At 47.2% G+C, this 52,237-nt stretch overlaps 1 protein-coding gene and 2 non-coding genes across 5 annotated transcripts; 2 read left to right on the top strand and 1 right to left on the bottom strand.

Moving 5' to 3' along the window:
• Positions 1 to 12,365: 12,365 nt before the first annotated feature.
• LOC112205210 (U6 spliceosomal RNA) lies at positions 12,366 to 12,472 on the bottom strand. The gene has a single exon (XR_002939047.1). It is a non-coding gene; the product is annotated as a U6 spliceosomal RNA (small nuclear RNA).
• Positions 12,473 to 19,600: 7,128 nt separating this feature from the next.
• Positions 19,601 to 46,357, top strand: COPZ1 (COPI coat complex subunit zeta 1). 3 transcript variants are annotated; one of them, XM_016923279.3, is made up of 9 exons: positions 19,601 to 19,706; positions 35,063 to 35,131; positions 36,722 to 36,803; positions 37,742 to 37,833; positions 39,973 to 40,028; positions 42,279 to 42,356; positions 42,510 to 42,561; positions 44,132 to 44,170; positions 44,987 to 46,357. In XM_016923279.3, the coding sequence occupies exons 1-9, from the start codon at positions 19,689 to 19,691 to the stop codon at positions 45,032 to 45,034; spliced, it is 534 nt and encodes a 177-aa protein (XP_016778768.1). In that variant the 5' UTR covers positions 19,601 to 19,688; the 3' UTR covers positions 45,035 to 46,357. The 3 variants fall into 3 exon arrangements, with proteins under 3 accessions (XP_016778768.1, XP_016778769.1, XP_054520185.1); XM_016923280.3 differs by lacking the exon at positions 42,279 to 42,356 and having other exon boundaries at positions 19,613 to 19,706; XM_054664210.2 differs by lacking the exon at positions 35,063 to 35,131 and having other exon boundaries at positions 19,622 to 19,706.
• Positions 31,754 to 31,851, top strand: MIR148B (microRNA mir-148b). The gene has a single exon (NR_035681.1). It is a non-coding gene; the product is annotated as a microRNA mir-148b (primary transcript).
• Positions 46,358 to 52,237: the final 5,880 nt, after the last annotated feature.

Below are 52,237 nucleotides of genomic sequence, written 5' to 3'. Positions count from 1 at the left end.
GAATCATTTCAGCCTAGGAGTTTGAGACCAGCCTGGGCAACATAGTGGGACCCTGGTTCTACAAAAAATTTTAAAAAAAATTAGCCGGGCATGATGGCATGCACCTGTACTCCTAGCTACTCAGAAGGCTGAGGTGAAAGGATGGCTTGAGCCCAGGAGGTTGAGGCTGCAGTGAGCTGTGATTGTGCCAGTGCACTCCAGCCTGGGTGACAGAGCAAAACCCTGTCTCACAAAAACAAAATAGGCCGGGCGCGATGGCTCACGCCTGTAACCCCAGCACTTTGGGAGGCTGATGCAAGCGGATCACCTGAGGTCATGAGTTTGAGACCAGCCTGGCCAACGTGGTGAAACCCCGTCTCTACTAAAAATACAAAAATAAGCCGGGTGTAGTGGCACATGCCTGTAATCCCAGCTACTCAGGAGGCTGAGGCAGGAGAATCACTTGAACCTGGGAGACAGAGGTTGCAGTGAGCCGAGATCATGCCACTGCAATCCAGCCTGGGTGACAGAGCGATATTCCATTTCAAAAATAAATAAATAAATAAAATATAAAATGAAATAAAAAGACTTGGGGGCTGGGCATGGTGGCTCATGCCTGTAATCTCAGCACTTTGGGAGGCCGAGGCAGGTGGATAACTTGAGGTCAGGAGTTCGAGCCCAGCCTGGCCAACATGGCGAAAGCCTGTCTCTACTAAAAATATAAAAATTAGCTGGGTGTGGTGGCGGGCGCCTGTGGTCCCGGCTACTTGGGAGGCTGAGGCAGGAGAATTGCTTGAACCCAAAAGGCGGAGGTTGCAGTGAGCCGAGATCGCACCATTGCACTCTAGCCTGGGCAACAGAGTGAGACTCTGTCTCAAAAAAAAGAAGACTTGGGCTTGGTGTCGAGTGTGGTGGCTTGAAGCTGTAGTGCCAGGTACTCAGGAGGCTGAGCTGGGAAGATCACCTGAGCCCAAGAGTTTGAGGTTACAATGAGCTATACTCCAACCACTGTACTCTAGCCTAGGTGACAGAGCAAGACCCTATCTCTAAAAAAACAAACGAAAAAACTTGGGCTTGGGTCCTGGCATTTATTGGCTATGTAGCCTTGGGTAACCCAACCTTTCTGTTCTTTTTTTTTTTTTTTTTTTTTTTTGAGAGGGAGTTTTGCTCTTGTTGCCAGGCTGGAGTGCAATGGCATGATCTCAGCTCACTGCAACCTCCACCTCCCAGGTTCAAGCAATTCTCCTGCCTCAGCCTCCTGAGTAGCTGGGATTACAGGCGCATGCCAACATGCCCAGCTAATTTTCTGTTTTTTTTTCAGTAGAGATGCGGTTTTATCATATTGACCAAGCTGGTCTCTAACGCCCGACCTCAGGTGATCCACCCACCTCAGCCTCCAAAGTGCAGGGATTACAGGTGTGAGCCACCAACCAAGCCCGGCCAACCTAACCTTTCTGAGCTTTATTTCCTTTCTGAGCTTTATTGAAAAATGGAGACAATAATGAGAATGCCCACTTAGCGAAGTTGTTAGGAAGATAAAATGGGATCAATACAAAAATTAGTCTGTTACTTATTAGATGAAAGCTTAGATACCTGGAGGCCAGAGTGACCCAAGGGCTTGAGGAACTTCGAATGCCCTATCTGGAGGTCAGACTCTGGTAGAGAGATGCTTGGGATAAACTGAAGCCAGTAAAGAGCCTGATTCTGGGGGAGAGCAAGAGCTAGGCTGCACTAGTGTTGGCGGGGAGGGGTGGTGGCTAGACTTCCAGGAACTAGCCTGCAGGCCGTGGCTCTCCCATCCCAGCACTACTGGGCGGGGCTAGTTCCAGCCACGCCATGGGCACAGTGCCAGGCTTATGGGCTTCAGTCACCTTCCAGGAACCCCAGAACCTCTGCCCCACCTCACACTGTTGCAACCCTCTAAAGTGGGTGGAGCTGCCTAGGAAGTCCCACCCTCTGCTCCTCCTTAGAGGATGGAAGGCCAGATCCCTGGCCATTTACCAACTTCTTTTCACAGGCATCCTTCTCATTCCAGACCTCCATCTTTGCCCCTGCTGCTCCCCTCTACCTGGAATGCCTTCCTTGGCCCTTTCTACCAATCTGAGGCAGTATGGAGTAGACGAGAGATCTGGGTTTGAGTCTCAGCTCAGCACCTAGCAGCGTGGACTTGGGCAAATTATCTAACCTCCTTGAACCTCAGTTTCCCCTTGGTAATGAGTGAGAACAGAGGTTCCATCACAGGTTGTGTAAGGGATCAGATGAAGCAATGCACATACAGTGCTTATACAGGAAACACATTAATGTTGGTTCCCTTCTTATAATCTACTCTCCAAGGAGAGTTCATTTCAAGCTCTAGGTCTGCAACACCCTTTCTGGCTACTTTCACACATACACATAGTCCTCTTTTCTTTCTTTCTCTCTCTCTCTTTTTCTTTTTTTCTTTTTGAGACAGAGTATCACTCTTGTCAGCCAGGCTGGAGTGCAGTGGCGCAATCTCGGCTCACTGCAACCTCCGCCTTCCGGGTTCAAGCAATTCTCTGCCTCAGCCACCTGAGTAGCTGGGATTACAGGCACCTACCACCACACCTGGCTAATTTTTTGTATTTTTAGTAGAGACAGGGTTTCACATCTTGGCCAGGATGGTCTTGAACCCCTGACCTTGTGATCCACCTGCCTCAGCCTCCCAAACTGCTGGGATTACAGGAGTGAGCCACCGTGCCCGGCCAATTTTTGTAGAGACGGGGTTTCACCATGTTGGCCAGGCTGGTCTCAAACTCCTGACCTCAGGTGATCTGCCTGCCTCAGCCTCCCAAAGTGCTGGGATTACAGGTGTGAGCCACCACACCTGGCCATATTCCTCTTTTCTAACTTATTTTGCAATAATATGTACCAGAGAATTAATAATGTTGTTTAAATATTTTTCTATTTGGACCACATGATTTTGTATTTTATTATATCATCCTATAATAGTGATGGTAAAAACGGTATTGAACAAAATTTGTCTAAGGCACCACAGTACAATGGCTAAGAGCATGAGTTTCAGAGTCAGAAATGCCTGCACTCAAATCTTGGGTCTGAAGATGGGAACAATAGACACTGGGGACTACTGATGGCAGGGAGGGCTGAAAAACTACCTATTGGGTACTATGCTCATTACCTGGGTGACAGGATCATTCATACCCCAAACTTCAGTGTCATGCAATATACCCATATAACAAACCTGCACGTGTACCCTCTGAATTTAAAATAAAAGTTGAGGCCAGGTAGGGTGGCTCATGCCTGTAATCACAGCACTTTGAGAGGTTGAGGCAGGAGGATCTCTTGAGCTCAGGAGTTGAGACCAGCCTGTGAAACATAGTGGGACCCTTCTACAAAAAAAAGAAAAAAATTCTTTTTAATTACCTAGGTGTGCCTGCATGCAACTGTATTCCCAGCTACTCAGAAGGCTGCAGTGGGAGGATTGTTTGAGCCTAGGAGGTCAAGGCTGTAGTAAGCTGTGATCATGCCACTGCACTCCACACCGGGTAACAGAGAGAGACCCTGTCTAAAAAATAAAATAAAATAAATTATTATTATTATTATTATTATTATTTTCTTTTCTTTTTTTCTTTTTTCTTTTTTTTTTTTTTTTGGGACGGAGTCTCTCTCTGTCCCCTAGGCTGGAGTGCAGCGGTGCGATCTCAGCTCACTGCAAGCTCCATCTCCCGGGTTCACGCCATTCTCCTGCCTCAGCCTCCTGAGTAGCTGGAACTACAGGCATCTGCCACCGTGCCCGGCTAAACTTTTGTATTTTTAGTTTATTTTTAGTTTAGACGGGGTTTCACCTTGTTAGCCAGGATGTTCTCAATCTCCTGACCTCATGATCTGCCCGCCTCGGCTTCACAAAGTGCTGGGATTACAGGTGTGAGCCCCCGCTCCCGGCTTATTATTATTATTTTTTGAGATGGAGTTTTGCTCTTGTTGCCCAGGCTGGAGTGCAATGGCATGATGACGGCTCACCGCAACTTCTGCCTCCTGGGTTCAAGCAATTCTCCTGCCTCAGCCTCCCAAGTAGCTGGGATTACAGGCATGCGCCACCATGCCCGGCTATTTTTATATTTTTAATAGAGACGGGGTTTCTACATGTTAGTCAGGCTGGTCTCGAACTCCTGACCTCAGGTGATCCTCCCGCCTCAGCCTCCCAAAGTGCTGGGATTACAGGTGTGAGCCACCGCGCCCAGCCCTAGTTTTTAAATTTTTTTTAGAGTCAAGTTTTGACTCCTAGGCTGGCATGTAGCAGTGCTATCATAGCTCACTGCAGCCTCAAACTCTTGGGCTCAAGTGATCTTCCCACCCCAGCCTCCCAAAGTAGCTGAGACTACAAGTGTGTGCCACCACACCAGGCTAATTTTCTGTAGAGACAAGTCTTCACTATGATGCCCAGGCTGGCCTCAGACTCCCAGACTCAAGCAATCCCCCAACCCTTGCCTTCCAAAATGTTAGGATTACAGGTGTGAATCACTGTGCCTGGTCTTTTATTTTTTAAATAATCCACTCACTCCCCTTCACATCCAGAACCATAAACTTGCAGACATTGTTAACTTCTTTGTCCCTCTTGCCCTCCATAGAACTTTCCTGGAAAAAAATCAAATTCCAGTTAAATCCAACAATTCAGCTTCTCCATATATATACCTAGGTAGCTGAATATTGAAGGAGAAAATCTCAGAATCTGGCTAACTAGCCTCACTTTAAATTTATGCCCCTAAGCTGGGTGCGGTGGCTCGTGCCTGTAATCCTAGCACTTTGGGAGGCCGAGGCGAGCAGATCACTTGAGATCAGGAGTTCGAGACCAGCCTGGCCAACATGGTGAAACCCCGTCTCTACTAAAAATACAAAAATTAGCTGGGCGTGGTGGCGCATGCCCGTAATCCCAGCTATTTGGGAGGCTGAGGCAGGAGAATAGCTTGAACCCGGGAAGCAGGGGATGCAGTGAGCTGAGACTCGCCACTGCACTCTAGCCTGGGTGACAGAGCAAGACTCTGTCTCAAAAAAAAAAAAAAAAAATGCCCCTAAAACGCAACACTCCCAAATAATTCTGTATTTCCCTGGTAAATTCTCTTTTCTACCCTGCATAATGATTGTTTCACACCTTCTCTCTTCTAACATCTCCAATACCACCTCCAGTTCACTCTCAGCAGATGATCTTGCTTCATGTTTCATTGATAAAATAGATGCATTTAGATGAGAGTGCCTCATTTTTTCCAATACCAAAATCCACCAGTTTACTTGTATCTATTCCCACATGCTTGGCCTTCTACCTTATCAAGGTGAAAGAAGGCAGCCGGGCACAGTGGCTTACGTCTGTAATCCCAGCACTTTGAGAGGCCTAGGCGGGTGGATCACCTGAGGTCAGGAGTTTGAGACCAGCCTGGCCAACATGGTGAAACCCCATCTCTACTAAAAATACAAAACTTAGCTGGGCGTGGTGGCGTGCGCCTGTAATCCCAGCTACTCAGGAGTCTGAGGCAGAAGAATCACTTGAACTCAGGAGGCAGAGATTGCAGTGAGCTGAGATCTTGCCATTGCACTCCAGCCTAGGCGACAGAATGAGATCTTCTCTCAAAAAAAAAAAAAAAAAAAGATGAGAAAAATATCCCTCTTCCTAAGGAAAGTCATCTCCTCACAGCTCTGTGAAGGGATGAAAAAAATTGGATTCCTCTGAGTGCATAGCTAACATTCAATTCTGCCCCCTAGCAACGTTGTTCTCTATACAGGTTACTATGTGTGATGTAGTCCTGAGGAAGGTTGATAAAGTAATTAAGAGGTAGGGGTGGATCTTTAGGTGGCAGTCTAAAGAGTTCATCCACGTAGCACCTCAACCTACTGGATGAAAGTTGCAACTACATAACCCCAGGAATCTTCTTTTTTGTGGTCTTAATTCTCATCATAGTCATATGTTAGGGAGACACCTCCTACACCTCAGAGACAAAGCCAGACTGTTGTTAGGTTAGATGGCATCTCTGGGTGCGGTGGCTTATGCCTGTAATCCTAGCACTTTGGGAGGCCAAGGCGAAAGGATTGCTTGAGGCCAAGAGTTTGAGACCAACCTGGGAAACATAGTGAGACCCTGTCTCAACAAAAAATTTAAAAACTAGCCAGCTGTGGTGGCGCACACCTGTAGTCCAGCTACTTGGAGGCTGAGGTGCAAGGGTCACTTGAGCCCAGGAGGTTGAGGCTGCACTCCAGCCTGGACAACAGAGGTTTTTTTGTCTTATCAAAAACAAACAAACAAAAAAAGATGCCGGGCGCTGTGGCTTACGCCTGTAATCGTAACACTTTGGGAGGCCAAGGCGGGCAATCACCTGAGATTGGGAGTTTGAGACCAGCCTGACTAACATGGAGAAACCCCGTCTCTACTAAAAATACAAAATTAGCCTGGCGTGGTGGCCCATGCCTGTAATCCCAGCTACTCGGGAGGCTGAGGCAGGAGAATCGCTTGAACCCAGGAGGCGGTGGTTGCAGTGAGCCGAGATTGCGCCATTGCACTCGAGCCTGGGCAACAAGAGCAAAACTCAGTCTCAAAAAAAAGATGTCACCCTTCTATTGTCTCCCCAAGGCCTGATTTTGTGGAGGGGATTCGCCCACATCTCCAGATCAACAGCTGTAGTTGCCCCAACTCTGCTGTGATGACCACTGTGCTGTTTCCTATTATGCAGTGGCTGGAGTAGAAGCAATCTATGATTGCCATAGCAAGAGCCAAAGCAAGCCCTGGGTTGGGAGTTAGTGTCTAGAGCCTTATCTAATTGAATTGTGTGGCCCTAGGCAATTTGAATTGCTTTTCTGAGTCTGCTTCCACTGTAGAATGGAAAAACCAAACAAAAAAATTCCTCTCACTGTCTCTCCTAAGCATATAAAATAAGGCCCCTTCCACACCTGGGTTGATTAGACTATCAAGGATAGAAACATTGCTAACTTTTTTTTTCTAAGAACATTGAGGCTGGGCACGCTGGCTTATGCCTGTAATCCCAGCACTTTGAGAGGCTGAGGCGGGCGGATCACCTGAGATCAGGACTTTGAGACCAGCCTGGCCAACAGGGTGAAACCCCATCTCTACCAAACAGTACAAAAATTGGCCAGATGGGGTGGTGTGTGCCTGTAGTCCTAGCTACTAGGGAGGCTGAGGTGGGAGAATCCCTGGAACCAAGGCGGTTGAGGTTGCAGTGAGCCGAGATCGCATCACTGCACTCCAGCCTGGGCGATAAAGACCCTGTCTCAAAAAAGAAAAGAAAAGAAAACATTCAAGCTTTGGCTTGAATGCCCATGTCAATTTTGGTCAATTAATTCATCTTGGAAGAACTCACTTATGCTGACCAAACTTAGAAGAATATAACATATAAACCACATGGTAATTTACATATTTCTACATAAAACTTCCAGTGGCCTGGCCGGGCACGGTGGCTCAGGCCTGTAATCCCAGCACTTTGGGAGGACGAGGCAGGCGGATCACTTGAGGCCAGGAGTTTGAGACTAGTCCAGGCAACATGGTGAAACTCCGTCTCTACTAAAAATACAAAAATTAGCTGTGCGTAGTGGTGCACACCTGTAGTCCTAGCTACTTAGGAAATATTTATCTATTTTCAAGCAGAAAAATCACTTGAACCTGGGAGGCTGAGGTTGCAGTGAGCCGTGATTGCACCACTGAACTTCAGTCTGGGTGACAGACAGCGAGAGACTCTGTCTCAAAAAGAGAGAGAGAGAGAGAGAGAAAGAGAGAGAGGAAGGAAGGAAAGAAAGAAAAAGGAAGGGGGGGAGGAAGGAAGGAAGGAAAGAAAGAAAGAAAGAAAGAAAGAAAAGAAAGAAAAAAAGAGAGAGAGAAAGAAAGAATGAACAAAACAACCTCTCTGTACCACTTTTTTTTTTTTTTTTTTTTTTTTGAGATAGAGTCTCGCTCTGTTGCCCAGGCTGGAGTGCAGTGGCGCGATCCAGCTCACTGTAACCTCCGTCTCTCAGGTTCAAGCGATTCTCCTGCCTCAGGCTCCCGAGTAGCTGGGACAACAAGCACATGCCACCACACCTGACTAATTTTTTGTATTTTTAGTAGAGATGATGTTTCACTGTGTTACCCATGATGGTCTCGATCTCCTGACCTCATGATCCGCACGCCTTGGCCTCCCAAAGTGCTGGGATTACAGGCATGAGCCACCATACCCGGCCGTCTGTACCACTTTTAAATTTTGTTATTAAAAAATAGAGAAAAAAAACTTCCAGCGGCCTAGACAATCTTATTGGCTAATCAAAATGGTTGACTATTTTGGAAGACAAGTTTGATCATTAGAAGGTTGCTTAGTGAACAAGTGGAATTAGTTGGATAATTTTATTTTATTTTTTTGAGACGGAGTTTCGCTGTCGCCCAGGCTGGAGTGCAGTGGTGTGATCTTGGTTCACTGCAACCTCTGCCTCTCAGGTTCAAGCGATTCTCCTGCCTCAGCCTTCAGAGTAGCTGGGATTATAGGCGCCCGCCACCAATCTCGGTTAATTTTTGTATTTTTAGTAGAGACAGGGTTTTGCCATGTTGGCCAGGCTGGTCTCGAACTCCTGACCTCAGGTAATACACCCGCCTCGGCCTCCCAAAGTGCTAGGATTACAGGCGTGAGCCACTGCGCCCACCCTAGTTGGATAATTTTAGTGACTAATAGAACAGCATACATCTTCTTTATACAGATATAAGATATTCATTTATGTTGGACAAATGGGTAATCCTCTTTCCTAAATGTCGCTGGAGAAATATTGACAATTTTGGGGGTGGGGATTCTTTGCAGACTACTTCCTTACTCCCCCTTCTCTGAAGACAAGGTACAATTCAATTGATTGGGTTTCAGCTCTAGCCAAGTTAATATAATTGATTCTGTTTATATTCCCTTCAGCCATCTTATTCTAATTGATTGGGTTAGAATTTGATTGTGTTAGGCCTCCAGCCATTTTACTTTGAGTGATTAGGTTGCTAGAACTTTAGATATGTTGATAAAATTATGCTTTCCTGAAACTACACCAGGTTATTTGCTACTTCTACAAATGGCTGATCTCATCTATTATACTTTGATTTTTTTGTTTGTTTGTTTTTGTTTTTGAGACAGGGCCTCATTCTCTTGCCCAGGCTGTAGTGCACTGTCGTTATCATGGCTCACTGAAGCCTCTAACTCCTGGGCTCAAGTGATCCTCCTGCTTCAGCCTCCCAAGAAGCTGGGACTGCAGGCACATACCACCATGCTCAGCTGACTTTTCCTAATTTCACCTGTGGTACACAATCGTTTGGGGGACATTTTCTTACTGTTACTGTTTTGTGTCCATTGTAACCTGAAGAACTGCAATGAATTCCTAGTTGGTCTTTCTGCTGTCTCTTCAAATCCTTTATGCACACACAACTGTCAAATTAATCATTTAAAAATTGCTTCCATAAACCTACAGAATAGAAGAAAATAATTGCAATTTTTGTACCTGATAAGGATCCAGTATCCAGAATATATAAAGAACTTTTACGACTACAACAACAACAACAAAAAACAATAATCCAACTCAAAAATGAATAAATGACTTGAATAGACATTTCTCAAATAAAGATATACAAGGCCGGGCGTGGTGGCTCACGCCTGTAATCCCTGCACTTTGGGAGGCCGAGGCTGGCAAATCACGAGGTCAAGAGATCGAGACCATACTGGCCAACAAGGTAAAACCCCGTCTCTACTAAAATACAAAAATTACCTGGGCGTGGTGGCACATGCCTGTAATCCCAGCTACAGGAGAGGCTGAGGCAGGAGAATTGCTTGAACCAGGGAGTCAGAGGTTGCAGTGAGCTGAGATCGTGCCACTACACTCCAGCCTGGTGACAGGGTGAGACTATGTCTCAAAGAAAAAAAAAAAAAAGGCCAGGCGCAGTGGCTTATGCCTGTAATCCCAGCACTTTGGGAGACTGAGGCGGGCGGATCACCTGAGGTCGGGAGTTCCAGACCAGCCTGACCAACATGGTGAAACCCCACCTCTACTAAAAATACAAAATTAGCCAGGCATGGTGGTGCATGCCTGTAATCCTAGCTACTCTGGAGGCTGAGGCAGGATAATTGCTTGAACCTGGGAGGCGGAGGTTGCGGTGAGCCGAGATTGCACCATTGCACTCCAGCCTGGGCAACAAGAGCAAAACTCGGTCTCAAAAAAAAAGATATGCAAATAGACAAACATATGAAAAGATGCGCAAATCATTAGTCATTAAGGGGCCGGGCGCAGTGGCTCACACCTGTAATCCCATCACTTTGGGAGGCCGAGGTGGGCGGATCACGAGGTCAGGAGATCGAGACCATCCTGGCTAACACGGTGAAACCCCGTCTCTACTAAAAATACAAAAAAATTAGCCGGGCATGGTGGCGGGCGCCTGTAGTCCCAGCTACTTGGGAGGCTGAGACAGGAGAATGGCGTGAATCCGGGAGGCAGAGCTTGCAGTGGGCTGAGATCACACCACTGCACTCCAGCCTGGGGGACACAGCGAGACTCCGTCTCAAAAAAAAAAAAAAAAATCATTAGTCATTAGGGAAATGCAAATCAAAACCATGAGACACCATGGTTTACAACCACCACTAGGATGGCTGTAAAGAAAATACAAAACCAAAAAACTCTGAAAATACCATGTGTTGGTGAGGATGTGGAGAGGAGAAATCAGAACCCTCAAACGTTGTTGGGAATGTAAAATGGTGCAGCCACTGCGGAAAATAATTTGGTAGTTCCTCAAGAAGTTAAACACAGGGCCTGGTGCAGTGGCTCATGCCTGTGATCCCAGTGCTTAGAAGCCCAAGGCAGGAAGATTGCTTGAGACCAGGATTTCAAGGTCATCCTGGGCAACAAAGCAAGAGTCCATCTCTATAAAGAATTTTTTTTTTTTTTTTTGAGACAGAGTCTCACTCTGTTGCCCAGGCTAGAGTGCAATGGCGCAATCTTGGCTCACTGCAATCTCTGCCTCCCAGGTTCAAGTGATTCTCCTACCTCAGCCTCCCAAGTAGCTGGGATTACAGGCACCTGACATCATGACCCACTAATTTTTGTATTTTTGTAGATACGGAGTTTCTCCACGTTGGCCACGCTGGTCTTGAACCTCAGGTGGTCCGCCTGCCTTGGCCTCCAAAAAGTGCTGGGATTACAGGCGTGAGCCACTGCGCCAGCCTACAGAAAATACATTTTTAAAAAATTAGCCAAGTGTGGGCCGGGCACGGTGGCTCACACCTGTAATCCCAGCACTTTGGGAGGCTGAGGTGGGTGGATCACAAGGTCAGGAGTTCGAGACCAGCCTGACCAACATGGTGAAACCCCGTCTCTACTAAATACAAAAATTAGCCGGGTGTGGTGGCACACACCTGTAATCCCAGCTACTCAGGAGGCTGAGGCAGGAGAATTGCTTGAACCCAGGAGGCAGAGGTTGCAGTGAGCCAAGATTGTGCCATTGCACTCCAGCCTGGGCAACAGAGTGAGACTCCATCCCAAAAAAAAAAAAAAAAAATTAGCCAAGTGTGCTAGTGCATGCCTGTGGTCCCAGGTACATGGGAGGCTGAGGCTGAAGGATTACTTGAGACCAGGAGGTTGAGGCTGCAGTAAGCCGTCTCCTCGCCACTGCACTCCAGCCTGGAAAACAAAAACAAAAAAGCAAAAAACAAAACAAAGCAAAAACAAAAAACAAAGTCCCAAAAAGAAGTAAAATAGGTTGGGAGTGGTGGTTCACACCTATAATCCCAGAACTTTGGGAGGCCGAGGTGGGCGGATCACCTGAGGTCAGGAGTTCCAGACCAGCCTGGCCAACATGGTGAAACCCTGTCTCTATTAAAAACACAAAAATTAGCCAGGAGTGGTGGCATGTGCCTATAATCCCAGCTACTCAGGAGGCTAAGGCAGGAGAATCACTTGAACCCTGGAGGAAGAGGTTGCAAAGAACCAAGATCCCACCACTGGACTCCAACGTGGGAGACAGAGTGAGACTCCGTCTCAAAAAACAAAAAGTAAAACATAGTTACCATATGACCCAGCAATTCCTCTCCTAAATACATACCCATAATAATTGAAAATACTTGTGGCTGGGAGGAGTGGCTCATGCCTGTAATCCCAGAATTTTGGGAGGTTGAGGTGGGTGGATCACTTGAGGTCAGGAGTTCCAGCCCAGTCTGACCAACATGGTGAAACCCTGTCTCTACTAAAAATTAAAAAAATTAAAAAAAAAAAGCCTGGTGTGTGACGCACACCTGTAATCCCAGCTACTGCAGAGGCTGAGGCAGGAGAATCACTTGAACCCAGGAGGCAGAGGTTGCAGCGAGCTGAGATCTCGCCACTGCACTCCAGCCTGGGTGATAGAGCGAGACTCCATCTCAAAAAAAAAAAAAAAAAAGGAAGGATTCGTGAATTTGCATGTCATCCTTGCGCAGGGACCATGCTAATCTTCTCTGCATCATTCCAATTTTAGTGTATGTGCTGCTGAAGCCAGCACTATATATATATATTTTTTGAGGCTCAGTCTTGCTCTGTCACCCAGGCTGGAGTGCAGTGGCATGATCTCGGCTCACTGCAACTTCTGCCTCCTGGGTTCAAGCCATTCTCCTGCCTCAACCTCTTTATAGGCGCGCACCACCACGCCCAGCTAATTTTTGTATTTTTAGTAGAGATGGGGTTTCACCATGTTGGCCAGGCTGATCTCGAACTCCTGACCTTGTGATCTGCTCATCTTGGCCTCCCAAAGTGCTGGGATTACAGGCGTGAGCCATCACGCCCAGCCTCTTTCTGTTACTTCTTTGGGGTCTCTTAATGAAATGTCCCCTTCTGAATAAGGTCTTCCATGACCACCCTATTTAACTCTTCTTCCTTGTTCCTCTTTTCTCCCTAACATAAATGTACCATTCCAAATTGTGCAACATATAGCCCAGCACCCATGGCATGAGCCTGTAGTCCCAACAACTCAGGAGGCTGAGGTGGGAGGATCCCTTGAGCCCAGTAATTGAAGTCCAGCCTAGACAACAGAGTGAAACTTCATCTCTAAAAAAGAATATATATATATATATATATATATATATATATATATATATAAAATAAATTGTTCAACAAAGTGGAATTGTCCACTACCCTCTTTTTCCATTTTGTTATTCTCCACAACACTTATCATCTAACTTACTATATAGTTTACTTTTTTTTTTTTGAAATGGGGTCTCACTCTGTCACCCAGGCTGGAGTGCAGTGGCAAGATCACGCAGCTCACTGCAGCCTTGATCTCCTGGGCTCAATCGATCCTTCAGCCTCAGCCCCTGGAGTAGCTGGGAATACAGGTGCATGCCACCACGCCCAGCTAATTTTTTATCTTTTTTTAGAGATGAAGTCTTGCTATGTTGCCCAGGCTGGTCTCGAACTCCTGGCTTCAAGCAATCCTCCTGCGTCTGCTTTCCAAAATGTTGGGATTACTGGTGTAAGCCACCCCCACTGGCCCTAGCTTACTTATTTTTTTGGTTTATTGTCTGCTCCTACACATTACCCCACCCCTCTAGCTAGAATGCAAGTTACATGAGGGTAAACATACTTGTCTGTTCTGTTCACTGCTTTATCCCCAGTGCCTGGCCCACAATTGGCATTCAATAAATATTAATAGAATAGAATATAAACATTTACAAACATAGTTATTCATAATTATAGTCTTTTTTGTTTGTTTTTGAGACGGAGTTTTTGTTCTTGTCGCCCAGGCTGGAGTGCAATGGCGCAATCTTGGCTCATTGCAACCTCCTTCTCCCAGGTTCAAGTGATTCTCCTGCCTCAGCCTCCCGAGTAGCTATGATTACAGGCGTGCACCACCACGCCTGGCTAATTTTTGTATTTTTAGTAAAGATGGGGTTTCACCATGTTGACCAGGCTGGTCTGGAACTCCTCACCTCAGGAGATCCACCTGCCTCAGCCTCCCAAAGTGCTGGAATTACAAGGGTGAGCCACCGCGCCTCACCTACAGTCTTATTTTTTTTAATAAAAAAAAAAATCATGACATATAAATTACTCTGCAACTTACTTTTATCATTTAACATACCATTGTTATTTCTCCAGGTTAATGTATATAGATCTAACATTCCTTTTTTTTTTTTTTTTTTTGAGACGGAGTTTTGGTCTTGTCACCCAGGCTGGAGTACAATGGTGCGATCTTGGCTCATGGCAACCTCCTTCTCCCAGGTTCAAGTGATTGTCCTGCCTCAGTCTCCAAAGTAGCTGGGATTACAGGCGCTCACCACCACACCCAGCTAATTTTTGTATTTTTAGTAGAGACGGCATTTCACCATGTTGGCCAGGCTGGTCTCGAACTCCTGACCTCAGGTGATCTGCCCACCTCGGCCTCCCAAAGTACTGGGATTACAAGTGTGAGCCACTGTGCCCGGCCTAGTTGCATATTATTCCACAGTCTAGATGTACGATAATTTATTAACTCATTCCCCTGTTGACAGATGTTATTTCTGGCCATTGTAAACAATTCTATAATAAGCATTCTTAAATATGTATCATTAGGTATTGGGCTGTGTTTTTATTTCTCTAGGAGAGGGTATATCCATGTTTAGTTTTACAGGATATTGCCAGAATACTTTCTAAAAGACTATAACAATTCCAACTTCCACAACATCTGGTCCCTCTGTGGCAGCTACCTAGGTTTGTTTTCAAGGTGTTTCACAACCTGGACACAAAGTACCTTTCCAGTTTTATCTCTGTTCTCTTTTCTTTCTTTGAATTCTGTTCCATGAAATCGATCCTTCAAAGATTTCTTATGCAACCTTTAAGACATTCTGCTAAGTGAAATAAGCTAGATGCAAATAGAAAAATATTGTATGATTCCATTTTATGAGGTACTAGAATAGTCAATTCATAGAGACAGAAAGTAGAGTAGTGGTTACCGGCTGCTGGGCAGAGGAAAGAATGGAGGTTATTGGTTTTTTAATTTATTTTAATTAATTAATTAATTAATTTTTGAGGCAGAGTCTCGCTCTGTCACCCAGGCTGGAGTGCAGTGGCGTGATCTCGGCTCACTGCAACCTCTGCCTCCTGGGATCAAGCAATTCTCTGCCTCAGCCTCCCATAGCTGGGATTACAGGCACCCGCCACCAAGCCCGGCTAATTTTTTGTATTTTTAGTAGAGACAGGGTTTCACCATCTTTGCCAAGCTGTTCTTGAACTCCTGACCTCGTGATCCACCCACCTTGGCCTCCCAAAGTGAGCCACCATGCTTGGTCTACTTTTATTTTTTTGTAGAGATGGGGGTCTCACTATTTTGTCCAGGCTGGTCTCGAACTTCTGGCCTCAAGCCATCCACCCGTCTTGGCCTCCCAAGTCCTGTGATTACAGTCATGAGCCATGGCGCCTGGCCAATCATAGAATTTTAAAGTTAGGGCCTGGCCGGGCGTGGTGGCTCACGCCTGTAATCCCAGCACTTTGGGAGGCCGAGGCAGCCAGATAACCTGAGGTCGGGAGTTCGAGACCAGCCTGACCAACATGGAGAAACCCCGTCTCTACTAAAAAAATACAAAATTAGCTGGGCCTGGTGGCACAAGCCTGTAATCCCAGCTACGCGGGAGGCTGAGGCAGGAGAATCACTTGAACCCTGGGAAGCAGAGGTTGCGGTGAGCCGACAGTGTGCCATTGCACTCCAGCCTGGGCAACAAGAGCGAGACTCCATCTCCAAAAAAAAAAAAAAGTTAGCTAGGGCCCTAGAAAGCTCTGGTCTGAACCTCTCCCCTTTCCAGAAGTGACAGCTATAGTCCATCCAGAGAGGGTACAGAGACTTGCAGAGTTCTTTCACTGATTAAAGCAAAGTCACAATAATAACTAATGTCTCTAATTCAGTCAATTGTCTTCCTCCCACAGCACAATTACCCCAACAGGCTGGAGAGCTAAGAATCAAGCGATCTTCTGCAACAATATCTGACTTAAAATTTGTCAGTTACTACACAGAAAAAGGAGCCAACCATCCCCATGAACCAACCATACCACACTTTTTCCTCCTTATGGTCCTTGTAGAATATCTGGCACTGAGGTAGAGTCCTTGAGGTAGGACTGGGATGCAAGAGAGGCAGTACAACAAACTAGAGGAGTGGCCTGTGGGTAAGAACATGGTTTAGAGTCTCCTGTGCTCAAACGTATGGCTGCTAAAACAGTTCTGTAGCCTTAATTAAATTATTTAACTGCTCTAAACTCCACGTTGCTCATCTGTAAAATGGGTTTAATAATCATCTACTTCGTAAGGATTTTTTATTTTATTTTATTTTTTTGAGACGGAGTCTCACTCTGTCACCCAGGCTGGAGTGTAGTATGCAATGTCGGCTACTGCAACCTCTGCCCTCTGAGTTCAAGCGATTCTCCTGCCTCAGCCTCCCAAGTAGCTGGGATTTCAGGTGCCTGCCACCGCGCCCGGCTAATTTTTTGTATTTTTAGTAGAGACGGGGTTTCACCATCTTGGCCAGGCTGGTCTTAAACTCCTGACCTCGTGATCCACCCGCCTCGGTCTCCGAAAGTGCTGAGATTGCAGGTGTGAGCCACCGCACCCGGCCAGGAATTTTTTTTTTTTTTTTTTTTTTTTTGAGACAGAGTTTCGCTCTTGTTGCCCATGCTGGAGTGCAATGGCAGGATCTCAGCTCATTGCAACCTCCACCTCCCGGGTTCAAGAGATTCTCCTGCCTTAGCCTCCGGAGTAGTTGGGATTACAGGCACCTGCCACCACACCTAGCTAATCTTTGTATTTTTAGTAGAGACGGGGTTTCACCATGTTGGCTAGTCTGGTCTCGAACTCCCGGCCTCAGGTGATCTGCCTGCCTCAGCCTCCCAAAGTTTTGGGATTACAGGCATGAGCCACCACGCCCAGCTACTTCATAAGGATTTTAAAAAATGTATTAAATAATGTATTTAAAGATTTAGCACCGTGCCTGGCACATAATAAGTGGTCAGTAAATGTTAGTATTACCTTTAAGCTGCAAAGCCAATGACAACCCACTGACTGTGATGCCAGGCACAGTAAATGTGTGAACAACTCTCCTTGAGGAATAAAAGGACAAGCCTTCACTTCTTCCAGATATAAGGCTTAACACCTGGTATTCCACCAGAAATTCACCTTCTGTCAGAGTACACTGTAGCTCTATAATTTGCATTGTATTGTTTAATTTTTTATTTTATCTTATTTTTATATACAGACTGGGTCTCCCTGTGTTGTCCAGGCTGGAATGCAGTGGCTATTCCCAGGCACAATCACTGCGCACTACGGCCTTGAACTCTTGGGCTCAAGCATCCTCTTGCCTTAGCCCCTGGGGTAATTGGTACTACAGGCACATGCCACAGCGCCCTTGTATTGTATTGTTTTATGTTTCCTTGATTCTACTCCGACTATTAGAAAAATTCCTGGGTGGCTGGGCGCGGTGGCTCACGCCTGTAATCCCAGCACTTTGGGAGGCCAAGGCGGGTGGATCATCTGAGGTCCGGAGTTCGAGACCAGCCTGGCCAGTATGGCGAAACTCCGTCTCTACTAAAAGTACAAAAATTAGCCAGGGGTGGCAGGCGCCTGCAATCCCAGCTACAAGGGAGGCTGAGGTGGCAGGGAGAATCGCTTGCAACCGGGAGGCGGAGGTTACAGTGAGCCAAAATCACACCACTGCACTCCAGCCTGGCGACAGAGAGAGACTCCGTCTTAAAAAAAAAAAAAAAAAAAAAAAGGCCGGGTGCAGCAGTGGCTCACGCCTGTAATCCCAGCACTCTGGGAGGCCTAGGCGGGCGGATCACGAGGTCAGGAGATGGAGACCATCCTGGCTAACACGGTGAAACCCCGTCTCTACTAAAAATACAAAAAATCAGCCAGGCGTGGTGGTGGGCGCCTGTGGTCCCAGCTACTCTGGAGGCTGAGGCAGGAGAATGGCGTGAACCCGGGAGGCGGAGCTTGCAGTGAGCCGAGATTGAGCCACTGCACTCCAGCCTGGGGGACAGAGCGAGACTCCGTCTCAAAAAGAAAAATTCCTGGGTAAGTTTGGAATCTCTTCTTGGAGGGCTCCTAAGGATATAATTTTCAGAGATGAGGGAAAAAATCCCTTTAGGATAATTAAGGTAATAGGTGTCCCTGCCCTAAGAGGAGTCAGGGATCAGGAAACCAAGGGATAGGGGAAAGCCAAGCTTCATCAAAATCATTCCCTATTGTGAAATTCTTGCATTCAGTAAACTTCTCTTTTCTCATTTTGCAACGGCTCATTTCTTTCCTCTCCTTTCTTTCCTTCTTTCCTTCTTTCTTTTCTTTCTTTCTCCTTTTCTTTTCTTTTTTTTTGAGATGGAGTTTCGCTCTTGTTGCCCAGGCTGGAGTGCAATGACGAGATCTCGCCTCACCTCAACCTCCGCCTCCCGGGTTCAAGTGAGTCTCCTGGCTCAGCCTCCCGAGTAGCTGGGATTACAGGCATGTTCCACCACTCCCGGCTAATTTTGTATATATGTATATTTTTTGAGACGGAGTCTCGCTCTGTCACCCAGGTTGGAGTGCAGTGGCGCGATCTCAGCTCACTGCAAACTCCGCCTCCTGGGTTCACGCCATTGTCCTGCCTCAGCCTCCAGAGTAGCAGGGACTACAGGCGCCCGCCACCCACGCCCGGCTAATTTTTTGTATTTTTAGTAGAGACGGGGTTTCACTATGTTAGTCAGGATGGTCTTGATCTCCTGATCTCGTGATCCGCCCGCCTCGGCCTCCCAAAGTACTGGGATTACAGGTGTGAGCCACCACGCTCGGCCTGTATTTTTTTTTTTTTAGTAGAGACGGGGTTTCTCCATGTTGGTCAGGTTGGTTTCAAACTCCCGACCTCAGATGATCCGCTCGCCTCGGCCTCCCAAAGTGCTGGGATTACAGGCTTGAGCCACCGCGCCCAGGCACAACGGCTTGTTTCTATTGGAAAACCCCAGAATTTACTCCCTATAACCCCTCTCTTATTCTAATCCCTTTCCCCGTTTGTCCCCCAAACCCAATCTCCAAAGCCGATTTCACGTTGAGCTCAAGTTGGCTTTTACAAACTGACTTCTCATGTTCCTCAGGCCCAGCAAAGCCTGGAACTCCACCTTAGGGAGATTGTTATTGCGACTATCAACTCCTGGCAGCCTTGGTTTATGTAGTTAACATGTTGGGCCTTTCTTGGCTCTACTCTATGGTTGTGCAGACTTTCTGTGAGGATGCTGAAGTGACCTGAGCGAGCATGAGGGAAGGGCTAGCCACAGAGATCATGGACCTAATGCGGGCGCTGAAAATAGGGATTAGGGCAGGATTCCGGTTAGAAAGCGCCAGTGTTAAAGGCTAAGGAGACACAGCGCCCCCTAAAGAGGGTGCGGTTTAAAATCGCTAAATCAGTCCGACAATATCACGTGTCCTCGGCCCTACCAATTGAAAATTAACAACCGCTTCTTCTGTTCCCCATGGAAACAACCCCGCCCCACTAACCCTCCCGCCCCAATGAGTCGTGAGGTTTTGGCGTTTTATTGAGTATTCAAGCTGACAATCAAACACCTGAGCCTTCTGGTTGGACACTTTGCTTCCGGTAAGCAAGCTAGTACAATAATTGGCCAATAAAGCAAGCCTTACCCAATGATCCTTATCCTAGGCGGGGCCTAATGGGAACGTATGGCCAATCAGCGGCGGCGTTACTTTTGCGGCTCCACGTCGGCACCAGCTGCGGGGCAAGATGGAGGCGCTGATTTTGGTAGGAGCTGGAGGGGCAGCAGAGATGCTGTGGTGTCCACAGGGGCCGGGAGTCAGGGTTCAGCCCGAGTGGGAGACGGGGAAAGAGAGTTCCGGGTAATTCTTGGGGACTGAGGGTTCTGCTGACCCTTGGAATAAGTGTGTGGCCTAGTGTAGGAGCTAAAGCCTTGGTTTAGAGTAGGAAGCCCTGCCGGGGAGAGGGCATAGAGTCGGTGGAAAGTTGAAGGCAGCACATGGACTCCTTAGGATACACAGACCTGTAGGCGTACTGGATTAGGACCCTTCAGGTTGCCCCTTATTTTTAGCATTGTGGATGATACCCTGATTTTAATTTACCAAACCACCAAACTCGCCCCATATTGTAAGAAAAGAATACAGATGTTTTGTCGTTACAGACTCCTCCTGATGGTTTCCCAAGTTTGACTCTCCATTGCCGATTCCCTGCCACATTCCTTCAGGAAACTGTTTTGTCTTCGGTTTCCTGTTAATCCCTATTATATAGGTTTGTCAAATAATCAGTATTCCATCTAAGTTCTGGGATACCTGATAAAGTTAGCATGGATTGTGGAATATTTTTTCTAGACTCCTTATTCTGTTCTCCTTTTCTCTACCCATTTAGACCTTAGGAATTCTTTTTTTTTTTTTTTTTTTTGAGACCGAGCCTTGCTCTGTCACCCAGGCTGGAGTGCGCACGTGGCGTGATCTTGGCTCACTGCAATCTCCGCCTCCCGGGTTCAAGCTATTCTCTTGCCTCAGCCTCCCGCGTAGTTGGGACTATAGGCGCGTGCCACCACGCCCGGCTATTTTTTTTGTATTTTTAGTAGAGACGTGGTTTCACCATGTTGGCCAGGCTGGTTTCGAACTCCTGACCTCAAGTGATCCGCCCGCCTCGGCCTCCCAAAGTGCTAGGATTACAGGCTTGAACCACCGCGCCTGGCCAGAAATAATAATAATAATAATAATAATTATTATTATTTTTTTTTGAGACGGAGTCTCACTCTGTCGCCCAGGCTGGAGTGCAGTGGTGCGATCTCGGCTCACTGCAACCTCCGCCTCCCGGGTTCACGCCATTCTTCTGCCTCAGCCTCCGGAGTAGCTGGGACTACAGGCGCCCGCCACCACTCCCGGCTAATTTTTTGTATTTTTTAGTAGAGACGGAGTTTCACCGTGTTAGCCAGGATGGTCTCGATCTCCTGACCTCGTAATCCACCCGCCTCGGCCTCCCAAAGTGCTGGGATTACAGGCGTGAGCCACTGCGCCGGGCCAGGAATTCTTATTGTATGATCTAGGATGCTAATTTCTCCCTCTCTGGTTACATGAGAATTGTGGTCGCTAAAGGGCTGTATTAGCCCTCTTGTCCATATGATGCTTTATGCTTGTTCTAACAAATAAAATACCTGTTACCCCTTTTTAGAACTGGACCAGAGAATTTCTCTCAAAAGTGCCCTATTTTGCGATTTGGAGGGGTGTGTGTGTGTGTGTGTGTGTGTGTGTGTGTGTGTGTGTAGGTAGGTAGGTAGGTAGTATAGTGTAGGAATTTAACTCCCAGCCTTCTTCCTTAATTGGCTTGAACTCTAGGCCTCTTTCCAAAGAAGCTTGTCTTTTATTTTCCTTCAGATCTCCTATGCATACACATTCAGATCCTCATCAGATAAAAGAATAACAGGTTTTAATTCCTCTCAGTTAAAGACAGTTAATTCCTTATGTCGGTTGGTCAAATATAGGTAAAAAGCTTAAAATCTGAGTAGTTTTAAATATTTTCTGTACCAAGCAGTTAACAAATATTCTTTTCTTTTTTTTTTTTTTTTGAGATAGAGTCTGGCTGTGTTGCCCAGGCTGGGGTGCAGTGGTGCGATCTTGGCTCACTGCAACCTCCGCCTCCCAGAATCAAGCAATTCTCATGCCTCAGCCTCCCGAGTAGCTGGGGTTACAGGCACGCGCCACCACGCCCAGCTAATTTTTGTATTTTTAGTAGAGACAGGGTTTCACCATGTTTGCCAGGCTGGTCTGGTCTTGAACTCCTGACCTCAAGTGATCTGCCTGCCTTGGCCTCCCAAAGTGCTGGGATTACAGGTGTGAGTCACTGCACCCCGGCCAGTTAGCAAGTTTTTTTTTTTTTTTGGAAACAGAGTCTCGCTGTGTCACCCAGGCTGGAGTGCAGTGGTGTGATCTCACCTCACTGCAACCTCTGCCTCCTGGGTTGAAGCAATTTCTCCTGCCTCAGCCTCACGAGTAGCTGGGACTACAGGCACGTGCTGCCACACCTGGCTAACTTTTTTGTATTTTAGTAGAGACGGTTTCACTGTGTTGCCCAGGCTGGTCTTGAACTCTTGAGCTCAGGCAGTCCACCTGCCTCAGCCTCCCAAAGTGCTAAGATTATAGGAGTGAGCCACCGTGCCCGGCAGCAAGTATTCTTAATCAAGAGGTTGAGTGCAGTGGCTCACGCCTGTAATCCCAACACTGTAAGAGGCTGAGGCAGGAGGATCGCTTGAGCCTGGGAGTTTGAGGCTGCAGTGAGCTATGATTGTGCCACTGCACTCCAGCATGGGTGACAAAGCCAGACCCTGTCTCTAAAAAAATAAGAATAAAAAACCTCCCCCTAAACCCAATTAGCAGACTAGGATAGATTCTAGGGAATTGGTTTTTTTGGAAGTTTTTAGATTTACCTATATATGTTTAGAAGGGAGCCTGCTTAAAGGTAAAGGAATGAGGAAGATAATAATTGGGGAGCCCTTTTAACAATGGGCCTGTGTGTAGTGGGTAAGCTGGGGGAGTTATATGTGAAAGTATCTCTGTCGGGCGCAGTGCAGTGGCTCATGCCTGTAATCCCAGCACTTTGGGAGGCTGAGGTGGGCGGATCACTTGAGGTCAGGAGTTCGAAACCAGCCTGGCCAACATGGTGAAACCATGTCTCTACTAAAAATACAAAAAAAAAAAATAGCTGGGCGTGGTGGCACGACCCTATAGTCCCAACTACTCAGGAGGCTGAGGCAGGAGAATCACTTGAGCCAGGGAGGCAGAGGTTGCAGTGAGCCGAGATCACGCCACTGCACTCCAGCCCAGGCGACAGTGTTAGACTCCATCTCAAAAAAAAAAAAAAAAGGCCGGGCACGGTGGCTCACGCCTGTAAATCCAGCACTTTGGGAGGCTGAGGTGGGCGGATCACAAGGTCAGGAGTTGGAGACCAGCCTGACCAACGTGGTGAAACCCGGTCTCTGCTAAAAATACAAAACTTAGCTGGGCGTGGCCACGCCTGTAATCCCAGCTACTCAGGAAGCTGAGGCAAGAGAATCACTTGAACCTGGGAGGCAGAGGTCGCGGTGAGCCGAGATGCGCCACTGCACTCCAGCCTGGGTGACAGAGCAAGACTCTGTCTCAGAAAAGTAAAAGAAAAAGAAAGTCTCTCTGTCACATTTCTCTTCCCTTAGTTCTCTGTCTCTGCTTCTTCAGTGAAGTCTGTTTCAGCCTGCTTCTTCCTTATTCTTTTGCTTTAATCTATGCCTAATAGGCTGCATTCACAGATCCCTGCTAACTTGATCAGGTAACCCTGGACTTTGCTTTTAAAACCACACTGGTTCTTTGTTATGGGAAACCTATGTAATGCGGTTAGGGACAATCTGATCAAAGCATATTCTTCTGTCCTTAACTCTACAAGGTACATACATAGCTGCAGGATGTCGAGAAAAAGGGACAGGTAAGCTACAGGGGGTCAAGAAGAACTGTTGATCAAAGTTTGCATTGATTGTGGAATTTCTAAATAACAGTAAGTTCCCTTCTTTTAGGTACTTTACAGTGGGTCACATGGTCACATTTCTTTCTTGAATTAAGTAATCCAGCTCTAGCTTTCAAGCAGATTTGTCTAATCTCTCTCAGGTCTCCTTAGGCTCTAAGGAAAGAGACCCTTTCATCTCTTTTAGTTCCCAATGCTTAATAATAGTGATCTCAGCCTGCATCTTTGGACTTGGCTTCTTCCCTCTTGCTGTATCTGCTGGTTCTCGCTTTTTGAGTTGTGAATGAAGAGGATCTCTGCAGATCACCATTCTCCATTAATAACCTATGGAATCTTAAAGATAAGGATTTCCCCTTCCTCCTTCCCGCTTTACTTTTTTTCTTTAAAGCTGAATTACTCGGGCCGGGCTCGGTGGCTCACACCTGTAATCCCGAGGTGAGTGGATCACCTGAGGTCAGGAGTTCAAGACCAGCCTGACCAACATGGTGAAACCCGTCTCTGCTAAAAATACAAAAATTAGCTGGGCCTGGTGGCATGCGCTTGTAATCCCCAGCTACACGGGAGACTGAGGCAGGAGAATCGCTTGAACCTGGGAGGCGGAGGTTGCAGTGAGCCGAGGGCCATTGCACTCCAGCCTGGGCAAAAAGTGAAACTCTGTCTCAAAAAACAAACAAAACTGAATTCTGTATCGGTTTAGATCTTTAAATCTTTGTTCATAGGTTTTATTTTTCCTAATCCTCTCTGGATTCACTTTCAGAGTGCTTCTCCAGTGCTTTACAGACTAGACTTCTAATTCTGTACTTTGTCTTACCTTAATATTTTAAAACCATAACCAAATCCTAAATTCTAAGCCTCATTAAAAAATCAGGCCATCCAAAGTGCACAAGGATATGAGTATATATGGAGGAGGAAACTATGCAGAATATGTCAATGACTTTAAAGGTTGATGTTGCGCCTTGGCCTTCGCTTCCTGAATCATCTTAATGGGGCTTTTGTTAAATTCCTTTGGCCCTAACAGTAGAGGTACTTGGCCTAAATGCCCCCCTCCCCCTGCTCTGGGCAAAGGTATCAATTACATTAAGCCCCTAAAGCACTCCCATCTCATTCCTGGCAGTCCCCTGTGCCCCTCTCCCAGCTGCGTCCTTGCTGGTGCCTGGCCCCCTCCATTTCGTTAGGAGAAGCAATCTCCTCATTCCTGCGCTGTGGAGATATATTTCTCAGCTAGGGCGCGAGCAGTGCCAGCACTGCCCCCGGTGAGGTCCCTGGCAGCAATAAAAATTTTTATTGTGATTATGTTGGTGTCGGGGTGTCCATCTGGGTTATTGCACACCTAGTTTAATTGATTGAAGTTTAATTTATTGACACTTCAAATTAAATGATCAGAATAAACTGTGCTGTTACTCTGGCCGGCTTGTTTTAATGGTTGATTGCTGGAAGCAGACCTCGGCTTGAACTAAAACCCCCAAAGAGCAATTGACGCTGCTTCTAACTCTCCCCATGTCTTGCCCTCCAAGAAGACCTTGTTATAGATTTCCGACGTATTTATATATATTTTTTCCCTCTTCTTCACAGTGGTGGGAAAGAGTTGGTCCCTGGCAAGGTATAAATTATATCAAAGATCTAGGGGAGCTGTCACATGGTCAGAAGAGGAGGAGGGGGCCTCCATGTGAGGAAAACCAGACCTTTGAGAAGCCAGGTCTGCCTTGGGAGGCAGAGGATGAGTGCAATTATCCAGGTATTTGACGGAGCCTAGTGGCAGGTTTAGGGTCTTTTTTATCTAGATACTTGCTGCTGTTTCTTACTTTACTCCATTGACATGGCTTGATTAGAGTCTGGATGTTGACAAGAAAACAGGTTGTGGAAAGGGAAACTAGAGGAGCAAATCAGATGGAGCAGGGATAAAGAATCAGTACCTATGTACCCACTTGTGCTGGAATAATTAGGAAGAGGAAAGGCAGAGTGCCCAGGGGACAGCTGATGAAGATGGATTCAGAGAATGAGTCCATGCACTTGTAAGATGCTTGTGCTGGCAAGGGCCCTCTCACATTCTATCCCTCCTGTTTTTGGGCAGAATAGGTTTCCTTACATCAGATTATTAGGGGGATCTCTCCTGGCCTTACATTCCCTAGCCTGTGTCACCTCTTCTGGTGTTTGACCACACCCATCTCTTCAGGAAGTCCTTCCTGTTGTGTAATCTAAGTTATATATGCTGCAGATGAAGCCTGCTTTTTTATTTGGCTTTTTATTTTCACACTCTTTTTTTTTTTTTTTTTTTTTTTTTTTTTTTTTTGAGACAGAGTCTTGCTCTTGTTGCCCAGGCTAGAGTGCAATGGCATGATCTTGGCTCACCGCAACCTCTGCCTTCCAGGTTCAAGCGATTCTCCTTCCTCCGCCTCCCGAGTAGTTGGGATTACAGACCCCCACCACCATGCCTGGCTAATTTTTGTATTTTTAGTAGAGACGGGGTTTCGCCATGTTGGCCAAGCTGGCCTCGAACTCCTGACCTTGTGATCCACCTGCCTTGGCCTCCCAAAGTGCTGGGATTACAGGTGTGAGCCACTGCGCCCGGCCTATTTTCTCACTCTCAATGCAGATATCCCATCCATAGCCAATTGCCCTGGATAGCTCGGTCAACTAAATTTCTGCAACTCCTTTTCTGTTGTGTAGTTTTAGAGGGAGACTAAAACCAGAGGAGAATAGAGCAATTCTGCCTCGGGGTTGATTTGGGGGCATAAATAGGCTGAAAGATAACACAGTCTGTCAATTCAGTCTCTCAGAGACTAGCTTTTTGTTTTCAGGAGCAAAAGCAGGGAGATGTGGGGGGAGTAAAGGGATAAATCATGATACAAATCGTGACCCAGGACTCATCAGGAATGGATCTAGCCCCTTTTGATTTTTTTCCTTTTCTGAGTGATATTTAAGTGAGGGCTCCTGGATTACCAAACTGAGAAGGCAGAATGTTCTAATGGTGCTCTCAGGCCTCAGGTCTGGAGTATAGTCTGATTTCTCCTTATTCAGTTCATCTCTCTTCCCAGCAGTACTGCTTTGTCCCTCATTTCTGTGATTCTTTCACTTCCATGATAGTTGAAGAATTAGGGACTGTGTGACCCCTGGGTAAAAAATCCTCCAGCAAGGCCGGGCGCGGTGGCTCACGCCTGTAATCCAGCACTTTGGGAGGCCGAGGCGGGTGGATCACGAGGTCAGGAGTTTGAGACCAGCCTGACCAACATGGTGAAACCCGTCTCTACCAAAAATACAAAAATTAGCCGGGCATGGTGTCACGCGCCTGTAATCCCAGCTACTCAGGAGGCTGAGGCAGGAGAATGGCGTGAACCCGGGAGGCGGAGGTTGCAGTGAGCCACTGCACTCCAGCTTGGGCGACAGAGTGAGACTCTGTCTCAAAAAAAAAAAATTTTCCAACAGACAGGCTTTCTGAGTTTTGAGAAAGGTCCTGAGACTTTGCATTCCTAAAAAGCTTAGGATTTGGTTGTCTTTGTCCTGCCCATTTCACAGTCATCAAATTCAGCCATTGAAAGCTGGAGGCGGCTGGGCATGGTAGCTCACGCGTGTAATCCCAGCACTTTGGGAGGCTGAGGCAGGCGGATCACCTGAGGTCAGGAGTTCGAGACCAGCCTTACCAACATGGCAAAGCCCTGTCTACTAAAAACACAAAATTAGCCAGGTGTAGTGGTGGGTGCCTGTAATGCCAGCTATTTGAGAGGCTGAGGCAGGAGAATCGCTTGAACCTGGGAGGTGGAGGTTGCAGTGAGCTGAGATTGCGCCATTGCACTCCAGCCTGGGCAACAAGAATGAAACTCAGTCTTAAAAAAAAAAAAGGGAAAAAAAAAAGAAAGCTGGAGGGGGCGTGATTGCTGACCTTTATTCCCCCTGCTGGCTGTTAGTTTTCTCAATCATATTTATTAATTTATGAAGGCCACACACACATTTATTGAATTTATCCAGCATTACTGGGTGCCAGGTAGAGTAGAGGGGGTGGTTTACAAAAGTATCACTCATTTCCCCTCTTTTTCCTGCCCCCTCCACACCATCTTATTATCTCTAGAGAGAATCTCATTTAATTCTAAACTCGGCTCTGTGAACTCTTTGAAATCATAAAAAAATTATTTTTATTTATATATATATTTTTTGAGACAGTCTTGCTCTGTCATCCAGGCTGGAGTGCAGTGGTGCGATGATCTTGGCTCACTGCAATCTCCATCTCCAGGGTTTAAGCAATTCTCATGCCTCAGCCTCCCAAATAGCTGGGATTACAGGCATGCACCACCATGCCCAGCTAATTTTTTTGTATTTTTAGTAGAGACAGGGTTTCGCCATGTTGCCCAGGCTGGCCTCGAACTCCTGAGCTCAAGCTATTTGTCCCCACATTGGCCTCCCAAAGTGCTGGGATTACAGGTGGGAACCAGCACGCCTAGCCATGAAATCATAAAAAAATTTGTGAATGTATTTTGCTGGGAATAAGGTCCATAGATTTAATTGGTTTATCAAAGGGGTCTGCTGTAACTCAAAAAAGGCATTAACCTTAACTGATCTAGGTCAAGCCTCTCATTTCTCTGATGAAGAAGCTGAATCTCAGAGAAAGGGAAAATTTGAGTTAATGGCTGATCCCCATTATAGTACAAGTATTGTAGCCAGGCATGGTGGTGCATGCCTGTAGTCCTAGCTATTTGGAAGGCTGAGGCAGGACTCCTTGAGCCCAGGAGTTCAGGTCCAGCCTGGCCAACACAGCAAGACCCTGTCTCTATTTAAGAGATGGATTGTAGGAGTTTAGAGACATTTTCTCCTATAATATCAAAACTCTTGTTGACTGTGCTTTACATGTTTTGGGTCTGTGTCAGATAGGAAGATTGTAGGTGTCTCTTCCTGCCGTCAGTTCTTCCCAAGTCATGTGTTGAGTTTTTTCTTTATAACCAATATTTGGTCTCATGTCAGCTGGGTAGTGTTATGTGGTACCAGTGGCTCCCACTCTTTCCTGAGCTGTGCTTTTTGAATCTAATCTTGTGTGTATACAGAAATAATTAGCAGGGTGTGGTGGCATGTACCTGTAGTCAGCTACTTGGGAGGCTGAATGGGGAGGATCGCTTAAGCCTGGGAGGTTGAGGCTGCAGTGAGCTGTGATGGCACCACTGCACTCCAGCCTGGGTGACAAGAAATAATAATAATATTAATAAATCTGATATAGGCTGGGCGTGGTGGCTCATGCCTGTAATCCTAGCACTTTGGGAGGTCAAGGTGGGCAGATCACCTGAGGTCAGGAGTTCGAGACCAGCTTGGCCAACATGGCGAAACCCCGTCTCTACAAAAAACACAGAAATAAGCCAGGCTACAAAAAACACAGAAATAAGCCGGGCGTGGTGGGAAGCGCCTGTAATCCCAGCTGCCTGAGAGGCTGAGGCAGGAGAATTGCTGGAACCCGAGAGGCAGAGGCTGCAGTGAGCCAAGATCACGCCACTGCACTTCAGCCTGGGCAACAGAGCAACACTGTCTCAAAAAAAAAAATCTGATATGTAAAAACTGCTCTTCCCTGTCAAAGACTTTAGCTAATTCTTCTTTTCTTTTCATCTGAAGTCCATCGGATTGTGGCTGGCAAATTGGAGCCCTTAACCCCAGAGGAGCTTTTAATTTTAAAAAAGTTGGCACAGGCTGGGCACGGTGGCTCACGCCTGTAATCCCAGCACTTTGGGAGGATGAGGCGGGTGGATCATGAGGTCAGGATATCTAGACCATCCTGGCTAACACGGTGAAACCCCGTCTCTACTAAAAAAAATACAAAAAAATTAGCTGGTCGTAGTGGCGGGTGCCTGTAGTCCCAGCCACTCGGGAGGCTGAGGCAGGAGAATGGCGTGAACCCGGGAGGCAGAGCTTGCAGCGAGCCGAGATCACACCACTGCACTTCAGCCTGGGCGACAGGGTGAGACTCTGTCTCAAAAAAAAAAAAAAATAAATAAAAGTTGGCACAGAGGCCGGGTGCAGTGGCTCACACCTGTAATATTAGCATGTTGGGAGGCCGAGACAGGCAGATTGCCTGAGTTCAGGAGTTCAGGACCAGCCTGGGCAAGATGGTGAAACCCCATCTCTACTAAAATGAAAAAAATCAGCTGGGCATGGTGGCAGTCACCTGTAATCCCAGCTACTGAGGAGGCTGAGGCACGAGAATTGCTGGAACCCAGGAGGCGGAGGTTGCAGTGAGCCAAGATTGTGCCACTGCACCCCAGCCTGGACAACAAAGTGAAACAAAGTGAAACTCTGTCAAAAAAAAAAAAAAAAGTGTTGGCACAGAGTCAGGAAGTATACCTACTTAGCCATTTGGAGCTGGGAGTGGTATCTAGGAATTTCTCCTTCTAGTTTTTACCTTCTTAGTTTTACTTTATAAACAGGATTGAGACAAGAGAATCTTGTTACAGTTTTTAATTCACCAAGACCCATTGCCACATCAGGGTAATGCCACATCAGGCCCTTTTGGTATGGCCTTAGGGAATTTTTTTTTTTTTTTTTTTTTTTGATCTGAAGTCTTGCTCTGTCGCCCAGGCTGGAGTGCAGTGGTGCGATCTCAGCTCACCGCAACCTCTGCCTCCCATGTATAAGCGATTCTCCTGCCTCAGCCTCCTGAGTAGCTGGGATTACAGGCGTCTGCTACCATGCCTGGCTAAGTTTTGTAATTTTGGTAGAGACAGGGTTTCACCATGTTGGCCAGGCTGGAAGGATTTATTTTTAAGTAGACAATGAAGAACTTTTTAGTGATCTCAGTCAGCTTCTTTTTTTTTTTTGAGGCGGTCTCACTCTTTTGTGTAGGCTGGAGTGCAGTAGCGCAATTGTAGCTCACTACAGCCTTGAACTCCCAAGCTCAAGCGATCCTCCTGCCTCAGCTTCCTGAGTAGCTGAGACTACAGGTGCATGCCACCATGCCTGGCTAATTTTTTTTTTTTTTAAGTTCTTGCAGAGACAGGGTCTCACTGTGTTGCCCAGGTTGGTCTTGAACTCCTGGCTCTAGTGATCTCCTGCCTCAGCTTCCAAAAGTGCTAGGATTACAGGCATGAGCCACTGCGCCTGGCCTCCATATTCTTATTTGTGCTCTTTCAGCTCTGTAGATGGCATCCTGTAATTCCCTCCATAGAGGCTTCTTGGTTTTTTCCCCAAAATGAATCAAATAATTCATTATAGTTCCCAAGTATCCTCTCTACCTTCCCCAAACATATTCTCCCAGTCTTCTGGTGGCTTACTAAGATCTTACCCCAAAGAGTTCTCTTACTATATACATTGTGAACAGACTTAATTCACTTATTTTTCAGGGCCCATCTCTACTAGTTTGTCCTACAAGACACACAAATAGAGAGCTTTTGCCGGGTGCGGTGGCTCACGCCTGTAATCCCAGCACTTTGGGAGGCCGAGGCGGGCAGATCACGAGGTCAGGAGATTGAGACCATCCTGGCTACAGTGAAACCCCATCTCTACTAAAAATACAAAAAATTAGCCGGGCATGGTGGCAGGTGCGTGTAGTCCCAGCTACTCGGGAGGCTGAAGCAGGAGAGCTTGAACCAGGAGGCGGAGCTTGCAGTGAGCTGAGATCGTGCCACTGCACTCCAGCCTGGGCGACAGAGCGAGACTCCGTCTCAAAAAAAAAAAAAGCTTTTATCCAGAGCTGCCTTTGAAAAATATTTTTGCTTATGACTGTAATCCTGTGGAAGCTGCAGGTCACCGAGAAGGCCCACAGGGGGCAGCACTAGGAATGACTCTTTCCCTCTAGTCCTCTATGCGCTAGGGGAGAGAGTTCTTGGAGATGTTGATGCTTTTCACCAGGCTTTAGAAGCCCCTGATTGAGGCTGGGCACGGTGGCTCACGCCTGTAATCCCAGCACTTTGGGAGGCCGAGGCAGGCAGATCATGAGGTCAGGAGTTCGAGACTCAGCCTGGCCAATTTGGTGAAACCCCCGTCTCTACTAAAAATACAAAAATTAGCTGGGCATGGGGGTGTGTGCCTGTAGTCCCAGCTACCCGGGAGGCTGAGGCACGAGAATCACTTGAATCCGGGAGGTGGAGGTTGTAGTGAGCCGAGTTTGCTCCACTGCACTCCAGCCTGGGTGACAGAGAGAGACTCTGTCGCAAAAAAAAAAAAAAAAAAAAAAAAAAAAAAAAAGAAGCCCCTGAGATCAAAGATTAATTTGCAGCAGCCTAGTTGCTTGTTCTGTGGTGTTTCACCTGTCTTGAGGACAGCATTCTTGTTTTCTTGATAATAAAAACATAAATACATGAAAATCTAAGTCACCCAACCTCCCACAAAACAATCTGCGTATACATCATTTCCAAGCACGATTAGCATTTGAGGTGAAGTTCTGTTATACACTCAGGCTGTGGCTCTCTGAAAGTCAGTGCATCACAGAACTTTGTCTCGAAAGCTTTCTAGCAGCTACCCATTTTGGGAGTGGGAGGGAAGAATAGACCTTTTAAATTCTTTCAATGTGGCCCTAAGCTGATAAGGTCTTTCTCAACAGTCAGCATTTAATGTGTTACAAGGTCAAGCCTAGTCCATTGTCCTGGAAGCCCATTTCTCAGTAGCTGGGAGTTATTTATAAACTTGCCCTTTGCAAAAACTTAAAATGAAATTACATTATCAGTAATGACTTCTGGGGCCTTTAAACTGGCTAGTTTTATGGCATAGCCCTCCCCACTCCTGAGCGGTAAAAGCCCCAGGCTGAAGTGGAACCAGCTGCAGTCAGGAGGTGGCAGGAGAAGTAAAGAAGCTGCTGGCTCCAGCTGTAGCAGAATGGAGAATTGAAGCGGCATTTAAGCGCCTGCCTAAATGCTCAGCTTTATGTAGTATGCTTCCTCCTTTGGAAGTTTGAAATGACCAGCCTTTTCTATAATGCCTTCTTTCCCTTTTGAGAGCTCCAGTAAGCTCTATGTCAAATCTAGTCTTTATCCTTGTCCTCCTTAGCCTGTCTTTTATTCTTCCCAGGAAGATCCAATGTTTCTATTTTTGGGGTTTCTTTGATAATGTCTTCTAGGAAGCCAGTGAAAAGAACCAAGAGCAGAACCCAGGGATATGTTCTCTCTTTGCCGGTGTGGCTGTTGTAGGCACTCACACCCTGTTGGCCACAAAGGACATTGTCTGACTCTCCCAGTTGGCTGGGGGCCATTAGGGCTTTTCTTTTCTTTGGGTTCTAGGGATGCCAAACTCTATGGCTGCAAGAACCAGTTTCCTATGCCAGGTTAATGCCCAGCTTAAACTAATGGGCAGCTCTCTAAAGTTGCTGTGAATGTGGATAGAGGAACAGAGCCAAAGATTTCCAGGAAAAGGTTGTGGGAAAAAATGATTTCGTCTAAATTTTGTTCCTTTTGGACTTCTTTTCTTCCATTAAGAAAACTCATTCCCATTGTTGTCTCCCTTTTGGAATTGAGGACCCAAGTTGTTATAGAACTGAGCCTGCTTTACGGGAAGATCTTTCTGTGAGGAATTAGGAGTTAGGAGAGCTGCTTCTACTTGTGACCTTTTAAGACTAGACTCTAGAGGACTTCCCTCCACTAGGCAACAAAGTTCTTTAGTTTGAGAGAGGAGTTACTCATGCCTTGTTTATTCCAGAGTGTTATATATACAGGATGGACATCTCTAAGGAGTGTTTATCAGAGGAGGGATAAAGTTGGTAGTAATATCACCCAAAGTGGCCACATCAGAAAATCCACTTATATGTGGAGGTCTAATTATAAGTAGTCCCTTAGATGCATACTGCGTCAAGGTATTTTAACTTTATTCTCAAACTTCCTTTATTCTCTGAATTATTCACCAAATATTGAGAGTTTAGTATGTGTCAGGCATTGTTCTGGACAAATGGGACAAACCAGCGAACAAAACAAAAATTGCAGTCCTCAAGAATTCAAGTAGGGAAAGCTTATGTTCCTCATCACCTTGTTGTCAAAAGACTGGGTTCCTTTTACTTCCATTCTGAACTGCCCTCCTCTGCCCCCGCAAACAGGGTTGATTCTTTGCATGGAACCATAAACCTCCTGAAGCCTCATGAGGCAATTTATGTTTGTAGAGGCTGCAGTTTCTGGGTTCTTGGCAATGATTTTTTCCTCCTCACTCTTGGATATCTGTCAAACACATACTTTTGTGTTTGGCTCCTGTGAGGACTGTGGGTTTCTTAAATAAGGCCAGGAAAGAGGTAGCAAAGCAACAGCCTTGTCTCAGCACAAGGGATATCAATGGTAAGTAATGTTGATTAGAAAGTCAAGGAATGTAGGTCGGGCGCAGTGGCTCACACTTGCACTTTGGGAGGCCTAGGTGGGAGGATTGTTTGAGCCTAGGAGTTCAAGACCAGCCTGAACAATACAGTGACACCTTTTCTCTTAAAAAAAAAAAAAGAAAGTCAAGGAATGTGAGGCTACAAATACCTTTCATGCACACATCACTATCTCTCCACACTTTTGGTTTTTTCTTTTCAATCAGTTAGAGATGGGGTTTCACTCTGTCACCCAGCCTGGAGTGCAGTGGCGCAGTCATAGCTCAGCGTGGTCTTAAACTCCTGGGCTCAAGAGATCCTATCACCTCAGCCTCCTGAGTAGCTAGGACTATAGATGCACGCCACCACACCTGGCTAATTTTTTTTATTTTTGTAGAGATGGGGGGGGGTCTCCCTGTGTTTCCCAGGCTGGTCTTGAACTGGCCTTAAGCAATCCTCCTGCCTCAGCCTCCTGCGATTTTTCTTCTCCTAGTTAGCTGGCTCCCTTGAAGTTGCAGTGGTAGAGGAGAGCAACAGACCACCACAGGTTTTGCAAGTGATATACTTACAGTTGAAGAAGAACCATTAAGACTGAGGCCGTGATTCCTTATTTGATTCTTGGTAGTGGAAAAAAAATTACCCTCTTGCTCACTCACTCTAGGCCCCAGAGTGTTTCTCAGATAGATCATCTTCTCACTGCTTCTTAACTCCCCCAAAATTCAGGTTGGCTTTTGTCCTTGGAAGTTAAGTGGTAGTGGTTAAGGTATAGTGGAAGAATTGGAGAACATAGGAGAGTTTTTGAAGATGGCTGTTTTACTAGGCTGCATTGAGAACTGGTGTGCCTGTGCGCGCGCGTGTGTGTGTGTGTGTAAACGCTCTTTTCCCTCTGCTTAGTGTGTGGGTGGTTTAGGGAAGGCTTGCTTTATGCTTCTGCATTGCTACTGCATTCGGACTGCAGAAACTTCCAAGTATACTAGGACATTCAACCCTATTTTCAAATGGCTTTGTTCAGTGCCTTTTAATTAATCTGGTCACATTCTATAGCCACCTGTACATGGGAGAGCAGGAAGGGTGAGGGTAATTTGGAAAATAACTGTACCATAATATTTGGAAATAACAGCATGACCTCTCTTGATTAAGCCCCCTGTGAGTCAGAGAAACTGTTTCTCTGATGGTACTTTGGAATCCTTTGTTTAAATGCTTTCTCCGTCAATTCAGTTTACTTACCCTGGGTTTTTCTCAATGGGAAATATCAAAATCTGACCAAGTTGAGGTAAGGGACTTACAGAGGTACCTCTGTATCCCCTTGCAGCCCCAGTGGGACTAGGGGAAGGTATCTGGTTTACCAGTGGTGGTGGGAGGCTTCAGGACTGAAGGTATGTTCGTATCTCTTCAGGAACCTTCCCTGTATACTGTCAAAGCCATCCTGATTCTGGACAATGATGGAGATCGACTTTTTGCCAAGGTGAGATTCCCTTTCGAATTAGTTTAGGAACAGCACAAAGGTTTATTCTGAGATTTGAATCTTGGGACTGATACCTTATTAACTCATGTTCCTCAGTAGTATAATTTTGAGAATACTTCCATCTTTTTTTTTTGAGATGGAGTTTCGCTCTTATCGCCCAGGCTGGAGTGCAATGGCGTGACCTTGGCTCACTGCAGCCTCAGCCTCCCAAGTAGCTGGGATTACAGGCATGCGCTACCACCCCCGGCTAATTTTTTGTATCTTTAGTAGAGACAGGGTTTCAGCAGGTTGGCCAGACTGGTCTCAAACTCCTGACCTCATGATTCGCCTACCTTGGCCTCCCAAAGTGTTGGGATTACAGGTGTGAGCCACCACACCCGGCCTGAATTCTTCCATCTTATCTTGCCTACTCCAGATAAAACCTGTTTTCTTTTGTCCCTTAGTTGTACTGCTGCCCTGCTTGCTGTCCTCAGACTTTGACCTCCTTTGTTGTCAGCATCAGATCAGGGAAAAGCTTTGAAACCTTGGTTCCTAACAAAGCAATATGTAGATGCTAAGAGGCAGTCCGCCCATGTCCATTATTCCTGTCCCCTTCCCTTATACCATGTCACCCTGCCTGGGTTTTTCCAGAGAATTGTCTTGCAGTTCCAAGGTTCCATTCCTAGGTTTATAGTCACCATCAAGCTTGTTACCTCCTGACTTTCCCAGAGTGATGTTTCCAACTTTAGATCTGTTGGAAGAAAGAAGAAAGGACACCCTCTCTCCCTCCATATTCTCCCCCTCCTGTAGAAATTTCTTCTGTCCCTGGTGTATTAACTCCGGGCGAGCGTAGCATAAATCAATCAGCAGGTAGAGATTAGTTTAGAATTCACCAGCTGTTCCTCCCTGTAATTGGATGTAACTATGCAGGACACCTTTTGAAACAGTTATCCAGTTACTAAATGCCAGACCTGTCATGGGTCTTCAGCTGACTGCGACGGATTAGCCCCTAAAGAGCTAGCGATTTAGCAGCCTGCATCTCCGCCCCCTTTGCCAGGGAGAGCCTGGGAATGGGCTCAGTGGTATGCTGGATGCTTCTTTCAGCTTGCAGAAAAGAAAGCTAAGATAGATCATAGGGCAGGGTTTGCCTTTCTTTGGAGGAGGTTTTTGTAGCCTTTCCCCATTCCTCAGCTTCATACAGTGAGTGAGGGTCTATGGAAGTGTTCTGTGCTTCTAGTGTTTTTTGTGTTCTCTGGCACTGCTTCCTGACATGGGGTAGCTCCTAGGAAACACTTGATGAGAATGGTTTTAGGAGAGGTCTAGATTGCAGACAGCTGCAGAGCCTCACTGTAGGGCTGGTAGGCTTCTGCCTTCAGACAGTCTTGGAAATGTGAGGTGGGGTTGCTTATGGCAGGGTCTTTTATTTATTTTTCTTGGATTACTCACTGCCCATTCTCTGCCTCTACAATCCTTCCTTTTCCATGTCAGTATTTCTCCCTTGCCCCATGCCTTGAAGGAGAGAAATCCAAGATCCCAGGGCAAAACATAGTCACTAATCATTCTGGCTTCCAGCTCTAGTGACCCAACCCTGTCTCCTTTCCCTCTGACCAGTACTATGACGACACCTACCCCAGTGTCAAGGAGCAAAAGGCCTTTGAGAAGAACATTTTCAACAAGACCCATCGGACTGACAGTAGGTCATTTTCCTTTCACTACTACCCGTGCTGGGGGGAACCATGGTGGAAAGGGGGTGGTAACAGGGCTGTGGAGAAAGGATGAAATGACTCTGCCTTTTTCTTTTTTTTTCCTTCCTTCCCTTGTATAATAAACTCTTCAGAATGTAATGGGGAGGTGAGTGTACCTCACGCGGGAATACCATGCTGGAAGGTTGGCTGTTAGCTACCTGTCTAGTCCCTGGATTTATGAGCCTCACTTGACAAATTTAATTGCAGCTCTGCCTATTGTACCGCATCCATTAGGGCAGGTAAATGGAAGTCTGTAAAGGTGACCGCTCTGCATTTTCACCTCTGAAGGATTGACTAGTATCCTGTCTCATATACAAGTAGGGAAATAGGTATAGTGGGCAGGAACGGAGGATGGTGGTTACAGAAGATACATTTAGACTCCCCCAAGTTCATACTTCTCTTCTCCTGCCACCACCCAAAAAGTGCAGATCATCTTCTGGCTTTGGAAGTCATTACAGGTGGCCTCACCTTAGCCCAAAACAGCTGGATACTAGGAATTCATGGTAACGCCTTTTTTTTTTTTTTTTTTTTTTTTTGAGACAGAGTCTCTCTCTGTCACCCAGGCTGGAGTACAGTGGCGAGATCTCGGCTCACTGCAACCTCCACCTCCCAGGTTCAAGTGGTTCTCCCATCTCAGCCTCCCGAGTAGCAGGGATTACAGGTGCACACCACCACGCCCGGCTAATTTTTGTATTTTTAGTAGAGATGGGGTTTCACCGTGTTGGCCAGGCTGGTCTTGAACTCCTGACCTTAGGTGATCCGCCAGGCTCGGCTTCCCAAGGTGCTGGGATTACAGGCATGAGCCACTGCACCTGGCTGGTAACTCCTTCTTTCCTACTTCCTTATCTCAAGCCACCCACTCTTTTTACTTTTTTTCCCCCACCAGGTGAAATTGCCCTCTTGGAAGGCCTGACAGTGGTATACAAAAGCAGTATAGATCTCTATTTCTATGTGATTGGCAGCTCCTATGAAAATGAGGTGAGAATCCCCACCCCTCTTTGCTATTTCTGATCCTACTTTCTAAACCATAGGCAGTACATAGCCACTGGTTTGGGGCCCTAATAGAGCCGTGTTCCTCTGGCTTCTGACCAAGCTAATGAAGTTGTCAGAGATCCCACCAGCCTCACAAACATGGCCCGGCAAATGAATCGCCTAGAAAGGAAGTTTTCCTAGATTAATCTTTTGTATCCATTAGGAAACATCATATATATTTTAATACCTTTCCCTGAGTAGTGTTTTTTAAGATGGATTTCTGAGATATGGTCAAGACTGCAGGGGGATACTTGCTTCTTCTATGAAGGGTCCATACCTGACTGAGTTTGAGCCAATTAGCTAACAACCTGGGTCATGTTGAAACCATACATTCTGAATGGATCACTGGAGAAGACCTTGGGTATAGTCCTAACCTGCTTCCTATATGCAGGAAAAGCTGTTTGCCTCAGATAGCAACTTCTAGGAGAATAGATAAATAAAAATAAGCCCCCAGATAATTTGAGGCAAAAGTGAAAGTTTGAGAAAGTCAACTCTTACTGAGCTCTTATTATTGGTATAAGTGCTTTGTAAAGTATATTGTTATTTAAACCTCATAGCACTTCTATGAGTTGTAGGCATTGGTGCCTTTGTTTTACAAATGAGGAAACCAAACCATGAAGAACTATATGAAATTACTTGTATGTGACCATTGAGAAAAGTACAAAAGTGGCAGTTATCTGATGTGGTTCAACCTAATAACTTTCTCAGGGTCACACATGTAGAAAATGGCTCAGCTTGGATTCCAACCCATATCTGTCTGACTTAAAGTCCATGCTTTTTAAAAAATTTTGAGACATAGGCCGAACGTGGTGGCTCACACCTGTAATCCCAGCACTTTGGGAGGCCAAGGTGGGCGGATCACTTGAGGTCAGGAGTTCGCGACCAGGCTGGCCAACATGGCGAAATCCCATCTCTACTAAAAATACAGGCCAGGCATGGTGGCTCACACCTGTAATCCCAGCACTTTGGGAGGCCGAGGCAGGCGGATCACGAAGTCAGGAGATTGAGACCATCCTGGCTAACACAGTGAAACCCCATGTCTACTAAAAATGCAAAAAATTAGCTGGGCATGGTGCGGGCACCTGTAGTCCCAGCTACTCGGGAGGCTGAGGCAGGAGAATGGCGTGAACCTGGGAGGCGGAGGTTGCAGTGAGCCGAGATCATACCACTGCATTCCAGCCTGGGCGAGACTCCGTCTCAAACAAACAAACAACAACAACAACAAAAATTAGCTGGGCGTGGTGGTGGGCGCCTGTAATCCCAGCTACTTGGGAGGCTGAGGCAAGAGAATTGCTTGAACCTGGGAGGTGGAGGTTGCAGTGAGCTGAGATTGCGCCATTGCACTCCAGCCTGGGTGACAGAGCGAGACTCTCAAAAAAAAAAAAAAAAAAAATTTGAGACAGGGTCTTGTTCTGTCTCCCAGGCTGGACTGCAGTGGTGCGATCTTGGCTCACTGCAACCTCTGGCTCCCGGGCTCAAGTGATTCTACCACCTTAGCCTCCCAAGTAGCTGGGACTGCAGGTGCCCACCACCCTGCCTGGCTAATTTTTTTTTGTATTTTTTGTAGACAGGGTTTTGCCATGTTGCCCAGGCTGGTCTCAACTCCTGAGCTCAAGCAATCGGCCTGCTGCAGCCTCCGAAAGTGCTGGGATAGAGTCAGAGTCTAGACAGGGTCTAGACGTTACAGGTGTGAGCCACTGTGCCCAGCCAATTAAAGTCCATGCTTTTTACACTAACTCTGCAGCCTTCCTCTGACCTCAGCTATTGCTTGGTTAGTAATTTCTCTACCTAAGACATCAGGTAACACATATACAGTTGGTGAAGACATTGTAGAGGACTGTGACAGGGAAGTTCTGTTTAAACTTTTGGCTAAAAGATGTTGAATTGTGGGATCATGTAGCAGAATTTATTTCTGTGAGAAATCACAGGTCCTTTTCCTGTTGTGCTCTCACTTCCACCTTATGTTTTTGGTCCTTTGTGAAAGCCTGTGTCTTTTGATGTTTAATGAATTAGGAGGTTTTGTTTTTAGGTAGCAACTTTCAGGGCCTTGAACCTTATCCTTCTGCCTCCTCTGTTTCCCAACAGCTGATGCTTATGGCTGTTCTGAACTGTCTCTTCGACTCATTGAGCCAGATGCTGAGGTGAGCAGGACATTCTTTTTTTTTTCCCTCAAGTTATGATGGAAAGAGCAGGGCATTGTTGATTTCTTTTTGGGAGATAAAGTAACCATTCTTCAGGCCCAGGGATTGTAGGGGATTGGCAAAGGCTCCAGGGAGTTGATTTAGTTTTAGAAGTTGGGTTTTGCCGGGCTCAGTGGCTCACGTTCATAATCCCAGTACTTTGGGAGGCCAAGGCGAGCGGATCACAAGGTCAGGAGATTGAGACCATCCTGGTTAACATGCGGAAACCCTGTCTCCACTAAAAATACAAAAAATTAGCCGGGCATGGTAGCGGGCGCCTGTAGTCCCAGCTGCTTGGGAGGCTGAGGCAGGAGAATGGCATGAACCTAGGAGGCGGAGCTTGCAGTGAGCCGAGATCGCGCCACTGCACTCCAGCCTTGGCGACAGAGTGAGACTCTGTCTCAAAAAAAAAAAAAAAAGTTGGGTTTATTAATTCACAGTAATTCATGCTACTGGGGAGGACTGGATGGAGAGTATGTCCCTCCCATAGAATAATTCTCTTACTAAGTAAGGGGACTGGGAGGGAGCCGAATCTTTACCTCTGTGTTTACTCTTGTAATCCCCTGTGGTCCTGTCAGATCTGAGCATCCTCAAGGTGCTTTCCTGGGCTTCATTCTTGACATTAGAAGTAGGGAAAGGCCAAGCATAAGGAAGTGTCCCAGATGAAATGTCATTCAGTACTTCAGGAATGGAAGCAACACTCCCAATTTTTTTTTTCTTTTTTTTTTTTTTTTTGAGATGGAGTCTCACTCTGTCACCCAGGCTGGAGTGCAGTGGCGTGATCTCGGCTCACTGCAACCTCTGCCTCCCAGGTTCAAGCGATTCTCCTGCCTCAGCCTCCCGAGTAGAGTAGCTGCGATTATGGGCACGTGCCACCACGCCTGGCTAGTTTTTGTATTTTTAGTAGAGACAGGGTTTTACCATGTTGGCCAGGCTGGTCTTGAACTCCTGACCTCAAATGATCCACCTACCTTGGCCTCCCAAAGTGCTGGGATTATAGGCATGAGCCACTTAGCCCAGTGTTTTTTTGACTTCTAGTCCTTGTTTTTTCCCTTCTGTAGAACAGGAAGCACCCAGGCAGGAGGACTGCATGAGTCGAGTTCAAGACAAGCCTGGGCAACACAGTGAGACCCTGTCTCTGCAAAAAATAAAAAAATTAGCCAGGTGTGGTGGTGCATACCTGTAGTCTCAGCTACTCGGGAGGCTGAGGTAGGAAGATTGCTTGAGCCCAGGAGGTTGAGGCTGCAGTGAGCTGTGATCATGCTGCTGCACTCCAGCCTAGGTGACATAGCAAGACCCTGTCTCAAAAAACAAAACAAAACAAAAAACAGGAAGCTTCTGCCATTTACCCTCTCCTCCCTTTCCACCTCCCCACTAGCCCTCTGTTCTCTGTTACCCATGTAGATGGGTAATAGAAGAGATATAAGTTACTTTTCCTGAAAACATCCAGGGCTCTGAACTTCATTCCCCCAGCAGCTCCCAAGTGAACCCAGTACAGACAGCCATCCAGACCAGAACAGCAGGCACTCTCAGCCCTGCAAAATCAGCAGGGTGAATGGCTCAGATTTCCTCAGGAAGGGGATGATTTATTTCTTATCCAGGTGAATGAATAGTAATTCATTCGGGTAATCTAGTGAAAGACTCAAACTGACGGATGTGACAGGCCACATGCACCAACCACCGGATCTGAGGCTGGTGTATGCAGACCCTGCCCCCTCTTTGGGCTTCTTTTCAGGGCCTGAGCAGAGCTGGTAAGGGATAGGGAGAAGAGGGAACAGAGAATGTCTCAGGAGGTTTGTCAGAGCTTGAGTACAAATAAGGTTTGCATTCAACCCCTCTCACCTCCGGCCACCTCCAGACTGAGTCTTAGCTCTGTTTATATTGTTTTTTTCCACCCACTGATGTCAGTGTTTATGAGCAATGTTATGAGCAGCATCATGGCAGGTAGGAAAGAAATAATAGCGTGGATAATCAACCCCTGAATAGTCAGAAATTGACTGTGTTATTTGAATCTCTTTCCATTCATTCCTTATTCAGCAAATGAGTAGAAAGGGGTTTTGAGTGAACTAGCTAAAAAGTTCTTCACCTTATTTACTTCTTTGTGTGGTTGGTGGAGATGTTTATTGGTCTAGTTTAGGTTCCTCAATTGAGACAAGGTCCTAGGATTTCTTTCACATACAAGTTGGTTTTTCTCTTCTCTTGGGGACTCAGGAAAAATGTAGAAAAGCGAGCACTGCTGGAGAACATGGAGGGGCTGTTCTTGGCTGTGGATGAAATTGTAGATGGAGGGTAAGTTCTCTGACCTGCCTTGATCTTGGGTGAGGTGGCGGGATAACTGCCCCTGTCCTGTCAAGCAGGCTCAGTGGCCAGAGGTCCTGTTCCCCGACAGTGAGTTGGGCCTTCGGGACAGAGTGAACAATGATCTCTTCTTTGTTTTTGCAGGGTGATCCTAGAGAGTGATCCCCAGCAGGTGGTACACCGGGTGGCATTAAGGGTAAGCAAGAATGTGTTTCTCTGCATCCCCGCATCTATTCACAAACACCCTCCAGAGCCAGACCTGCTGGATGTGTCCAGTAGTTGGGGCTCATAGGATACATACAACCTTCTCTTTTTCTTTCAAATACATTCAGCCTTTCTCTTCCCTTCTCTTCTTATTGTCCCAAAGAAAGAAGCAGAAATAACTTATTTCTACCCCTAATATGGTGCCTAACATCTCATACAGTCTTTGCACAAAGTGGACATTTAATACATACTTATTTAATAAATGATAAAATAAACTTTAATATTTATGGTTTTGAAATTATAAAGGAACTTGAAGTTGGCTTATTCCCTTCTTGGAGATGGATCCAGTCATCTGAGGCAGAGGAGTGTCTGTTTTGTCTTTTAAAGTGTTACATAGGACTGAGCGTGGTGGCTCACACCTGTAATCCCAGCACTTTAGGAAGCCGAGGCTGGCGGATCACAAGGTCAGGAGTTCGAGACCAGCCTGACCAACATGGTGAAACCCTGTCTCTACTAAAGACACAAAAATTAGCTGGGCATGGTGGTGCGTGCCTGTGATCCCAGCTACTCAGGAGGCTAAGGCAGGAGAATTGCTTGAGCCCGGGAGGTGGAGGTTGCAGTGAGCCGAGATTGCACCACTGCACTCCAGCCTGGGCGACAGAGTGAGACTCTGTCTCAAAAAAAAAGAAAATAAATAAAATAATAATAATAAAGTGTTACATAACTGAGGATGGTACCTCTCCATTAGGAAGTACTTATTTGCCAGAACCTCAGTCCTCTTTGGTGCTGGTGATATCAGAAAGGGGCCTCTGAGTTAACCATAGAAGGCCCCAGGTCAGCTGAGGAGATAATGGTGGATGCAGAGGGAGCCCACCAGCAAATTATATGGGTGCAAAGATGTCTGAGCAAAGCAAATCTCCCCATTCACAGAATGTCCTGGCTCTGACCTCCACAGAGTGAAGGCTGACAGTGCTTGGTAATGGGAAATCTCTCTTAACTGCTGTGGGCTCCATTTGCATCGTTTAATCTTCTCCTCTAACATATGTCTCTATGTGGCAAGAGAGAGGGTCCCCCCCATCAACTCCCCGCTTTGTCTTCTTAGGCTGCTGTTGCAGCAGTTTATTTCTTCAAATTAACATGCTGTCGTTACCCATCAGGCTTTGCGGGATCCATTAAACCACTCCTGGCTCCCCCTCATCCTTTCCCTAGTGATACTGATATTCAGAAAAGGCCTTTTCTGACTAGGGAATCAGGCCCTCCACCCCCACGTTAAGGGAGTTGAGGATCAGATAACCTGCTGGTTACTCTGAATGGAGTTAAATCTTTTAAGAAGTCCTCCTGCCTTAAAATGGAAGCTGGATGAAATGACCCTTTTTTGTTCATAGTCCCTCTGGCCAAGTAAAATTGTAGCTGTACTAGTCCCTAGAAGGGACTGAGAAGTTCAGTGCATCTGCCCTTTGTTTCAGTTTAAAGGATCACTTTTTTCTTCTCTAATACCAGACTCCAATCAGGTCTTACTCCAGCTTTCTCCCACACTAAATGCTTGTATCTCTGTGCCATAGGGTGAAGATGTCCCCCTTACGGAGCAGACCGTGTCTCAGGTATGACTCTCCCTTCTTCCTTTCCAGATGGACTGGGTCACTAAAGAGGCTAGAACAGCGTTCCACCCATACCTCTCAAATCTGAGTGAAACTAGAGACTCAAGACACATCTTCCTTGGCTCCCTCTTATTCCAGAGAACTGGGACTCATACAGCCAGCCACTCCCTACCCCTACTTCCAACTCCTTTCTCAGTTACCTGTGAGCAGTGGCTGTCAGCCTTGCTCTGTACCCTTCAAACCCTCCCTGCCTGCCTGATGCCTCATTCAGTGATTTATTCCCCAGCAGAGGCTTGCCTTAAGCAGATGGTCTGTGTGCATTTGTGCACACACACTCTCTTTCTCTTATTATTCAATTGAGGGCTAAGCTGGAAATGCATATTCTAGAATATGCAGGTTTTGCAGATCCATCTTGCTACCTTGACTGCAGATAGATTGTCTACCTGATGTAGGGGGAAGGGAGGGGTTCCGTTTTCTACCCACTTGGAATTCTCACCAAGAAGTCCATCTGGATTTGTTACCCGCCCCCTGCCCGCCGCCCCTTTTGACATATGTCCAGTAACTCCCTTTTTTTTTTCTTTTATACCAGGTATACCTCTTCTCTCTTCATCCCCTCAGTGGGTTTGAATTTTTTTGGAATTTTCCAAACAATCTGCTAGGGCCTTAGAGAGCTTCTTCCCATCTCTTTACCCTTGGGGATTTTCTATTCTCCATTCTTCTAAGGACAGGGAAGACAAGTGAGGGGAAGGAGATCCCCAGCCCTCATCCTTACCCTGCCCTGTCAGCAAGCTTTCCTCAATGCTGCTCTTATCTCTGCAGGTGCTGCAGTCAGCCAAAGAACAGATCAAGTGGTCACTCCTTCGGTGAAGACCTCACTGTTCCTGGCTCTTCATCCTCTTCAAAAAATTTGCATGTCTGCTGTGAATTTTCATCTAGTTCCCCAATCGATGCTCTCAGGGTCATCTCGGGGATCACAGGGATCCTTAAATCTCCATTTTGTTTGTGGTTGCCCCCTCAACCTCCCCTACACCCTTCCTATTCTTTTTCATTCTTCTTGCAGTTCTGGGAGTAAAGCTCCCAGCATATTTAGATAATAGGGCAGGGGAAGCACCCTCTTTCTTTCTAGACTGGATTATGCTCACATGCTCCCTTGCCCTGACATTTTTGTAAATTCTGTGCCCTTTGCTGTAGCTACACTTCAGATTAAAGTAGGAGAAAGAATGTGCTGAGTGTTTTCCTCCCTTTGCCTCTACCTGGCCCTCATCCCAACAGCCCAGCAAGGGGAGAGAGAAAGAGAATTCTTTTCTATAGAACGAGTGGGGGCGGGGATGGGTAGGGATTTATCCAATCTAAGCCCTAACCCCACTTAGTGACCTCAGTGTTTTCTTCCATTCCTTCTTACTGCCCTGTCTTCTGCCTTGGAAGAGGCTTTGGGAATAGCTCATAGGGAAGGGACAACATGGAAGAAACAGCGATTTAAATTGTATTGAACAGGGCATATAAAATGCATTCTGTACCCTGATCTGGCATATAGCTTCAAAACTGCCGTGGTGAGTGTCCATCTCTTAGTTAGCTACCTTAACTGTCCACCCTTACTACCTGTGGGATCGTTGCCTGGTTTGTCTTCTCTGTGTCCTGGAGCAAAGCCAGTTCCTAAAACTAAAACTCCATTCTAGTCTTGGGAAGAAAAGTTTCTACTCAGAACTGGGGAAGGAGTGGAACTTATGACTTGGGCCTCTAGGCTGTCTCTGTCCCCTCAGCTCCCCGACATGCATTTACTCTCTGCCGTGGGTCTGCAGTCGCTGCAACCTACCCTCTCTCTGCCTCAGCCTTACACCCAAGCAGTAGGTCTGTGCTCTCCCTGTCTCTAGGTCGCTGAGAGAGGTGCTTTTCTTCATAAAACCTTTGGGGTTTGGATTTCCCCAGGAAGATGGAGAATGGAATACTCACTCTTGGGTCTAATCTTTCCCCTTGACCCAGAACTTCCTCCCCACAAAAATGCCTTTAAAAACCTTCCTGAGACTTAAGCATTCTGCCCCACTTACTAACTGCCAGTTCTCCAGCACTGAGGTGGGGCAGATAACTGGGCATATTTAAGGGGGCATCTTTGTGTAAAAGATGCATGGAGTCAGGAGATAGCCACCTTCATAAACTGCTCTGTGCAAAGAGGAATAAAACATTTTTTCCAAACTGCCTTTGTGTGATGTTTCTGTTTCTCTTCCTCTCTTTTTGGCAGCTACTCCTGTTCCTCCAGCCCCCCGTCATTCCCCATCTTATAATATTTCTTCCCTCCTACCTCAGAGACTCCTAGCAGTGCCCCCCCATCCCTAATTTACGGGGCTGTTTGCCTCCTTGGCATCTCTCCGTCCCCTCGCCTGGAAATTGGCGCCAGGGGTGGGGTGGGGATGGTGTTTTCTCAGTGGGAGTCCCAGGGAACTGAGTTCTTCCCCCATCACCCCCAAAGCCAGCTGCCTGCTCCCGCCTCAGCCATTAGTAACCCAGAGACGCGCACCTGCGTGGGGGCTCTCCTCCAGCCCTTGCTCCCTTCCTGCACCTCCCACTCCTGCTCTGAAACGGCGCTGAGCGGGTTATTTATCGGAGCCAGCGCTGCTCCAGAAGGTCAGGACGGTGGTGTAAATAACCTCTTCTCGCCATTTCCCCGTCCCTCCAGAGCCTGCTCCCCTCCCCCTCCTCCACCTTTATTCGCACAAATGAATGTGGCTGGGCTGGCGCAGCGCCTGGCCCTGCATCTTAATGGGGCGGTGAGCTCACAAGATGGATTTAGCTGGGGGTTTTATGGTTGCCGCGGCGACAGAATGCTTTGGTTTTCTTTCCCCCTTCCTCTGCAGGATTTTTAAGGAGGGGGGAGTGTGGGGAGCCTCTTCTCCACTGCAGTTTGAAGGGTCTCCTCAGTCACCTCTGCCGCTCATAAAATGGACCTGCAATTCCAGGATTAAGCAAGGGAGACCAAATTAGTATCTCAGATGGGAAAGGATGGGGGAAGGAAGGTAGCAGGAATGGGGAGAGTCTCTCCAGCATCAGAACATGAAACCCAGAGTTTTCCAGTCTTGCCTGCTCTTCTGTGAAAACCTGACAATTAAGCTCAACAACTATGGGGCACCTGTGCATGGGATACTCCTCAGCAGGTAGAAAAGAAAAGAAAAATACCTGGGTGTACCACGTCTGCCAACAGTCCTGCATTGAAAGTTGGAGTGCAAGAGTTTGGATAAAGACTAGGTACTTCTTTTGTCTTTGCCTGTCTGAGCTGGGGAAAAGCAATACTCAGCCTTAACATCCTAATCTTCCTACTCACCACACAGCATTGACCTCGGGGAGGGGCAGTGTCAGTGCCAGAGCTGGGTGGTGGTGATCTGTGATGGTGTGGAGTTCTATCCAGTTCTCAAACTTGGAATTCTCTGAGCTTCAGTTTCCCCAGCCTGGTCTGGGTTAAACTCCTGCCTGCTGTTTTCCAGCATGAATGGAACTTTGGTGCCCTGGCCTACCCAGTCTTTTGGCCAGCAATTTTTTTTCAGGGCTATGAGTAAACACATCCCCAAGCACTGACTGAAGCAGAGCCTGGGAGCAGGGTCTGATTATTTCTTTTCCTTGGTTTCTTTCTGTCTGTAAGCCTCTGTCTTTCTGTTTGTGAGCCTTTCCCTCTTTCCCAGGGGATGCTGGGAGGCCCCTCCTCCCCTCTCCCCCTTCCTCCCCTTTGGCTGGGAAAGTGACTACAGCCTGAACAGTGCCAGACACCTGCCTGCCAGATGTGGCGATTCCCCATTCTTCCCCCCACCCCCCTATGTCTATTCTTTCCCTACCCCACTGAGCTCAGGCAGAGGGAGCCCCCCCACAGGGTGATTTACTGCTGCTGCCTCTGTTCCTCAAGTGCCCCCCTCCACTCCTCTCCCTCTCCCTCCCCCTGATGCCCATGCCCCCTCTTTTGCCACAATGTTCTGCAGCTACCTTCTTGGTACAGCCTCCTCCCACTCCTACTCCAGAGTGCTAGGCTATGTAAACTCCAGCTCCTGGACTAGAGAGTGAATGCATGGGGCAAAGGTGATTAGCCTTCTGTTTCACCCATGGGAGAGTACATCAGCAACAGGGCTGAGGACAGGGGCAGCCAGAGCTGATGTCATTCTCACTGGGGGAGGAAGGGAGGTGACAGAGTGGAGGAGGTGAATGGGGAAGGAACCAACACTCCAAGACTGTCTGGAGAGGAGAAAAAGGTCTCTGAGAACTTCCTAGGTAGGTGACAGAGAGTCCAGAATTGTGGATGCCTGGTGGACATCACATCTTTCTGGCTGAGCCTCCAGACCTTGTCTTTGAACCTGTATCTCAATATGACTTAGGAGATGCCCCTCAGCTCCTCCCCTTCACACTGACCCAAAACACACACTTAGAGAGAACTTTAAGTCCGCACCCTTCTCTCTTTAGTGTTTGTCATTCTGTGTCTTTTCTTTTCTCTTTTTTTTTTTTGAGACAGGGTCTCACTCTGTCACCCAGGCTGGAGTGCAGTGGCATGATCGTAGGTCACTGCAGTCTTGACCTCCCTGGGCTCAGGTGATCCCCCCACCTCAGCCTCTTGAGTAGCTGGGACTACAGGTGTGTGCCACCATGCCTGACTAACTTTTTGTATTTTTTATAGAGATGATGTTTTGCCATATTGCCCAGGCTGGTCTTGAACTCCTGGGCTCAAGTGATCCACCTGCCTTGGCCTCCCAAAGTGGTGGGATTACAGGCATGAGCCACTGCACCCGGCCTGGTGTCCTTTTTTGTTTGTTTGTTTGTTTGAGATGGAGTCTTGCTCTGTTGCCCAGGCTGGAGTGCAGTGGTGCAATCTTGTCTCACTGCAACCTCCTCCTCCCGGGTTCAAGCGATTCTCTTGCCTCAGCCTCCCGAGTAGCTGGGATCACAGGCATGCGCCACCATGCCTAGCTTTTTTTTTTTTTTTGTATTTTTAGTAGAGACAGGATTTCACCACGTTGGCCAGGCTGGTCTCCAACTTCTGACCTCTGGTGATCCGCCCGCCTCGGCCTCCCAGAGTGCTGGGATTACAGGTGTGAGCCACCATGCCCGGCCTATGCCTTTTCTTTATCAATCTCTTCCCTCTCATTTCACCCTACCTCCCTTAGTTGTGCTTCTCTTTCTGGTCACCTTCTGCCCACCCCGCCCTTCCGTGCCATATCATAACCCAGTATGATTCCCAGACCTCCCACTAAAGCAGGGACTCATTCAGAGCCTCTTTTCTCCTTTCCATCTATTCTTGGAATCTAACTCCCAAAGGTCTCCTCTGGGTCAGAACAGGGTTCTGAGGTGGGACTGAGGTAGGAGGGATGGCTGGGCTGAAGAGTGGCAGAAACAGGACAGATGGAGCAGCGTCCAAGGAATTTGGGGAGGGGCGAGAGGGAGACAAGAAGATGGAAAGAAACAAAATAAGAGAGAAAAAGTGATTGAGAGACCGAGGCAGAGGCTGAGAGACGGTGAGAATAACAAACTGGGAGAATGAGAGACACAAAGAAGGAAGGCAAGACTGGGAGCAGAGAAAAAGAATAGAGTTGGAAACAGGAAAGTCACAGCAAGAGAAGGCCACTAGGGAGGGGCCAGGCAAGGGGCAGCCTGGCTCTCCGGGGCTCCCTCATGCTGTAAGTCCTGTGTGTGTGAGTGTGTGTGTGTGTGTGTGTGTGTGCATGGCACATTTGCACAGGGGTCTGCGGTATGGATAGGATGATTTCCACAACATTTTCCCACTTCTTTCAGCAGTCTCTTTCCTTGAGGCACCCCATACTAGACCCCCATCTCCCAGTATTCTGGATGCTCAAGGGACCATTCCAAAGGTATTTCCACAACTCGGCAATCCTGGCTTTCTCACTTGGAATGCAGGCCTGCTGGAATGTCCAGGATCTGTAGAATGAAGAGCCCCATCCCCTCACTGCCCACCCCCCATGCCTGCCCACCAGCTGCTCCTGTCTATCTTCTCCTCCCCATTCTCCTTGTATCTCCCCTTCCTCCACACTGACCCCTCCCCCAGCTCTGACCCCCAGCCTGCCTGGGGCCTGGGTCAGAGGGGAGACAAAGACAGGATTTATCACCAGTATTGAGAAGTAGCCAGAGACCAGGGCTGAGGGCAATGGCTGACCTCCTTCAGATAGGAGGGAGCACTAGGCCGGATGCTGGGAGGCTGGAAGCCTGGGTTCCAGTGGCTGCTGCTCACAACCCCATTTTCCCACTCCAGCTTTCCTCTCTCCCTTGTCTCTGAAGACTTGGAAAACAGAGAAGAGTATGACCCTGAGGTGATTTTAGGCCTCTGAAGGAAAACCTGGGAGAAAGGAAGAGATGAGATTGATATCTTAGGGTTATTCTTTTATGGATATGGAAGAGGATTTGGAAACTAGAGGCAATCAGGCACCAACTGTTTCCAGGGCTGGGAAAGAGTTCAGGCCTAATACTGCAACAGATGAGAGGGACTGTCCTCTAATATAGAGAGGGACTTCTCAAGAACAGGCCCTGGTTGCCAGTAGGAAAGGAAATAAGGGTGATTATGGGTCCTGAAAGGTGGGAGAAACAGTCTCACCTGAAGAAAGAAGAAAGAAATGAAATTTACCAAGGGCTAATTCTAGCTCTAGCCCCTCTGAAAAAGTCTTCTTCCCTAAGATCCCCAACTCCCTCCTGAGAGGTACAAGGAGCAGCTGGTCCTTTACAGTAAATACACTATTGGCCCGAAATTGTCTCTACTCAGCAGACAGGGTGTGTGCTTGAGGAGAGGGAACGGTATGATCCAGGAGTTTCCGAGAAACCAGACTGTATATCTTTCAGTGGACAGCTCCCGCAGCTTCTCTAGCTGCCCTTGGAAGCCCACCACCAGCCCCTCTAGAATCTCAGTGTGTCAGAAGCCTCCACAAACCCAGCTCAGAATCTTTCGTGCCCCTTCCAGCCCCTGGCACCCAACTTCCTGCTTCTTGCCTTTACCCTATTGTCCTGGAAGATGGCTGCTAGAGTTACCTCCAAGTGAGAAGAGAGTGGAAGGATGAGAAACTGAGGGATCTGGGAGTTACCAATCTACCAGTTTCTTACCACAATCCCACCAAGCATTCCCACCCGGGTCTGGTGAGGGAAAACTTGTGGTCTCTCTTAAACTCCTCTGCAAGCTGAAACCATTCTGTCAATTTCTGATGCAAAGCCCAAAATTGGAAATTTTAGTGGGAAGGGGTCGTGGATTGCAAGAGAATGGGAGAGGACAAAAGAATTGGGTGGAGGGGGGTGGTGTGGGCACACCAAGTAAGGAAGAAACAGGAAAGGGGAGAAGAGAGCATGTCTTTTTTCCTCAGTCCCCCTTCCCCCAGTTGAAGAGGCAGATTTACAGCCTTGGTTTGGAGAGGGGGGTGAGCATAAGGAAGACAGATCTGCAGTTCTGCCCTCTGAGTGTCTGGGTACTTAGCTTTAACTCCCCCATTAGCATCAATCCCCATCTTGCTGCCCATCCGTCTTCTGACATCAGCTCCTTCCCCTCTCTGTAGCCCAAGCTTTCTGACCCTAAGTGGCTCTTAAAGGGCCAGTCTAGACCCTTCCCTCCCTCCTGCCACTCCAGGCAGCAGTCTAGTGTATGTACGCATGTGCATTGTGGCCATCCTTGCTAAGGCCATAGCGGTTGGAGGGCATGGGGGATGGGGGCGATGTGTGACTCTTCCCCAGCTCTGTTTTCCTTAGGTCTCCCTTATATTATGGACCTCCATCTTTGTTCACTACCCACCCAAACCCAGAACAAGCCCTTTCACTGGGTTGGGGGGTCACAGACACATGGCTTCTAGAGGTGAGGGCTGGAGAAGGTATGTGGATCCATAGGCAGATCCACCACCCCTTCTCAATTTCCTGGAGGCCCAGAGCAAGGGATGTCAAGAACTATTGGCTGCTTTTAATTCTCAGCAGCAGTGAGGGTGGGCAGGTTGGAGGCCAAGACTCCTAGGAGATGCCCTGAGCCCCACATTCCTAGCCTCCTTTCCCAGGGATCCAGGTTGTGGTCTGTGGAGGTGGGGGATTTCAAGTCTTCCTTTCCTGTGAGGGTGGTGACAGGCC

Source organism: Pan troglodytes, chromosome 10 (assembly GCF_028858775.2).
Source record: "Pan troglodytes isolate AG18354 chromosome 10, NHGRI_mPanTro3-v2.0_pri, whole genome shotgun sequence".
Lineage (NCBI taxonomy): Eukaryota > Metazoa > Chordata > Mammalia > Primates > Hominidae > Pan > Pan troglodytes.
The sequence above is the reverse complement of the archived record's forward strand: the minus strand, read 5'-3'. Positions and strand labels throughout refer to the sequence as shown.

Bases quoted from the DNA above. Each gene is read 5' to 3' on its own strand.
- COPZ1 (XM_016923279.3), top strand. The intron at 37,834-39,972 runs GTGAGAATCCCC...GTTTCCCAACAG, and splicing joins GCAGCTCCTATGAAAATGAG to CTGATGCTTATGGCTGTTCT. The intron at 42,562-44,131 runs GTAAGCAAGAAT...TCTGTGCCATAG, and splicing joins TACACCGGGTGGCATTAAGG to GGTGAAGATGTCCCCCTTAC.